The sequence below is a fragment of the Procambarus clarkii genome, chromosome 4 (assembly GCF_040958095.1).
Source record: "Procambarus clarkii isolate CNS0578487 chromosome 4, FALCON_Pclarkii_2.0, whole genome shotgun sequence".
NCBI lineage: Eukaryota > Metazoa > Arthropoda > Malacostraca > Decapoda > Cambaridae > Procambarus > Procambarus clarkii.
The window spans coordinates 33,033,746-33,105,834 of NC_091153.1; positions in this window are offsets into that span (position 1 = coordinate 33,033,746).

A 72,089-nucleotide genomic window follows, 5' to 3' on the forward strand; every position below is an offset into this window, starting at 1 on the left:
TGCAGGCTACAATTTGATATATGGGAGAGAGTGAAGTGTTCTCGGAGAGCCGAGAAATTTGTGAAATAGTAATATTTTGGCCTGTGGTATAGGCCCTTTAGGGAGCCAAGATGGCGCTTACCTCCCTGATCTCCCGCCAAAACCGTGTGACGTCAGTGGCACCGGATTGGTCACCGACAGCAATGTGGCACCGGGAGCCAATGAAAACCTCCCGTAGCAAAAGTGACGTCACGAAGGAAGGGGGTCCAGCCCGCGCGCCGAGCTGGCGCCAGCAGTCAGACACGACACGTCATAGAGGTCGGACGTGCGACGGATGGTCTTGTCAGTAGGACAGTTGTACCTCGCTCCCGTGGATTTACGCGTCACCTGAAGTCAGCCAGTACTCTGAGAAGTCTTCCCTAGTTCATGTGTTGAACCAGAAGAGGGAATTGACGGTTATTTGAGCAACAAGTGCTCCAGTCAGGTACTGTGCCAGTAGCAGTGAAGCCGTGCAGTGACGTATGTGGCGTCTATGGCAATTCACCAGTTCGTGACAGCGTAGTGGCAGACAGAGCCACTGGGTAGCTGAGGAAGAGAGGACTAGTTGGGGAAACCGGACGACTGTAGCTGAGACGTAGGCGACAGCCGTTGCTGGGAGAAGACGACGGCCAGGAGACCGACTCCAACCTTCAAGAAGTCAAGAAGGAGGACGGACCTGCAGTGAGGAGGCACGGAGACGACGCGCTAAACGGTGGGACGACGAGAGGCTCTGGTAGGACACGACGACGTGTAGTGTGGGGGCGTTCCCGACACGAGGACCAGGAGCAACATCTCGACTCTCATCGGAGGATAGGGTGAAGTAGGTGGTTCTAGTTCCCTCCCCATTCCCCTTTAGTTAGCTATGTTATTCGGCTATATTATCTAGCCTGGGGATTTTATATGTCGTGAGCAAGTCTCACCCATGTCATGGTAAAGCACCAGTGTGCTAGACAGTACTATCAAGAGTACTTGTAATATTCATGTTGATTATTGGTGTGTACAGGCACCAGGAACCAGTGATAAATTTACTGTGTTGTGTATATCTTTCTATAGATTTTGATATGAACATATAGTGGTAAATTATATATAATATTATGCCAGTATTTGGAGGTTAGGCTATGTGCCCAGAAACTATTTATTTTCCATGTATTGATGATTGATTTACATACCATATATATATCTATGTTCATTCAGTGAATAATCATTTGTGAGTATAGTGAATTATTGCGTTATCGCCCACGAGAGAAAGTATTGAAAACTCCAGTGTTAATAGTTCTTAATATATTGCTGAGTGAAGAACAATGTAAAGCCATTACAGTGAATCATTACAGCATTGATTGTAGAAAAGACTGTTTGAGCCTGAGTACAGTGTAACCAAGTGATACGTGTTGTAGTAGCCAATATCGTGTGTGCGAGTTCATAGTATTATTGGAGAATTTAATGAAACAGCGCGCGTGAATCTAGAAAACAAGCAAAGAGCTTCCGCGCGGAAAGGCCACGCGGTCAGCTGATTTTTGACACTTGATGAGAGGGGGGGGAGATGTTGCCCCCTGATGATCGCATAATATCCGTGGGAATTACCAGCCGCGTCAGGATCAGTTGATTTAATTGATTATTGTTTGGCTTTGTGACATCTTTCATACATTTTAAGTAAAATACAAAACTCTCTTTGTGTTTTATCATCCCCTCCATTGATCTTGTGGCTATACTATACCTGTCAGCATAGAGTGATAACAATAAGTACCTGCCTGATTCCTGATCTTTGAGTGTGACCTTGCCAAGGCTACCATTGACTCCACCAGCCCACTGACGGTGTTACTGGCCACCTAAAAAACACCAGTTGGCGACCTTGTGATTAACCGTAGAGCCCTATTGTTGGGGAGGGCACACGACAGTCGATGTGATCGAGTCGTGTTCTCACTCTTTCTTAATAAGAGGCCGTTAAGATTGACTGGGAGACTCTCCTGGCGTGCAGTGGCGCCGTGAGGATCGAGGGAAGACCCGCAGAGCTACGGTGAGTTACCTTGAGCATAACTATTGCTCACCCCAGAGTAAGGGTAGAGAATAATAGAGAGGTGAAACCCCGACATTGGCGACCTTGCCAGGATATCGATCGAAGTAAAGGTTGCAGTGGTACTTGGCAGTGGTGTTAGAGATCAGGGGAAGGTTATCACTCATAGCACAAGATGGAGGATGAGAAAGTGACGAGGTTTATTGACTCTAGAGACGAACAGGTGCTGGAAGAGTGCACCAAGGCACAGTTACAGGCTATAGCGAATCATTTTGGAATAAAGCTGAAATCTGCCAGAGTTGGTGAAAGAAGACTAGAGATAATGGCTCAGCTCAAGGCTCGAGACGAAGCTTTGGGGGAGGAACGGCCCCAAACACCTGCCAGTGAGGGTGAACACCTGAGTATTGGTGGAAGCAGCAGGGGATCCAGCGGCAGCAGGCACAGCATAAAGCTGGAAATAATGAAGCTGCAGCTGGAAGCACAGCAGCACAAAGAAGAGCGAGAAGCAGAAGCACAGCAGCGCAGAGAAGAGCGAGAAGCAGAAGCACAGCAGCGCAGAGAAGAGCGAGAAGCAGAAGCACAGCAGCGCAGAGAAAAGCGAGAAGCAGAAGCACAGCAGCGCAAAGAAGAGCAAGAGCGAGAAGCACAGATGCAGCGTGAGGAACGAGAAGCACAGCTGCGCCGGGAAGAGCAAGAGCGAGAAGCAGAAGCGCAGCTGAGGCGTGAGGAGCTAGAAGCACAGCTACGCCAGGAAGAACACGAGCGAGAAGTTGGGCTGAGACGATATGAAATAGAAGCCAAAAAGGAAGTAGAGCTGAAGCGATTTGAACTGGGACTAGGTGCCCCTGCCCCGCCACAGGAAGACCGACGAGTGAGGGAACGAGACCTGCCGGTCTATGTGCCTAGTGAAGCCGAAAGTTTCTTCGATCACTTTGAGAGAGTTGCTGCTATGAAGAGGTGGCCGAGGGCGGAGTGGGCGGAGTTGGTCCAAGGGAGGCTCACAGGTGAAGCTCGTGAAGCCTTCACTATGCTCGACTTCCAGGAATGCACTAACTACGATGTGGTAAAACGAGCTGTGCTCCGTTCCTTTAAGCTCACGCCAGAGTGTTACAGAAAGAGGTTTAGAGAATGTACCCGGTCACCAGGAAAATCGTATGCGGAGACGGCGAAGCACATAGAAAGAAAGCTCCTTAAGTGGCTGGACTCCGAGGAAGCGAGGTCGGCCGAAGAGGTCAAGGAACTAGTGGCCATGGAAAAGTTTATGTCCGTGCTCTCTCCTGAGATCAGGCTGAGGATAAAGGAGGCGGACATAAAGAACCTAAGGGCCGCAGCCGACCGAGCCGACATGTTAGAGGAAGTACTACGCCCAAGCCGAGAGGGACAGCATCGATCACCCGCGTACTCCGGAGGCAGTAGGAATTATAGGAGGACGAATGGATGGAGGACAGGAGCGAGTTCTCCCAGGTCCCACCGCTCGAGATGGGACGACAGAGGAACAAAAGGTGCTGCAGAGCCGATAGAGGAGAGCCAAGATGAGAGCCAGGACGTTGTTACTGCAACGAAGGAAACGATAAGTGAGGCGAGAAAGACACAGGGTGTGACGGCCTCTGGAGGCAGTGCTAAGGCGAGCGGTGGCGGATGGTCTCCGCCGAGGGGCCGCTGCTACAACTGCGGAATACCCGGACACGTCGCGCGGGAATGCAGACGCCCAAAGCAGCGGGGACACGTTGCTTTAGTGATGTTCGAGGACCAGAGGGCCGAGGGAGTGCGGGATGAACCCGTGCTAAATGGGGAGAAGAAAGTTCAACCATTCATGTGTCAAGGAACCGTAAGGATGGGGGTCGCAGACCCCATCCCAGTGAAGATGCTAAGAGACACCGGGGCTGACTTTACCCTGGTAAGTGAAACCCTGTTCCCCGAGGATTACGAAAGTACCAGTGTGGGGGTGGCACGGGTGGCCACTGTGGGAGGCCCAGTGAGGATGCCCCTACACCAGGTAACTTTAGATTCCGACTATGGCTGCCAGACCCTAGTGGTGGGAGTCTGTACATCAATGCCCAAGATGGAGGCGCAGGTCATCTTGGGGAATGACGCATGTGGAGGATACGTCCTCCCGCATCTCGTGAAGGGCGAAGAGTGCATAGAACAGTACAAGGAGACAGGCGGGGAGTTGAACGCCTGTGGGGACGAGAAGGGAATCGCACCGGTGGCGATCCCAGTTTGTACTGTGGCACCGAGACAACGCGAAGAACCAGGAGGTTGTGGATCTGATGGGGCTGAGGAGACGACTGACAGCCTGGGAACAGATCACCTCTGCGTAGGACCCAGAGAACGAGTGGAGGGCGAAAGTAGCCCGAATGGTGAGTTGCAGGTGACACTCACCGGTTCTCCAGGGGTAAACCGCGCTCGTCTCGGAGAGTTACAGCAGGAGGAGTTCCCCGAATTGTTTAGTAAGGCCGAAGGAGGACGTGTGGGTCCTGAGAAGGCTTACTTTCCATTTATCTATATTATATATGCCATGCTATTCATGATGAAGGAACGATGGACTCCAGGAGCGACCGTGAGGACGGTGAATAAATATGTCCAGAAGTTCAAAGAACGTCTCACTCGAGCGAAGGAATTGGCTAGGAAACTCCTGAAGAAGGCGCAACGCAAGATGTCGGAGTGGTACGACAGGGGAGCTGCGCAGAGGAATTTTCAAGCCGGATCCAAAGTAATGGTTGTGCTGCCAGGTAAAGGTAGAGCGACCAAGACGCGGTTCAAGAGACCGTACCGAGTGCTGCGACGATTGGGTCCAGTGTCGTACGAGATTGGGAAGCCGGATGGACCCCGAAAGAAACAGGTGTGTCGCGCAGACCGCCTGAGACCTTTCTTCACTGTGGAAGGAAGAGCTGACAAGCAGGACGGAACAATGTCCCGAGAAACCCAGCGGAAGACGGGTCTGAGTGTACCGAGGGACCGAGAACTCCCAGAGGAGGAAGGAGAGTGGTCCAGGGCGGACGGCACCAGTCTCACCCGCACTGAGAGTCGGACAAGGATCAAGGTCAAGCACATCAAGGGGAAGGACAACGTAGTAGCGGATGCCCTATCCCGCATACACAAACGAGACATGACTCTTATTTTAAGGGGAGGGGTATGTGACGGAGTTCCCCCCCTTTATAATTCTCCCACGCCTGCAGTAAGAGTCATGTCTGCTTTTCCCAAGCGTTCTCTACGTTGCAGGCTACAATTTGATATATGGGAGAGAGTGAAGTGTTCTCGGAGAGCCGAGAAATTTGTGAAATAGTAATATTTTGGCCTGTGGTATAGGCCCTTTAGGGAGCCAAGATGGCGCTTACCTCCCTGATCTCCCGCCAAAACCGTGTGACGTCAGTGGCACCGGATTGGTCACCGACAGCAATGTGGCACCGGGAGCCAATGAAAACCTCCCGTAGCAAAAGTGACGTCACGAAGGAAGGGGGTCCAGCCCGCGCGCCGAGCTGGCGCCAGCAGTCAGACACGACACGTCATAGAGGTCGGACGTGCGACGGATGGTCTTGTCAGTAGGACAATTGTACCTCGCTCCCGTGGATTTACGCGTCACCTGAAGTCAGCCAATACTCTGAGAAGTCTTCCCTAGTTCATGTGTTGAACCAGAAGAGGGAATTGACGGTTATTTGAGTAACAAGTGCTCCAGTCAGGTACTGTGCCAGTAGCAGTGAAGCCGTGCAGTGACGTATGTGGCGTCTATGGCAATTCACCAGTTCGTGACAGCGTAGTGGCAGACAGAGCCACTGGGTAGCTGAGGAAGAGAGGACTAGTTGGGGAAACCGGACGACTGTAGCTGAGACGTAGGCGACAGCCGTTGCTGGGAGAAGACGACGGCCAGGAGACCGACTCCAACCTTCAAGAAGTCAAGAAGGAGGACGGACCTGCAGTGAGGAGGCACGGAGACAACGCGCTAAACGGTGGGACGACGAGAGGCTCTGGTAGGACACGACGACGTGTAGTGTGGGGGCGTTCCCGACACGAGGACCAGGAGCTACATCTCGACTCTCATCGGAGGATAGGGTGAAGTAGGTGGTTCTAGTTCCCTCCCCATTCCCCTTTAGTTAGCTATGTTATTCGGCTATATTATCTAGCCTGGGGATTTTATATGTCGTGAGCAAGTCTCACCCATGTCATGGTAAAGCACCAGTGTGCTAGACAGTACTATCAAGAGTACTTGTAATATTCATGTTGATTATTGGTGTGTACAGGCACCAGGAACCAGTGATAAATTTACTGTGTTGTGTATATCTTTCTATAGATTTTGATATGAACATATAGTGGTAAATTATATATAATATTATGCCAGTATTTGGAGGTTAGGCTATGTGCCCAGAAACTATTTATTTTCCATGTATTGATGATTGATTTACATACCATATATATATCTATGTTCATTCAGTGAATAATCATTTGTGAGTATAGTGAATTATTGCGTTATCGCCCACGAGAGAAAGTATTGAAAACTCCAGTGTTAATAGTTCTTAATATATTGCTGAGTGAAGAACAATGTAAAGCCATTACAGTGAATCATTACAGCATTGATTGTAGAAAAGACTGTTTGAGCCTGAGTACAGTGTAACCAAGTGATACGTGTTGTAGTAGCCAATGTCGTGTGTGCGAGTTCATAGTAATATTGGAGAATTTAATGAAACAGCGCGCGTGAATCTAGAAAACAAGCAAAGAGCTTCCGCGCGGAAAGGCCACGCGGTCAGCTGATTTTTGACACTTGATGAGGGGGGGGGGAGATGTTGCCCCCTGATGATCGCATAATATCCATGGGAATTACCAGCCGCGTCAGGATCAGTTGATTTAATTGATTATTGTTTGGCTTTGTGACATCTTTCATACATTTTAAGTAAAATACAAAACTCTCTTTGTGTTTTATCATCCCCTCCATTGATCTTGTGGCTATACTATACCTGTCAGCATAGAGTGATAACAATAAGTACCTGCCTGATTCCTGATCTTTGAGTGTGACCTTGCCAAGGCTACCATTGACTCCACCAGCCCACTGACGGTGTTACTGGCCACCTAAAAAACACCAGTTGGCGACCTTGTGATTAATCGTAGAGCCCTATTGTTGGGGAGGGCACACGACAGTCGATGTGATCGAGTCGTGTTCTCACTCTTTCTTAATAAGAGGCCGTTAAGATTGACTGGGAGACTCTCCTGGCGTGCAGTGGCGCCGTGAGGATCGAGGGAAGACCCGCAGGGCTACGGTGAGTTACCTTGAGCATAACTATTGCTCACCCCAGAGTAAGGGTAGAGAATAATAGAGAGGAGAAACCCCGACACTAGCCAGAAAACATTTAACATTTATTAAAAAATATATGTTTGGAAGTTAAATCGACTTCATAGGACAATAGTTTTGTAGTGAGTAGATTATCCCAATAATATACTCGCTCCAAATGCATTGTTAATATTCCTGTCAACCTTTGGAGATGAATGAGGTGAGGCGTTGCCCGGGCAACACGGTGAGGTGTTGCCCGAGCATATAAGCAGCAGAATAGCAAACATTAACTAGTCTACTTTCAAGTGTGGTCTAGAGCAGACACTTGCGAGATACTGTACCGACTCTCAGTGCGCTCAACTCACACCAAAGTATCACCTGTGTACTTCTGTATATTCGACCAAATATATATATAGTATCTTAGTGTCTGTGTTTATTGTCACCATACTTTACGTAACAATAGAACCGTTACATTGGTGACCCAGTGAGTGAAAAGAACACATAGTCACAAACTAGATCTTCGTCATGGATTTATCTACCAGGTTTCCAGCATACAACGCAGATGAGCCAGAATTTTGGTTCATGCAGATGGAGGCTATTTTCGACCTTCACGAAATTTCGACTGAGAAAGCCCGATATGCCTGTACCCTGCCAACACTTACCTCGGAGGCTATGCACACTGCCTCCGCTGTCATCACCGCACCATCACCGGACACCAGGACGTACACTGCATTGAAGGCCGCTCTTCTACAGGCAGCAATGAAACGCCGCATTCAACAAAGGGACCAACTCCTCACTGACAAAAGATTAGCAGACAAAACACCAGCTCAGTTTCTGCGGCATATTCAGAATGTGATGCATACTGCAACTGGCCCAGCCCGCAGCGAGATTGTGAGATCACTATGGATACAACTCTGTCCAAAACACATTCAACCGGCCCTATTCAGTATGGCTGACGACACCCCATTAGCCCAGCTGGCTACACTGGCTGACCGGCTTCATACGACGTCTGATAACGCTACGCTGTCCCATCCCAGTGTAACACAGCAGACTACAGACACCCAACAACTCGACGTCCTCCAGAACCGGCGTTTCTTCCACCCAGGGAGGACGTACCATGCGAATCCAGTATCAGTCTCTAGGCGACAGCGAGAACGTCGGGGAGAACTTTGTTCTTACCACCAGAAGTTCGGACACCAAGCCCGCAACTGTAGGGCTCCTTGTTCCTGGTCGGGAAACTACTTCGGCGGGGACTGTTAACGGCCAGTGACCCCGCCATTTCAAACACTACACTGCTCTACATATCTGACATCATAACCAAACGCCGTTTCCTCGTTGACACAGGTGCAGCAGCTAGTGTGTTGCCTCCCCCACTGGTCAAACCAACCCGTACTCCTGGTTTGGACTTACGAGCCGTCAATGGTACGTCCATCCGTACATATGGGACCCGCGCCCTGGTTCTCGAGTTCGCCTCTCTGGGTCGCTTTACGTGGACTTTCCTCATAGCGGATGTGGAACAACCCATTCCTGGATGGGATTTCCTGCAACACCATCGACTTATTGTGGATCCCGCAGGTGCAGTACTTCGAGCCTCTCCCAGTACCTCTACACAATGTTAACATCGTTACCCCAGTCGCATCTACGGAACTTCAAGCACTCCTGGATGAATTCAAAGATGTGACCCAACCCGCCAGCCCTCGACCAGAGGTGCAACATACGATTACGCATCACATTACTACAACGGGAGCACCTACCTTCGCCAGACCACGCCGCCTGGCACCGGAACGACTGGCGGTAGCACGTGCTGAATTCAATAAGCTACAGGAGGCAGGAATAATCCGCCCTTCGAACAGTCCATGGGCTTCACCTCTCCATATGGTCCCGAAAACAGCCCCAGGGGAATGGCGCCCTTGCGGAGACTACAGGGCTCTCAACGTTCGTACTCTGCCGGATCGCTACCCAATACCACACATCCAGGATTTCTCACAGGGATTGAGCAACGCAACCGTTTTTTCGAGAATTGACCTTGTGCGGGCATTTCACCAGATCCCTGTGGAACCGGCAGACATTCCGAAAACAGCGACCACAACACCTTTTGGACTGTTTGAATTCGTCCGGATGCCTTTTGGTCTACGGAATGCAGCCCAGACATTCCAACGCTTCATCGACCAAGTAGTTAAGGACCTTCCTTTTTGCTACGCCTACATTGACGATCTGCTGGTGGCCAGTACATCACCAACAGAACATCTGCTACACCTCCGACTCCTTCTCACCCGTCTGCGCAACTTCAGCTTGCAGCTCATCTCCGAGAAGTGTATTTTCCATGTTCCAGAGCTGGATTTCTTGGGACACCGTGTGTCAGCAGCAGGGGTCCAACCACTAGAGAAGAAAATCGAGGCAATCAAGGAATTCCCGCGCCCATCCACTCCAAAGAAGTTGCAAGAATTTCTTGGTGTAGTGAATTTTTATCATCGATTCATCCCACATTGTTCGGACATCTTGCGACACTTATACGACCTCTTACGTGGTCGGAAACTCACGTCCCGTCTTCCGTTGGAGTGGACTCCCCAGGCAGAGACAGCATTCACCGACATAAAACACAAGCTGGCGGAATTCACCTTGCTCGCACACCCATTGTCTGACGCTCCCACCAATCTCTCTACCGACGCTTCAAACACAGCAATTGGTGCTGTACTACAACAGCTCATTGAAGGAGAATGGCGCCCAATTGCATTCTTTTCAGCGCGCCTGTCACCCACTGAAGAGAAGTACAGCACTTTTGATAGGGAACTGCTCGCCATCTACTCAGCCATACAACATTTCCGGCACTTTCTCGATGGGCGGAACTTCCACATCCTCACAGACCACAAACCTCTCACTTATGCACTGGCGGCCAAGAGTGATGCTCACTCTCCTCGAGTAGCCAACCACCTGGGATTTATTTCCCAATTTACCTCGGATATCTGTCATGTCAAAGGAACTAATAATGTCATAGCCGATGCACTGTCTTGACCCACCATAAACCACGTCGTGACAAACCCAGCTCAGGTGGACTATTGTGTAATCAGTAAGGCCCAACGGGAAGACCCTGATCTGCAGCGATTACGAACATCTGACACAGCTCTCCGGTTCATCGAGATTCCCATGGAAGGTGGCGGAAGTATAATCTGTGACACCTCACGGACAGGAGCACTTAGGCCCTACATTCCTGCCCAGTTTCGCTGGAAAACGTTCTCAGTATTTCACTCCCTAGCACACCCAGGAGTACGTGCTTCCCAGAAACTACTAACAGAGCGTGTTGTATGGCCAGGAATCAATGCCGATGTTCGCCGATGGACTCGCTCATGTCTCCAGTGCCAGCGAGCGAAAACACATCGTCACACAAAGAGCCCTCTTCAACAGTTTCCGTTACCTTCTGACCGTTTCGAGGTGGTGCATGTAGACATCGTTGGACCATTACCGTCGGCAAGAGGATATTCTTATCTACTCACCTGCATCGATCGATTCTCCAGATGGCCGGAAGCAATCCCATTAATCAACATCTCAGCTGAGTCAGTGGTCCAGGCTTTCCTCTCTGGATGGGTCGCCCGTCTTGGCAGCCCCTCTGTCATCATCACCGACCAAGGACGACAGTTTGAATCATTTCTATGGAAGGAACTTATGGAATTCCTCGGCACCACACATAACCGAACCACAGCATACCACCCTGAGTCGAACGGAATGGTAGAACGCTTTCATAGACAACTAAAAGCTGCCCTAAGAGTTCAAGCACGCCCTGATGATTGGATCGACAACCTTCCATTAGTCTTGCTTGGCATCCGTTCGCCCACGAAGGAGGGCAGTGGATTCTCGGCAGCAGACTTAGTATACGGATCTAGCCTGCGGCTTCCGGGCGAATTCTTAACCCCAACGCCACTTATCACACCCCCAGACCCCACTTTTGTCCAGAAATTACGGGCGGCCATGACAAACATTCGGCCTACACCACAACGCCAACCGACAACTCGTGCTACATATGTGCCTCATGAGCGCCACGCAACTGAACACGTGTTTGTAAGAGTCGACGCTGTTCGACGCCCTCTACAGTCACCTTACGAAGGACCATTTAAAGTGGTTTCTCGAACACCGAAGTTCTTCACCATTGAACGCCGAAGACAGCAGGTAAACATCTCCATCGATCGCCTTAAACCAGCACACTGTGACGCTGCCCCAGACATCCCTCCAGAGACACATCCGCCGACTACGCAGTTCACTTTTCGACCACAGTTACCAGCAGCACCGCCACCTACGACAACGGACGATCCTGTACGACCTCCCACCCTACGAGCCCAGTTACCAGCCGCCCCACAACCTGATCCTGCGACGACGGACGATCCTGTGCGACCTCCCACCCTACGACCCCAGTTAGATGACATCAGCGAAGAGGAGGAAGTTAACTTTGATGGTTATGTAACGCGAGCAGGTCGTACAATTCACCGACCAGCTAAGTTCCTTGATCAAGTATTTTTCCTTTCATCCCCTGGGAGGGGGAATTCTGTAGCGAGTAGATTATCCCAATAATACACTCGCTCCAAATGCATTGTTAATATTCCTGTCAACCTTTGGAGATGAATGAGGTGAGGCGTTGCCCGGGCAACACGGTGAGGTGTTGCCCGAGCATATAAGCAGCAGAATAGCAAACATTAACTAGTCTACTTTCAAGTGTGGTCTAGAGCAGACACTTGCGAGATACTGTACCGACTCTCAGTGCGCTCAACTCACACCAAAGTATCACCTGTGTACTTCTGTATATTCGACCAAATATATATATAGTATCTTAGTGTCTGTGTTTATTGTCACCATACTTTACGTAACAATAGAACCGTTACAGTTTTGTTATATATACTCGTTATTGGTTGACATGCGTTCGCTACTTAAACTACCATGTACTGTACTTATGTAAAATCTCCCATGTGTCTTCGCTCATCTCACCGAACCCTACAGGCTCTGTGATATATTGTTTAATTAAAACACTTTCGCGCTTTATATTAGAGATAACTCGTCGCCGTTTTCTCTTACGATTCCGCATAACAGCCTACTTTTCTCGTCCATCGAAAAAATATTTCTATAAATTCCATTTTTTAACCGCAATGAATGGGGATACTCTCAGATTTTTCTCCATGAAATTCCCGTTCTCCCTCACCGAACACATGGCGAGGAATGGCCAACAACAACAAGCATACCACATGTTCCCGACATAGATGCCAGCGCAGCTCCTCCTGCTGACGCGGCAGTTTCAACACCCGGCACATCTGGTGCGAGGCGTCCTCTGTTCACCTCAACACCTCAAGCCCACTCATCAACCACAAATTCTGAAATGGACATTGAGGACATAGAACCACTTGATGTTTCTGATTTCATAGAAGATTCTACTACAAGTTTGGTGGTTCCTGTAGAAGACAATATTCCTCCAGTGCATCCAAGAAATAGAAGAATTAAAGATTCAGAACAACGTCTCAACTACAAGTTGACGCATGAACTCGTGCACTTGGCTAAAAAAAGAAGATGCCGTGTTTGTTTCAAGTCTGGCAAAAGGAGGGACGTGATATATGGATGTAAAACTTGTGATGTGGCACTGTGCGCTGCGCCTTGCTACACAAGGTACCACCAAAGAAAGATATTTTGGGTGGCGAAAAAATAACCACCGGCAACAGCTTCACTCCACCTAAGAAACATCAGATGAGCAACTTCAGGATCAGAAGCCTGAAGATGGTGGAGTGAAGAAAAAATGCTCAACTGTTGATCTTCAATCAACATAGACAGGGTAAGTACACCTATTTGGAATTTTTTATCATCTATAAGAAGTTATATTATATACCTTTTGTAGAGAATTTATTTGCGAATTTTTTGGTACCAGAATGAATATTATATCACATAAACTTCTATGAGTAAAAAAAAAAAAACACAAAGTATGTTTGGGGGAGTGGCGGGTGTGGCAGTGGGTTCCCTTTAGCCGTTGATATATCCAACACGTGGGAAATATTTGTATGTGTTATGTATATGTCTGTGTAGGGAATTTTACTGCGATCACTGTCATACAAATTATAAAATGTTTCAACAAGTATAAACATGACAAACATCAAACGAACGAAAACAATGCGTTCGTTTCTGCCACGAACGCATACTGAGCGACGTGGTTCTATATTTGGCGCTTCTCTTACACATGCTTTGTACAAATGTTATACATTTCATCTTATAGAAAATTTTATTGCGAACACATTGGTATAAAAAAGAAATACGTACATAGAAAAGTAGGGTCAGGAAACGTATAAACTTTCCAAGCATGATTTCCTCCCTGTGTTTTCGCCAGTGCGCTCGCGGCTAACTACTCTCAACTTCACACACTCTTGCGGGTGGGCAATTACCTATATTAAACATTCATATGCATATGTCCGTGTAGAGACTTTTATTGCGATTCCAATGATACCAAAATTAGCGATGTAGGACAACTGTAGGCTTCCCAACCATTAAGAGAGTGGAAACATTTTGTTGCTGTTTGGCGCTCTCGGCGAGTGATCTGCATAGTTTTTTATTTGGTGTTGATACTCCTTATGCTTGGGCGGCATTTTATAGGTATGCTCTTATAGACAATTTCATTGCGAACACAGTGATACCAAATTTAAATACGTGCGCCTTCAATTATTGTCAGGACAGTCAAAAGAGTGTACACTTTTTCGGTCTCACCCCGTAGGCGCGCGAAGTGCCGAAAGCATCTGGGGTATTGATTTTTTTTGAGCGCCGAGAGCGCGAAAGTGTTTAATTAATTGAGATTCACAAATAAAGCTTATAATTGTATATGTTATCAAAAAGGCAGAGCTTAGTTTAGTTCATTTATTATGCACCCCATACCCATCCTATGAGCGATAGTGGAGTATTACAGAGGCACATAATGGGCTCAGGGACTGAGCCCCACAATTCATATAGCCAAGCAAGTTATAATCTTGATAAGCTAGCTATAAAAGTCAATGCACATTGTCACATCAACAATGTGCTCGAGACCGACCACAAGTACAGTTTATAATTTAAGCAACTGACATATATGGAGGGCTAGTGTCACAATTGATATGTTTATCCTACACATAACCCCCCCCCCCCCTCCTTCCAATGGGCAGCGGTGGATAGGTTACAATCACGTCGTTTTTGCGTTTTATTCAGAGATTAGATCTCATTGGGTGAGGAAAGATATTCATATTTTAAAGAAGGCTTCTTGGCTGATGCTCTCCATTGATCTAAAATATACAACCTTTTGAAAATCAATGTTAGTTTGATGTAGATATTGTAATTAATGAAAGTATTTATGTCATCAGAAAGGTAGAAATACAGGCTACATTTAAAATCCTTTGTCATAAATATAACTGAAGTGAAAACGAAGATATATGCGTTTTGATAGTTACTTGATGGCTAGCTCTGAGAGTGTGAAGCCCTGCACACCAGCCAATATATTGTATAATTAGTTTCCATATATTTTAATTAATCTTAAAAATCTATGTCAGAAGAAAGGAAAAAATAGCCGTTAATGTGGCAACATTTAAAAATATATATCTCTTAAGTTAAATAGATAATACCACCTTATCGCCGGTGTCCGGACACATGAAAACTACCTAGGTATCAGTATCCAGCCAGGCGGGAAACACAGGCTGTACAATACTGATAAATTATGTAATGCACTACTTGTGGTCGATCTCGAACCCATTTATGATGTGACGACTTATAGTGAATTTTGTAACTAGCTCATCAAAATTGTAACTTGCTTAGCTAAATGAATTGTGGGGTTCGGTCCATTCATTTTCTTTCTTTATTATGCACCCCATAATACACATCCTGTGGGTGGTGGTGTAAAGGATTACAGAGGCACATAATCGGTTCAGGAACTGAACCCTCTAGTTCGTTTAGCTAAGCAAATAACAATCTTTTGACGCTAGCTACAAAATTATTTATGTATTTATACTTATGCATACATGTACATATTCATACGTATACATATATATATACACATACATATTTAATCACCCACATAAATACACACATCAGTAATCTTTTGTGTCACAAGTGATTCAACAAGAGGCTCACAACAGTCACTATAAAAGGCACTTTACATCTATGAGGAGTCGCACAGTTACTAGTCTTGCTCCACACCCACCCAACTGGGCGGCAGCTTTACAGTCATGTGCTCCATACCCACCCAACTGGGCGGCAGCTTTACAGTTACCTGGTGTTATTCTTCACCTATATCTTTTTCTGGTTAATCCCTTTTTACATTATGCGGTTCAGGTTTCGTCGCCATACTATAGTTTTTAGTTTAGTTAATTTATCACATAATGGGTTCAGGGACTGAACACACAATTTATTTATCTAAGCAAGTTACAATCTTGAGGAGGTAGCCACAAAATTCATAACACATCGTCACATCAACAACATGTGTTCGAGATCGACCACAAGTACAGTTTCTAAATTAAGCAAATGCCATATGTGGAGAGCTAGTGTCACAATTGATATGTTTGTCCTGCACATTTCCACAGTAGTTGGCTTGGGTTCTTTTAATTATCTTAGATATCATTGAAGAGAACCTCCTAGGTACTATACTGTATATTTACTGGTAAGAAGTATAATAATCCTGAGAAATCGTGTAAATTATGTTGTACGAGTGCTTCCATTTAAGTAACATAGTTCATTTGTGTGCGCGTGCTTGAAGAGGAAATGTTATCCACCCCCCCCCCCATTGTAAATATTTGTGGGTTTCAGACCATACGACCATGGCTTACCCTCGCCGCGGTCGAGGGTAAGAACACCGGATGTATACCCAGTATTACAAGTAAACATTAGCAATAACAATTATGGAAAGTTCCTTCACCTATATATAGACAAGAGACTGACCTTCAGCACCCACATACAACACATAAGGGGATGCTCTGAGAGAGAGAGAGGGAGGGAGAGTAAAAATATCCACTGAGGTCGGATTAAGTCCTTTTGGAGACCTTAATCATTAGGACGTTCAATGATTAACGCAAAGTGAAGCGTATTCAGATGGTATATTGACAACATTCAGCATATCTCATAATGACCTAGTAGTACTTGCTGCACAAATACTTTTTCCAAAGGAATCGCAAAACATAATTAAACACAACTGTACCGTACAGTGTTATATATTTATTTCAGTTTGAACAATTTTTAACATTAAAGGATAAATCCATTAATTGGTTGAAATTGGTTTTAACATTCGAAATCTAATTTGTTGATGTTAAATAATAAAAGGTTCAAATTTATTAAGATACATACTTTAAAAACTATTTCTATTTGAAATTTAAATAACATAAAAAGAGTACAGTATATAACAAATACCGACTATATAAAAGACCTGACACTTGCAGCACTTAATTATGCTATTGTAACATATTGAAAGTAATAACATTATTTGATTCAGCAAAGCATTTGGTAAGGTTATAATAATAATAATAATGTATTAATTAAGTATTTTAAATTATAATTCACAACTTGCTAGCGCACAAGAAATAAATCCACGAATCATCATTACATTCTGTAACACCTACACATGATCCGTGGTGCCAAATATTGCAACGGTCACAGCATACCATCAGCTTCAAATCATTTGACTTTCTGCAAATGCAGTACACTTCCATCGAGCATGACCGGATGATTCGTTTTCTTCTCAGTGTCTGAGCTGCAGGGAATGAGATGAGACACTTTCCTTTAAAGTTCTCTTGAAGATGTTGTCTCATATTCTGCATATCATACGAGGTTCACCGGATCTACACCACTTGCAAGTGATGCAGCAAACGCCACAGCATATACCCCACTCATACTTGAGTCCCTGTGTCTGCTGACATTCATTATATTGCATATCAGCTTATCATCCTGGCAATTAGCAAGAGCACACAAGATAACTGCAGTAGATTTGGATGGTAATTTATGCCTGGTGTCGTATATGTTAATTTGTCCAGTTACTCCAATGTTGGAAACGGTGACCCAGTGACAACCATCAACTTGGATAATTTGAATAAATTCACTAATTGTAACTGGCCAGGAGAGGTCCCGCTACAGCGCTGGGTCATGAAGGCCTTCTACGCTTGGCACAGTTTGTTTGATGAGGTCACATGCAGATTTTATATGAAGGTCAGAGAGCTGTACATTAGTTCCAATGTTCATTATCTCGTCATCTGTTAAATAATTTAACATTGTCGAATGTGAAGCACCGTTATCACTCTCCTTATTGTTGCATTGGTGTGAGGAGTGGCAGTGATTGGTGCAGTTTATTTTTCCTTTAAATAGGGACATATATTTGTACTGCATATACCAGTACAGTTGCACCGTTTCTTTATATATTTTATACTTGGGTTAGCAAGGCGAGACGCTTCTCTTAACGTGATACTGTTGGTATCAAATAGAAATAGTTTTTAAAGTATGTATTTTAATAAATTTGAACCTTATTATTTAACATCAACAAATTAGATTTCGAATGTTAAAACCAATTTCAACCAATTAAAGAATTTATCCTTTAATGTTAAAAATTGTTCAAACTGAAATAAATATATAACACTGTACGGTACAGTTGTGTTTGCCTGCCAAAGCCTGCCACAGCCTTGAGAGCACGGAGCCTCTCTCTACATTGGCGACCCAGTCTGGCTAAAACATTGCGGTACAGTAGAACCTCAGGACCAAGGTATTTGTATCTGGTAACATAGTCGAACAGAGAGCCATCATCCAACTGTATTTTGCGAACGGCCCCACCCCGTCTGGGTGGGTGTCAGTTCAGGATCTTTGTTTTCTCTACTGAGATGACTAAGCATAATTCCTGATATGTGTACAATACAGAGTTCAAAATATTTTGGGTGTTGGTATACCCATTGGTGTGGATCAGTATATCATCCACATAGCTAATGATGTGTTCGCTGGACCTTCTAGTTAGTAAGTTTAAAAGTGCATTGATTAACACATTGAACTGAGTACGACTGAGAACACCTCCCTGTGGAGTGCCAAGTTCAAAATCTCTCGTTACACGCCTATGCCCTTGGAACAGTACAGATGACTTCCTGTTGGATAGATAGCCTCTTATCCACCGTAGAAGCCATCCTCCAATATTCATTTTAGCAAGTTCTCTCAGAATTCTCCCAGTGTGGGTTAGCAATGTCAAAGGCTGAATTAAGATCTAGGAAAGTGGTATATGACCTATCAGTATGCAGGGTGAGGAAAGTGGTAATACAGTGATGTACATTCTTTCCATGCGTAAAGCCATATATCTGAGGAGACAACATATTATTAATTTTGTAAAGGAGACGGTTGAGAACCATCCTCTCAAGACACTTATAGAGACAAATAGTGAGGGAGATTGGGCGAAAAGCACTCGGCTGGTGAGGTTTAGGAGTGGGAATAATAACACTGTTGGTCCATGACTTAGGAAGCTCCCAGTTACATAGCTCATATTATACAATTGAAGCAAGGGATTCCCTGGAACTAGCAGAAGCATATGCAGTATGCCGTAAGTAACTCCATCCTCCCCGGGTGATGTAGCTTTGCCTTTATGAAGAGCAGAATCTAGTTCGTATTCAGTAAAAAGCATGTCACAGTCACCCTCTTAATGACGCATGAAGTCAAGGAGCCTTGCCCTATTATTTAATTCATTCTGTGAGGGTAGAGGAAGACTGTCAAAGCTGGAAGTCGTGGCCCGAGCATCAACAAGCTTATTTGCTCTGTGCAGAGGATTAGGGTACGAGATCTCTGCAGCATTTTTCCCTTTGATCTTGTTGATATCCTTCTCATGAAATGATAAAGCTACCCATTTCCTTATGTATGAGGTCAATTTTATTTTATTGGAGTTAAAATTAACGTAGATATATGACCGAACCTAACCAACCCTACCTAACCTATCTCTATAGGTTAGGTTGGGTTAGGTAGCCGAAAAAGTTAGGTTAGGTTAGGTAGGTTAGGTAGTCGAAAAAAACATTAATTCATGAAAAATTGGCTTATTAGGCAAATCGGGCCTTGCATAGTAGGCTGAGAAGTGCGTTCTGGCAACTAGGTACGATATATATATATATATATATATATATATATATATATATATATATATATATATATATATATATATATATATATATATATATATATATATATATATATATATATATATATATATATATATATATATATGTCGTACCTAGTAGCCAGAACGCACTTCTCAGCCTACTATGCAAGGCCTGATTTGCCTAATAAGCCAAGTTTTCTTGAATTAATATATTTTCTCTAATTTTTTTCTTATGAAATGATAAAGCTACCCATTTCATTATGTATGAGGCCAATTTTTTTTATTGGTTGTTAAATTAACGTAGATATATGACCGAACCTAACCAACCAACTGGATTGGATTAGGTAGCCGAAAAAGTTAGGTTAGGTAGGTTAGGTAGTCGAAAAACAATTAATTCATGAAAACGTGGCTTATTAGGGAAATCGGGCCTTGCATAGTAGGCTGAGAAGTGCGTTCTGGCTACTAGGTACGACAATATGCAACAGAAAACTCACACCCCAGAAGTGACTCGAACCCATACTCCCAGGAGCAACGCAACTGGTATGTACAAGACGCCTTAATCCACTTGACCATCACGACCGGACATAATGAGGTGATAGCCGAGGCTATTTGAACCACCCCACCGCCGGCACTCGGATAGTAATCTTGGGCATAGCATTTTACCAAATCACCTCATTCTTTGGGGCACACGTGAGGAACACAAATGCGAACAAGCCTGAATGGTCCCCCGGACAATATGCAACTGAAAACTCACACCCCAGAAGTGACTCGAACCCATACTCCCAGGAGCAACGCAACGCGATAGCCTCGGCTATCACCTCATTATGTCCGGTCGTGATGGTCAAGTGGATTAAGGGGTCTTGTACATACCAGTTGCGTTGCTCCTGGGAGTATGGGTTCGAGTCACTTCTGGGGTGTGAGAGTTCAGTTGCATATTGTCCTGGGGACCATTCAGGCTTGTTCGCATTTGTGTTCCTCACGTGTGCCCCAAAGAATGAGGTGATTTGGTAAAATGCTATGCCCAAGATTACTATCCGTGTGCCGGCGGTGGGGTGGTTCAAATAGCCTCGGCTATCACCTCATTATGTCCGGTCGTGATGGTCAAGTGGATTAAGGCGTCTTGTACATACCAGTTGCGTTGCTCCTGGGAGTATGGGTTCGAGTCACTTCTGGGGTGTGAGTTTTCAGTTGCATATTGTCCTGGGGACCATTCAGGCTTGTTCGCATTTGTGTTCCTCACGTGTGCCCCAAAGAATGAGGTGATTTGGTAAAATGCTATGCCCAAGATTACTATCCGAGTGCCGGCGGTGGGGTGGTTCAAATAGCCTCGGCTATCACCTCATTATGTCCGGTCGTGATGGTCAAGTGGATTAAGGCGTCTTGTACATACCAGTTGCGTTGCTCCTGGGAGTATGGGTTCGAGTCACTTCTGGGGTGTGAGTTTTCAGTTATATATATATATATATATATATATATATATATATATATATATATATATATATATATATATATATATATATATATATATATATATATATATATATATATATATATATATATATATATATATATATACCTGTACCCCCTATTAGACTATTTTACAGGAACTTCTTTTCCACAGCTCATAAAATGGAGGAAAGGGTCCTGAAAGATATTGTTAATAGAAACGTTATCCCTATAGAGAAAAAATCAGAAGATACAATTGACAATTTAGTATAAAACCAAAAAAACGGCTAGCCTACTCATGAGAAACTCTCCAGACACAAAGCAGAACGCTTTAAAAGAGACCAACTTCGTCTATGCCTTCAAATGCCCACTTGGGGATTGTAAGCCTCAAAGAACTCAGTATATAGGCAAGACAACAATATCTCTTTCCAGGGATTAACGATGCATAAGCAACAGGGCTCCATTAAGGAATATATAATCTCTTCCCACAACCAAACCATCACCAGAGAAATCTTAGCAAACAACACAGAAATCATCGATAGATACAGCGATAGCAGGCGGCTTGACATCTGTGAGGCACTACACATCAAGAAGTCAACACCAGCAATATATATATATATATATATATATATATATATATATATGACAATGTCAGACCACGGAGGAAAAATGAAACAGGAAATTTCCTTAAGTACTTTCGTATATTAAATACATCTTCAGAAGGTCATTTTACAGATCGAGTGATGGGTATAAATAGGCAGGAAGGAGTGGTGAAGTAAGGTGAAGTACAATACTTGGACAACGCAGACGGCCCATTGGCCCATCAGATGCACCCAATTGGCACATCCGATGTAGCACAATGGCCCATCTGATACAGCAGACATACAAGCATAATATATAGGTAATTATAACATAAAGAAGTAAATATATACAATAAATTAGTGAGACAAATGTTTTTCAATGATTCTACTTAAATCGCCCTTTAGCTGATCTATTAGAAATGGATCTAAGTTATATAGACCACTGCTAATATTCAAATTACTTTCTTTGGTGATCTGTATCAAAGCAGATTCAATTATGTTTCTGTTATAGGTGCTTTTACAATTTGTTATTGAAGAAGCACTCTCCCAATCAATTTGGTGAGCTTTTTCTGACAAATGCACAAACAAAGCATTAGACAATTGGCCATGTTTTACAGAGTATTTATGTTGCGATATTCTACATTTTAAATCTTTAGATGTTTGCCCGACATAGAACTTATTACATTATTACATATACCTTGTAAGGAATGTAATAAGTTCTATGTCGGGCAAACATCTAAAGATTTAAAATGTAGAATATCGCAACATAAATACTCTGTAAAACATGGCCAATTGTCTAATGCTTTGTTTGTGCACTTGTCAGAAAAAGCTCACCAAATTGATTGGGAGAGTGCTTCTTCAATAACAAATTGTAAAAGCACCTATAACAGAAACATAATTGAATCTGCTTTGATACAGATCACCAAAGAAAGTAATTTGAATATTAGCAGTGGTCTATATAACTTAGATCCATTTCTAATAGATCAGCTAAAGGGCGATTTAAGTAGAATCATTGAAAAACATTTGTCTCACTAATTTATTGTATATATTTACTTCTTTATGTTATAATTACCTATATATTATGCTTGTAATCATATAATCATATCATATCTACGCACTTCTGTGCCTCACTCCACCATTCTCTCCTGCCTATATATGTCCAGTACTTGATACGTAAAACCACTCCTTCTGAAGATGTATTAATATACGAAAGTACTTAAGGAAAAAAAAAAAAAAAATATATATATATATATATATATATATATATATATATATATATATATATATATATATATATATATATATATATATATATATATATATATATATATATATATCGTACCTAGTAGCCAGAACGCACTTCTCAGACTACTATGCAAGGCCCGATTTACCTAATAAGCCAAGTTTTCATGAATTAATTGGTTTTCGACTACCTAACCTACCTAACCTAACCTATAAAGATAGGTTAGGTTAGGTAGGGTTGGTTAGGTTCGGTCATATATCTACGTTAATTTTAACTCCAATAAAAAAAATTGACCTCATACATAATGAAATGGGTAGCTTTATCATTTCATAAGAAAAAATTAGAGAAAATATATTAATTCAGGAAAACTTGGCTTATTAGGCAAATCGGGCCTTGCATAGTAGGCCGAGAAGTGCATTCTGGCTACTAGGTACGACATATATATACATATATATATATATATATATATGTCGTACCTAATAGCCAGAACGCACTTCTCAGCCTACTATTCAAGGCCCGATTTGCCTAATAAGCCAAGTTTTCATGAATTAATGTTTTTTCGTCTACCTAACCTACCTAACCTAACCTAACCTAGCTTTTTTTGGCTACCTAACCTAACCTTACATATAAATATAGGTTAGGTTAGGTTAGGTAGGGTTGGTTAGGTTCGGTCATATATCTACGTTAATTTTAACTCCAATAAAAAAAAATTGACCTCATACATAGAGAAAAGGGTTGCTTTATCATTTCATAAGAAAAAAATTATAGTAAATATATTAATTCAGGAAAACTTGGCTTATTAGGCAAATCGGGCCTTGAATAGTAGGCTGAGAAGTGAGTTCTGGCTACTAGGTACGACATATATATATATATATATATATATATATATATATATATATATATATATATATATATATATATATATATATATATATATATATGACAATCTCAGACCACGGAGGAAAATGAAACAGGAATTTCCTTAAGTACTTTCGTATATTAAATACATCTTCAGAAGGATTCCTTCTGAAGATGTATTTAATATACGAAAGTACTTAAGGAAATTCTTGTTTCATTTTCCTCCGTGGTCTGACATTGTCACATTCTTAATCACGTGTTTATTTTCGTGATATACACATATATATATATATATATATATATATATGTCGTACCTAGTAGCCAGAACTCACTTTTTGGCCTACTATTCAAGGCCCGATTTGCCTAATAAGCCAAGTTTTCCTGAATTAATATATTTTTTCTAATTTTTTTCTTATGAAATGATAAAGCTACCCATTTCATTATGTATGAGGTCAATTTTTTTTTATTGGAGTTAAAATTAACGTAGATATATGACCGAACCTAACCAACCCTACCTAACCTAACCTAACCTATCTTTATAGGTTAGGTTTGGTTAGGTAGCCGAAAAAGTTAGGTTAGGTTAGGTTAGGTAGGTTAGGTAGTCGAAAAACAATTAATTCATGAAAACTTGGCTTATTAGGCAAATCAGGCCTTGAATAGTAGGCCAAAAAGTGAGTTCTGGCTACTAGGTACGACATATATATATATATATATATATATATATATATATATATATGTCGTACCTAGTAGCCAGAACGCACTTCTTGACGTACTATGCAAGGTCCGATTAGCCTAGTAGGCCGAGTGATTTTTTTATTTTCAATAAATTGCTTCCAATTAGTTTATTTGAATTATTAATATTATATTATATTAGGAACATAAATTATTGACTTAGTTGTGTTAGTTTAAGTTAGGGTTAGAGAGGTTAGGTTAGGTAGGGTTGGTTAGGTTCGGTCATATATCTACGTTAGTTTTAACTCAAATTTAAGCAAATTAACTTATACATAATGAAATGGGCAGATTTATCAGGACGTCCCCCAGGACAATTATTGTCCTGGGGACCATTCAGGCTTGTTCGCATTTGTGTTCCTCACGTGTGCCCCAAAGAATGAGGTGATTTGGTAAAATGCTATGCCCAAGATTACTATCCGAGTGCCGGCGGTGGGGTGGTTCAAATAGCCTCGGCTATCACCTCATTTTGTCCGGTCGTGATGGTCAAGTGGATTAAGGCGTCTTGTACATACCAGTTGCGTTGCTCCTGGGAGTATGGGTTCGAGTCACTTCTGGGGTGTGAGTTTTCAGTTATATATATATATATATATATATATATATATATATATATATATATATATATATATATATATATATATATATATATATATATATATATATATTATATATATATATATATATATATATATATATATATATATATATATATATATATATATATATATATATATATATATATATATATATATATATATATATATATATATATATATATGTATGTATGCACATGCACATGGTTGCAGTGACATTTGAAGCAGCTGGAGGAAATGGTTGGATTCAAGAGGCCAGGAGCGAACTCTTGAATCGTCCAGCTGACTGTGTTGCCAAAGGCGGGTGAAGAGTGTTGCCGCCGTCTGACAGTTCTACGCATATTAATATCTGTGCGGATCCTGTGTAGTTTCCTTCAGTAAACTTATCGATTTTAACATGGTGTTTTAATGAGTCTTCCATATCTAGGGCTATTTGAGTAAACCATTTATGTTGCTCTGCATTGCATCTGAGATTGCATCCTTGGGCTGTGATAACGAGTAAGACCACTGAGAAGTGTTGCTGGGACACGAATATAAACACCCAGCTGTCGACTTTGGACGAAAAGGTTAGGATTTACCTGTGTATCTTCCCAGTATCACGGCGGGCAGGTCCAACCGAGAGTAACAGAGGTAAGGTTGGATTTCCCCACACGCTATGGGTGCAATTCAAGGCCAGCCCTTTGTAGACTGGGGGGCCCCCAGCATGAGCGGTTGAGCCCAGGTACAAGGGGGGAGAATACCCGCGGGAATAACTCTAACTACATAGGGAAGGAAAGGGGAGCGAAACGTGACAACTACCATCCACAGGAAGAGTAAGGGGTCCACTACCACGTGTAGGATGGGTATGTGATCCTCTACCGGCAACAGGATGATTATGGGGTCCACTACCACCCACAGGATGTGTATGTGTCCACTACCATCCATTGTATGAGTAAGGGGGTTCACTACTACCTGTAGATTGGGGATGGGACCCACCGCCAGGATGAGGATGGGATCCACTACCGCCCACAAGATGGGTATGGGGTCTACTATCGTCCATAGGATGGTTATGGGGTCCACTACAACCCGTGAGGTGTCAACTACAGCTCACGGGTTGGAATATGGTGTCAACTTCAGCTCACGGGTTGGAGAATGGGGTCAACTACAGCTCACGGGATGGGGTATGGGGTCAACTACAGCTCACGGGATGGGGTATGGGGTCAACTACAGCTCACGGGATGGGGTATGAGGTAAACGAAACAGCGGCGAGCGTCTTACATATACCAGCCAATATGTACAATAATGTACAGAAACTAAGAAGGGTGGGCAGGAGTAAGGAGGGTAGGCAGGAGTAAGGAGGGTGGGCAGGAGTAAGGAGGGTGGGCAGGAGTAAGGAGGGTGGGCAGGAGTAAGGAGGGTGGGCAGGAGTAAGGAGGGTAGGCAGGAGTAAGGAGGGTGGGCAGGAGTAAGGAGGGTGGGCAGGAGTAAGGAGGGTGGACAGGAGTAAGAAGGGTGGGGCAGGAGTAAGGAGGGTGGGCAGGAGTAAGGAGGGTGGGCAGGAGTAAGGAGGAGGAGGATAGGCAGGAGTAAGGAGGGTGGGCAGGAGTAAGGAGGGTGAGCAGGAGTAAGGAGGAGGATAGGCAGGAGTAAGGAGGGTAAGGAAGGCAAGGAGGGCAAGGAGGGACCCTGTCTAGCAGAGAGGGATGGAAGGAGGGAGTCAAGCAGGGAGGATGGTAGGGGGGAGGGGTGGGTAGGCAAGCAGGGAGGCTGGTGTGGGTGTAATAGGAGCGGGTGTGATGGGTGTCCACCCACCTGCAAACCTGCTCATCCACCCATCTGCCAACCATCAAACCCTTCTTCCTGCCATCCATTCATCCAGCCCACTTTCCTGCCAGCCATCCAGCCCACCCGCTCACCTACCTGTCTGCCCGCCCACTTGCCCTGCCCACCTTCCTGCCAGGCAGCTACCCACCCAGCTCACCACCCACCCAGCACCACACACTAATTATAGTGTGTGTGGAAATTCAAATCACGTTGGCTGTGATACATAAAGATTGTGAATGTTAATTTTTTTCTTCCCCGGTAAAACTCGGCTAATACGGATGTCGGGCTTAACTGGATAGGGGTCCTTCCCATATAGTCTGGATAATCGAGTTCATACAGTATATATAATATATTATCCAGGATATATGACCTGTATCAAGCATATTCAAGTCATTTTTACATATTATTTAGCACTAATAACTAACCTTGCTTACAACTATTCTAATACTTAATTTCAAGTCCAAAACAAGGCATACTTACACTTATACTATTAAACCTCTTGTCTGGAAATACTTTATATAAATCAGCCAAGCCTACTCAGGCCACACTCACTGAATGAAAGGTTTCTGATCTTTCCATATGAAAACACTCATAATAATGCCAGATTATTTTAACCATTGAGAACCCACGTAATAGTGTGCAAGAGGCAGAGGTGTAATTAACGGAGGGAAGCGCGATCACAAGTTAGGTATCCAGTGTCAGTTATTTCTTATAAGACATTCAGGTATTCATAATTAAATATCTTATGAGAAAATATATAGGATTCTGTAATGAGAAAATGTGGCTAACTCTTCAGTAGACGGAAAAACACAAAAATTTACATACTGAAATCACAAATTTAAATATAATAAACCTAACAAATAAAGTATAGAAAAGACTCTTGTAATGTGATTCATTGACCACTTGGAAATTCAAATGCATTTTACCTTCAAATAATACAATGACATACGTTAGCTTGAATTTTGCTGGAGTGATTCTCATACATATTCATTCATTTATACACACACACACACACACACACACACACACACACACACATACATACATATTAAGGGGCCTCGTAGCCTGGTGGATAGCGCGCAGGACTCGTAATTCTGTGGCGCGGGTTCGATTCCCGCACGAGGCAGAAACAAATGGGCAAAGTTTCTTTCACCCTGAATGCTCCTGTTACCTAGGAGTAAATAAGTACCTGGGAGTTAGTCAGCTGTCACGAGCTGCTCCCTGGGGTGTTTGTGTGTGTGTGGTGTGGAGAAAAAAATAGTAGTTAGTAAACACTTGATTGACAGTTGAGAGGCGGGCCGAAAGAGCAAAGATCAACCCCCGCAAACACAACTAGGTGAATACAACTATGTGAATACACACACACACACCCTCTCTCTCTCTCTCCCCCTCTCCCCCTCTCTCTCTCTCCCTCTCTCCCTCCCTCCCTCCCTCTCTCTCTCCCTCTCTCCCTCTCTCCCTCCCTCTCCCTCTCTCTTTGTCCAACCACTTGGGCTGGACGATACAGCAACGGTCTTGCTTCATACAGGTCAGCGTTCAATCCCCGACCATCCAAGTGGTTGGGCATTATTCCTTTCCCTCCGTCGTTCTATCCCAAATCCTTATCCGGACCCCTTCCCAGCACTATATAGTCGTAATAGCTTGGTGCTTTCCACCCTTATAATTCCCTTCTCTCTCTCTCTCTCTCTCTCTCTCTCTCTCTCTCTCTCTCTCTCTCCATATAATTTCAAACATTTCCTTCATGTCAGAAAGTTGGATATGCCAAATCTTTCAATTCTTAAACATCAATATATTTAGCATTAAAAAATGTAATTTGATGGTGTAAATGTGTATTTATGAGTGTATAAACATCTATATAAATGTATAATGTAACAAAAATGAGTGACAAAAGCACACAAAGAATAAACTGGAAAACAGATTGTAGCAACTCTTTGACCAATGGAAATGTTTGAAATATTTTCTACCATTCATTCATAATTGACATCATTTACATAACATAATTTACATAGTAGTAGGCATCCATCAGTCTCAGGAGACTATTGAGTTGCGCTCTGGTTGTCGGTCTGGAGTGGCCTCTCCGGGAGCAAAGCCTGGGTAGGTTGATATGGAGAAGCTGTTACCCAAGCAGCGGGTTCCCTCTCTCCACTCTCTCTCTGAAAGTCCCCTCTTTCTCTGAAAGGCTTCAATGGAAAGACAGAAGCAAATACGATTGGTTCCAGCGGTGTTGCAGGTACTGTCAGAACAAGGATGAAGGCAACGACGAACTGCCCGAGGGAGAGCTCAAGCTCCGGAGTTAATCTCGAGGTTGGTAAAAGAAGGCACAGGGACTCCAGACCCGGAGACCGCCGTGGTCGGGGCCGGAGAAGAACCACCCCAGCGAGGGCAGGAACGACCCCAGCCTCCTGAAGCAGAGCTTGGGGGGCTGCACGACCCCCAGGAGGTGGACGTCACAGCCCCGCACCTACGGGTTCCTGACAGAGATCGTCACAGCCCTCTTTCACCCGAGGCCCGCTTCCTTCATGACCCAGCAGAAGGAGGAGTAATAATTATTAATTACAACAATTATTATTATAGTTATTATTATAATAATAATATAATTAACGACAGCCACTTGGTTTGTAAACTTAAGTTATCTGAAAGTTCCAGTTTCCCGATTGGGTTAGTGAGTCATGCTACAGGAACTAAGTTCAGGCGGCGGAGGCGGTCCACCAAGCTGCGTGGCGCCGGCCTCCGTGCACCGTGTCCGCTCCTAATGTACACGTTGTGTCAGTGAAGGCTGACTGGTCGGTGCTGGGGTGGGAGGCAGTAAGTGAGAGAGTGGGAGTATTAGTGAGAGAAGGAGGGAGGGAGAGATGCTAGGAGGTGGGCAGGGAGGCAGGCAGGCAGGTAAGGAGGGGGGGGGGGTGAAGGAGGGAGGGAGGTAGGGAGGCAGGCAGGCAGGTAAGGAGGGGGGGTGAAGGAGGGAGGGAGGTAGGGAGGCAGGCAGGCAGGGAAGCAGGTAGGGGGGTGAAGGAGGGAGGGAGGTAGGGAGGCAGGGAGGCAGGTAGGGGGGGGGGGGAAGGAGGGAGGGAGGAGGGAGGCAGGCAGGCAGGCAGGCAGGGAGGGAGGCAGGCAGGGGGGAGGGGGTGAAGGAGGGAGGGAGGCTGGGAAGTTTATTAAACAAATCCATTTTTACTAATGAATTACAGACAGTTGAAGTACGTGACCTTGAAGCAGAGGGAGTGTGTATGGGAGGTCGGGGGGGGGGGGTGTCGGTGGTGGGGCAGGGCCGGCTCTCTCCGATAAGCCTATCACACTCGACCCCGTTACCCAGATTTGTTTCTTAAATTCTACATGTACATCATCATATATATTTTCCGTTACAGATCATGTTTAGTATTATTATTAGAATAATATAAAGTTATATAAATACTTATTTCATGAAGCCGGTCGGCCGAGCGGACAGCACGCTGGACACGTGATCCTGTGGTCCTGGGTTCGATCCCGGGCGACGGCGAGAAACAATGGGCAGAGTTTCTTTCATCCTATGCCCCTGTTACCTAGCAGTAAAATAGGTACCTGGGAGTTAGTCAGCTGTCACGGGCGGCTTCTTGGGGGTGGAGGCCTGGTCGAGGACCGGGCCGCGGGGACACTAAAGCCCCGAAATCATCTCAAGATGATTGTTTTTTTGTATTAGATGGAAATTCTCCAGACTATCTCTGGCTGGCAGTCTACTGAGCCTCCCACCAGAACGGTCTCCTGGGGGGGGGGGGAGGTGCAACCGTGCAACCCGTTCTCACACAAGACAGCACATATATGACTTAATGCTTAAAGTCAATATGTTGAATATGACTTAGTAAATATGTGATATATTCCCAGTTACTTTTTTTCCAAAACCCAAACTCTTCCTCACGTACCAATTTACGTTTCACAGTACCCGTCCGTCAACCTAGATAGCAGAATAGTCGTGATTGGTCCAATTATAAGGAAAATTGTAGTTTTCAGATCCCACATGGGTTGTGAAATTTACCTACTATTGTCCATGCTCTTAGAATATTACAGATCAGCTACTTCCTATTGAAGGCTCGTAGTTTTGTTTTGAGAAATATTAGTTGTTCTTAGTAAATTATAATAAGCACTAAAAATTATTACATAGAATAACAGTGCTTCACCAATCAATATTATATACCATAGTTTGTGCTTTACAAATCTTTAAAGGATGTTTTGTAGGAACGCTAACAGAAAACGATGTTACGTTGGAATGTCTATGGGGTAAACTACTGCAAACAGGATATTATTGTGTCTACTATACCAACTATAGCTAGGATGGGTATATTGTCCACTACCACCTGTTAGGTGGGTAAGGGGTCCAATACCACCCACAGGATGGGTATGAGGGTCACATCCACCCACAGGATGAGTATGGGGACCACATCCACCCACAGGAAGGGTATGGGGTCCAATACCACCCACAGGATGAGTATGGCGTCCACTACAACCCACAGGATGGGTATGGGGCTCCAACCACCCATAGAATGAGTATGGGGCTCCAACCACCCATAGAATGGGTATGGGGTCCAATAACACCCACTGGATGTGCATGGCGTCCATTGTCGCGCGTCGAGCTCGAAAACCGCAGCATTCATCTCAGAACCATGCCTATTTCAGGCAGATTTCTTAATAAACGTAAGAGTTTTATATGTCACAAGAAAGATAGAAATATAAGCTTCATTCTAAATACCTTACCATGGGTATATTTAAATTTAAAGCGAAGATACGTGTATTTTTATAATAGCCGAGCTCCGACCCCGGACAGATCGATCGACCGAGCAACTCTTTATTTATTTATTTATTTATGCATATACAAGAATGTACATTGAGAATGTGAGGATACATAATATGGTAATTACAGTCTTGTAAAGCCACTAGTACGCACAGCGTTTCGGGCAGGTCCTTAATCAAAGAAAATTTTAAGAAGGTAAATGCTTGCAAAATTTATAAAAAAAAAAATGATAACAGTTACGTGGAATGAAAAAAATAAGATGAGAGAAAATTGTAGGTACAGTATATTAAAGCACATAGGTAGCTAAGATTGATTGCAATGACAGCTTGAATGGTAGTTGACAAAAATTGGTAGTCACAATCCAGCATATGGCTAGCACATAAAAGAAGACAGCAATGAACACAATGATAAGGTTGTTTGATACTACATAAAAATTAGGAGATTGGGTAACACTAGGTACAGAGCAAATTTAAAGCTCAGTGTAGGAAACTAAGAAGATGAAATTAAGTACTTTTTGGTTTTGCTTTTAAATAAGGCAAAAGTTTTACAGTTTTTCAATTCACTAGGGAGTGAGTTCCATAGACTAGGTCCCTTAATTTGCATAGAGTGTTTACACAGATTAAGTTTGACCCTGGGGATATCAAAGAGATATTTATTTCTGGTGTGGTGATAATGGGTCCTATTACATCTGTCCAGGGAGAGTTTCAGAGCATGGTCTGCATTTAAGAACAGGGTTTTGTAAGTGTAGTTGACACAAGAGAATGTGTGGAGGGAGTTAATATTTAGCAAGTTTAGGGATTTAAACAAGGGAGCTGAGTGTTGTCTGAAAGCAGAGTTAATTATTATTCTGAGAGCAGATTTTTGCTGTGTGATGATGGGCTTAAGGTGGTTTGCAGTGGTAGACCCCCATACACAGATACCATAATTAAGATAGGGGTAGATTAGTGCATAATATAGTTAGAGGAGAGCAGAGTTAGGAACATAATATCTGATTTTGGAGAGTATACCAACTGTCTTAGAGACTTTCTTAGTTATGTTTTGAATGTCGGTGCTGTAGTTGAGTCTCTTGTCTAGGAATAGGCCAAGAAACTTGCCATCATTTTCATTACTGATGTTAATGTTGTCTATCTGTAGCTGAATTGCATTTGATGATTTGCTTTCTCTCAGAACAATGTTTATTTCACGTGAATTCGTTAATAAACATATATGTTTTATATGTCTCAAGAAAGGCAGACATATAAGCTTCACTCTAAACACTTTACCATAGACATATTTAAAGTTCTAATGAAGATACATGTATTTTAAAAATTACGGAGCTCCCACCCCGTACAGACTGAACGACAGAGCAACTCTCTCTCAGATCAATGTTTATTTCACTTAAATTCGTTAATAAACACAAATGTTTTATATGTCTTAAGCAAGATAGAAATAAGAGCTTCATTTTAAATACATTACAATAGACATATTTATAGCTCAAGTGAAGATACATATGTTTTTATAGTAGCGCTCAGTAGCTTGTCGGGCATGGAGTGCAGACGCCTACGCACTTGCCGATATATTGTATAATTAACAAAGATAAAGCCTAAAATCTTATATGCATCCAAAAAGACCGAGATATGAACATTATTATGATTGCACCAAATGAAATATATCATGTTCGAGAACAAAGATATATCAGTTTTAAATTAAGTTTCGACTCTTGCTCGGGCGAGAGAGATGGGGCGACTCTCGCCCCATCTATTGGGGATTCTGTCCACTAAAGACCCAATGCTACTCAAACCCTCCTAGCATTATTTAGGTAATTAAGTAATATGGTATATATACTCACTATAATGTGGGTGTTGAATGCAGAACATGAGAAAACATATATTTACTCCAAACTAATATAATTTTTTTATGAAATAAGTAAATAAGTAGCATCAAAGGAAGTCGACGGTCCAAGCGTCAATGTTGTGGAGCGACTTATCCAAGATATATCGTTGTTTGGAAAGTGTTTGTTGGCATATCCAGTTGTCGCACTTCTCAGCACAAATTATCACAAATTTAAATTATAATGTTAACAAGTAGAATACATATTTTTAATAAAATCTAACATAACTAGCCAGAAAACATTTAACATTTATTAAAAATATATGTTTGGAAGTTAAATCGACTTCATAGGACAATAGTTTTGTTATATTACAAAAAAAAAAATAAATAAATATATACTCGTTATGCGTTGACATGCGTTCGTTACCTAAACTACCATGTACTGTACTTATGTAAAATCTCCCATGTCTCTTCGCTCATCTCACCGAACCCTACAGGCTCTGTGATATATTGTTTAATTAATTGAGATTCACAAATAAAGCTTATAATTGTATATGTTATCAAAAAGGCAGAGCTTAGTTTAGTTCATTTATTATGCACCCCATACCCATCCTATGGGCGATAGTGGAGTGTTACAGAGGCACATAATGGGCTCAGGGACTGAACCCCACAATTCATATAGCCAAGCAAGTTATAATCTTGATAAGCTAGTTACAAAAGTCAATGCACATTGTCACATCAACAATGGGCTCGAGACCGACCACAAGTACAGTTTATAATTTAAGCAACTGACATATATGGAGGGCTAGTGTCACAATTGATATGTTTATCCTATACATAACCTCCTCTTCCCCATCAAATGGGCAGCGGTGGATAGGTTACAATCAAGTCGTTTTTTGCGTTTTATTCAGAGATTAGATCTTATTGGGTGAGGAAAGATATTCATATTTTAAAGAAGGCTTCTTGGCTGATGCTCTCCATTGATGGAAAATATACAACCTTTTGAAAATCAATGTTAGTTTGATCTAGATATTGTAATTAACGAAAGTATTTGTCATCAGAAAGGTAGAAATATAGGCTACATTTAAAATCCTTTGTCATAAATATAACTGAAGTGAAAACGAAGATATATGCGTTTTGATAGTTACTTGATGGCTAGCTCTGAGAGTGTGAAGCCCTGCACACCAGCCAATAAATTGCATAATTAGTTTCCATATATTTTAATTATTCTTAAAAATCTATATGTCAGAAGAAAGGAAGATGTAGCCGTTAATGTGACAACATTTAAAAATATATATCTCTTAAGTTAAATAAATAATACCACCTTATCGCCTGTGTCCGGACACATGAAAACTACCTAGGTATCAGTATCCAGCCAGGCGGGGATCAAAGGCTGCACAATACTGATAAATTATGTAATGCACTACTTGTGGTCGATCTCGAACCCATTTATGATGTGACGACTTATAGTGAATTTTGTAACTAGCTCATCAAGATTGTAACTTGCTTAGCTAAATGGATTGTGGGGTTCGGTCCATTCATTTTCTTTCTTTATTATGCACCCCATAATACCCATTCCGTGGGCGGTGATGTTAAGGATTACAGAGGCACATAATCGGTTCAGGAACTGAACCCTCTAGTTCGTTTAGCTAAGCAAATAACAATCTTTTGACGCTAGTTACAAAATTATTAATGTACACATACATGTACATATACATACGTATACATATATACATACACATACATATTTAATCAACCAAACAAATACACACATCAGTAATCTTTTGTCACACGTAATTCAACTTAATTGACTTTTGTAACTAGCTTATCAAGATTATAACTTCCTTGGCTATATGAATTGTGGGGCTCAGTCCCTGAGCCCATTATGCGCCTCTGTAACACTCCACTATCGCCCATAGGATGGGTATGGGGTGCATAATAAATGAACTAAAATAAGCTCTGCCTTTTTGATAACATATACAATTATAAGCTTTATTTGTGAATCTCAATTAATTAAGCAAAATATCACAGAGCCTGTAGGGTTCGGTGAGATGAGCGAAGAGACATGGGAGATTTCACATAAGTACAGTACATGGTAGTTTAAGTAGCGAACGCATGTCAACGAATAACGAGTATATATAACAACACTATTGTCCTATGAAGTCGATTTAACTTCCAAACATATATTTTTTAATAAATGTTAAATGTTTTCTGGCTAGCTATGATAGATTTTATTAAAAATACGTATTCTACTTGTTAACATTATAATTTAAATTTGTGATAATTTGTGCAGAGAAGTGCGACAACTGGATATGCCAACAAACACTTTCCAAACAACGATATATCTTGGATAAGTCGTTCCACAACATTGACGCTTGGACCGTCGACTTCCTTTGATGCTACTTATTTACTTATTTCATAATGAAATTATATTAGTTTGGAGTAAATATATGTTTTCTCATGTTCTGCATTCAGCACCAACATTATAGTAAATATACCATATTACTTCATTACTTAAATAATGCTAGGAGGGTTTGAGTAGCTTTGGGTCTTTAGTGGACAGAATCTCCAATAGATGGGGCGAGAGTCGCTCCCTCTCTCTCGCCCGAGCAAGAGTCGAAACTTAATTTAAAATTGATATATCTTTGTTCTCGAACATGGTATATTTCATTTGGTGAAATCATAATAATGTTCATATCTCGGTCTTTCTGGAGGCATATAAGATTTTAGGCTTTATTAGCGTATCTTTGATAATTATACAATATATCGGCAAGTGCGTAGGCGTCTGCACTCCATGCCCGACAAGCTACTGAGCGCTACTATAAAAACATATGTATCTTCACTTGAGCTATAAATATGTCTATTGTAATGTATTGAAAATGAAGCTCTTATTTCTATCTTGCTTAAGACATATAAAACATTTGTGTTTATTAACAAATTTACGTGAAATAAACATTGATCTGAGAGAGAGTTGCCCTGTCGTTCAGTCTGTACGGGGTGGGAGCTCCGTAATTTTTAAAATACCTGTATCTTCATTAGAACTTTAAATATGTCTATGGTAAAGTGTTTAAAGTGAAGCTTATATGTCTGTCTTTCTTGAGACATATAAAACATATATGTTTATTAACGAATTCACGTGAAATAAACATTGTTCTGAGAGAGAGTTGCTCGGTCGATCAATCTGTCCGGGGTTAAAGCTCGGCTATTATAAAAGTACACGTATCTTCGCTTTAAATTTAAATATGCCCATGGTAAGGTATTTAGAATGAAGCTTATATTTCTATCTTTCTTGTGACATATAAAACTCTTACGTTTATTAAGGAATCTGTGTGAAATAGGCATGGTTCTGAGATGAATGCTGCGGGTTTCGAGCTCGACGCGCGGCAATGGACACCTTAAACATCCAGTGGGTGTTATGGGCCCTATACCCATTTTATTTGTGGTTGGAGCCCCATACCCATTCTATGGGTGGTTGGAGCCCCATACCCATCCTGTGGGTTGTAGTGGACGCCATACTCATCCTGTGGGTGGTATTGGACCCCATACCCTTCCTGTGGGTGGATGTGATCCCCATACTCATCCTGTGGGTGGATGTGACCCTCATACCCATCCTGTGGGTGGCATTGGACCCCTTTCCCACCTAACAGGCGGTAGGTGACAATATACCCATCCTAGCTATAGTTGGTATAGTAGACACAATACCGTCCTGTTTGCAGTAGTTTACCCCATAGACATTCAAATGTAACATCGTTTTCTGTTAGCGTTCCTACAAAACATTCTTTAAAGATTTTTAAAGCCAAACTATGGTATATAATATTGATTGGTGAAGCACTGTTATTCTATGTAATAATTTATAGTGCCTATTATAATTTACTAAGAACAACTAATATTTCTCAAAACAAAACTACGAGCCTTCAATAGGATATAGCTGATCTGTAATATTATAAGAGCATGGACAACAGTAGGTAAATTTCACAACCCATGTGGGACCTGAAAACTACAATTTTCCTTATAATTGAACCAATCACGAATATTCTGCTATCTATGTTGACGGACGGGTACTGTGACACGTAAATTGGTACGTGAGGAAGAGTTTGGGCCTTGGTAAAAAAAGTAACTGGGAATATATCACATATTTACTAATTCATATTCAACATATTGACTTTAAGCATTAAGTCATATATGTGCTGTCTTGTGTGAGAACGGGTTGCCTTGCTTAGTGCTGGGTGCTGGTCCAGTTGCCTGGGCATCCTTGGAAGGTGAGTCCTTGCTAGTGCTGGGTGCTGGTCCAGTTGCCTGGGCATCCTCAGAAGGTGAGTCCTTGCTAGTGCTGGGTGCTGGTCCAGTTGCCTGGACATCCTCGGAAGGTGAGTCCTTGCTAGTGCTGGGTGCTGGTCCAGTTGCCTGGACATCCTCGGAAGGTGAGTCCTTGCTAGTGCTGGGTGCTGGTCCAGTTGCCTGGACATCCTCGGAAGGTGAGTCCTTGCTAGTGCTGGGTGCTGGTCCAGTTGCCTGAGCATCCTCGGATCGTGAGTCCTTACTAGTGCTGGTGCTGGTCCTGTAGGTCTACTGTGAAACCATACCAAAAGCTTTTGAATCTTAGTTTTTTTCTTTGTTGTGAGCTTCATTATAATATCTTTCATGTCCTTTAGGTGCCAGTAATAATCTGTCAGTTCTTCATTATTAGTTACAGCAACCAAATCAAGCAGATCATTAACCTTTTGCAATGATGCAGCATATGGAATAGATAACACACTGTCATCTTCCTCTTCCACATCCTCATCATTATTACCAGTAACACACTGGATAATCTCATCATCAGTTAATTCACCATAACCTGGATTATCAGCATCATTATCTAACCACGCATTCACATCAGAAAGTTGCAAATCTTCCTCACCTGCATCTCTGAATGTCTCAAAAATCACATTATCAAAACCCTCAAAATCATAGTCATCTTCGTTTTCATTCTAACCAGGCACCGGACTCAGAATTTTATTCCATGCATTCTTTAATGTGGTGACCTTCAACTTGCTCCATTCTTTGGCCTAGTTGTAAATTGCGTATTTAATTGAATATTTCTTGAAGTTTTCTAGTGTTCTACTAGCCTTCATATCCTTATTAGGCATCTCGTCTTCCTCAGAGAGCAGAACTTCCATAATATCTGAATTCATAGCTCTTTTATAAAGCCTTTGAGATCATAGATAACCCCTAATCCATAAGTTGTATTACAGATGTAGTGTTTGGTGGTAAAGCCATACAAGTTATTTTGCCATCAGGCGATGTTAATTTAGCAATGGGGTGAGCTGGGGCATTATCTGTCAACAGCATTACCTTTACCTCAGCTGGATGAATTCTACACATATTGATCTGCTGCTTTTTTATTTCTTTACAAAATTGATTCTGGAACCAATCCTTAAAAATAATCTGTGTGAACCAGGAATTTTTTGTGTTGTAGTAGATGACAGGTAGTCTGTTCATGCAGTTTTTCAATGCTCTGAGGTTGACAGATTTCCCAACAATTGCGTACTGTACTTTGTTCGGTGACTGCCATCTGCATTACACCACAATAATGCTGAAATTCTTTCCTTCTTTACCTTGCAACCACGAATACTCTTCTCAAGCCTGAAGGCCAAGGTGTTTCTTTGAAGGCATTTCCAGTTAAAGCCTGTTACATCTGCATTGTACACTTAAAACCAGCTTAGATTATTAGATATAATGTGCTGAGAAAGTTTATACTTATATGCATTAGCACTTCCTACACCTGCACTTAATGCCTCGCCACAAGTTTTCTTGTTAATGATGCCATGCCTCTTATTTAAATCGACATACCCATTCAGTGCTAGCCTTCAAATTGTCAATGTTTAACTTTACAGCAAGTCTTTCAGCTGCATTTCTAATAGAATCAACTGAAACAGCAGTTCCTTTCGCACGATGCTGTGTAAATCATTTACATACATATTAGTCCAAATCCGTTATACTTAGCAGGTTTCAATGTTTTCCTGTTGTCTATTGCATGAGTTTGAGCAAAGAATTTCTTAATATTATCCTTCTGCTTTTTTATAACACAAACTGTAGCTATACCGATGTTGAATTCTTGGGCGAGTCAAATGACAGAGTATCCACGCTCTGCTTTCTCTATCAAGTCAACTGTCTGATCAATTGACAAATGTTTTCTCTTTTGTTTTATACCTTCAATACCATGAATGCTGATCTGAGACATCTTGATAGATTAAATGAGTTCAAACAGTAAAATTTGTTTAAATTTATCACGAAAATCCTTCGCGAGCGTGCCCGACGTTTTTACCCCAGGAAGAGGAGAAGCACATGGTGCCAGTCATCTCATCCAGGCCGAACGCGTTGACATGACCTGTGCTTATTTTATAGGCATACTCAAAATTTAATGTTCAAGTTACAAGTTGTCAAATGACTGTTACAAGTTGTTTTATTTAAAATATTATTATTGTTATCATTAGTGAAATATTGTTAGTTTGAAGTTTTATGCATTTTATACAATACACTTCTGTATTAACCCTTAAGCTGTGCATGGCATACATATACGACAGGACCTGATGGCAAAGTTCAATTTCTCAAATTTGCTCTAATGCTTTCCAGTTTTTTCTGCATACAGTACTAGCAAATCCTGCAACTTTGTCTAAATGATCATAAACGTAACTTGAAAAATAAGAAAATAAAAAATAATTATAAAATTGAATACTTGTATTGAAAACTTCAGATTTTGATATCAGCTGCAAAAATATAAACTATCACCAATTGTTCATTTGGTGTTATTATGCTCTCAGAATAGTATATGATCTTCATTTTCATAGATTTAGAATATATGTTTTCAGTTTAGTTTACTGTAAAAAAGATTGTCAGTGTGGCATCTGAATTATGCGTAAAATTTAGAAAAAATAATTGATAACTCCAAACGTTTAGGATTTGTGAAAAATCCAATCTAATAGGATTGTATAACAGACAGCTGTGCACATTATTTGTAAAAATTGTGAGACGCAGTGAGAAACTGGATTTTTTTAAGCTGACTCAAAGTTGAAACTCTAGTTTTAGAGATAATTGAAGTTGAAGTTATCGACAATGAATAAGGTAGTTCTAATTCATTAATTTACTTATATGTTTTAATAAATATTGTTTGGCATTCGTACTCAAATATGTGAAAGTTGTAGGTCAGTATGTGTTGTAATGATGTCAAGAAAAAATAACCCCCAAAAACAAAATATAGGGGTAATTATAATGATTTATGGGATAAAAATGTATTCTTTACAAAAGTGATAAAGCTCTAATCTGGTCCCTAATCATCAAAACAGCCTAAAGAGACAAAGAAAATAGAATTTGAAATCTGTGAAAAACTCAGTAAAAAAATTCAAAGTCCCAAGTTCTGCCAGTTGTGACTGATTTATTTGGTGACCAATTTCATTCTATCTTGACATAGTTAGGGATGGGTATGCACTCTCCAGGATGTAGAGATTACAACAAAATGAGATAATAAACAAAGGAGACAAAACCCTGAGTTCCAGTTAATAGGAGTTGTTCTCCTTATCAATAAAATGTTCTTTTTAAAAAAAAATTGTCTAAAATACATTTCTGAAAATATTGGAATGAAACTTTCATGATGCTTATGCCAATAAGTTGGAGATTTGTTTAACATTTAATATTAATTTTCACATATTTCAAATATTTTTGGCCCAGCCCCAGCTTTTACAGCCCAGGCTATAGCAGCTTAAGGGTTAATGCATGTGGTTTGTATTACGTAGGCTGTTAGAGAGGGAGGGGAGGCAGCCGAGAACCTGCCCATACCCACTTCCACTTTCCTGCCTACCCTCCTTACTCCTGCCCACCCTCCTTACTCCTACCCACCCTCCTTACTACTGTCTACCCTCCTTACTCCTGCCCACCCTTCTTACTCCTGCCTACCCTCCTTACTCCTGCCCACCCTCCATATTCCTGCCCACCCTCCTTACTCCTGTCTACCCTCCTTACTCCTGCCCACCCTCCTTACTCCTGCCCACCCTCCTTACTCCTGCCCACCCTCCTTACTCCTGCCCACCCTCCTTACTCCTGCCCACCCTCCATACTCCTGCCCATCCTCCTTACTCCTGCCCACCCTCCTTACTCCTGCCCATCCTCCTTACTCCTGCCCACCCTCCTTACTCCTGCCCACCCTCCATACTCCTGCCCATCCTCCTTACTCCTGCCCATCCTCCTTACTCCTGCCCATCCTCCTTACTCCTGCCCATCCTCCTTACTCCTGCCCACCCTCCTTACTCCTGCCCATCCTCCTTACTCCTGCCCACCCTCCTTACTCCTGCCCATCCTCCTTACTCCTGCCCACCCTCCTTACTTTTGCTCAAAGCACAATACCTAAAAAAAAATTATTTAATTTTTCTAAACATTTACTATGTTTTGGTGGGAAAAATTTAGTCATGGAAACCTTAAATTTGTTTTATTTTGCCTTAATAGGTAATACTGCTTCCAGTCTCTGCTCGGCTACCCAGGACGATAGCAAACACAACTCTTGCCCATTAATGATGGTAAAGACAATTTTGTTCTTACTGTACTACCAGTGTGTGTGTTTATCATGTTGATGTCAATAACCAGTGATGGCGAGTGTATTAATTATATTGTCATTACCCAGTGATGGTGAGTGTATTAACCCCTTAACTGCGTTGCCTCCAAATATGACACCCCCGCAGTGCGCAGGAAATAAACTCTCTGGATTTTTTTTTTAAGTGTCAAAAACCCTTCCCTGAATATGGGTATGTAAAAAAAAAAAGATCGAAATTGTACTTACTTTGGCTGCTATGGGGTCCATAAGTTGGGGCGTGACGTCATCATTCCCCATTCGCCCTTGACGTACGCTCCCGGGGCCAGTAGGGCGCCCGGCGCGCGAGTTGCCGCAAATATATTTTTTTTTCATTTTTTGCGCACAGTTCCAAATACATTTTATTTGTTTTTACGTGCTAATTCTATGTATAATGAACACGTACACTATATTATGGCAGTAAAACATCCGTACTGTCCGAAGACACTGTGTTACGTGCAAGACACATGTGTACACGTATGTTGCACATATTTACCATGTATCATGCTAATTTATGTATATATACAATCTATTTACACACTATACACTGTCACACAGTATATACATTCACCATCAACATACACAGAACTCCTCGAGTGTGAGCAGCCACACCCAGCCAGCCAGTCCTCCCTTATTCCTCCAACATCGTACCCACTATCACCCCCCCTCCCACCATACTGTTATTCACACCAATGTTTCAGGATCATTTATGTATATTTACAACACATTTACACACTCTGCACTGTCACACACCATAAACACACTCAGAACTCAGCGAGTGTGAGCTGCCACACCCAGCCAGCCAGTCCTCCCTCTCTCCTCCAACATCGTACTCGCCATCACCCCTCCTCCCACCATACTCTTACTGTTTATATTACACTATTTACATATGTTATGTATACCTATCTACATGTTTTATTCACCAGAACTATGCAAGTAAGCCGGTATTGTGTCCTAACAGTACAGTTGCTACCATACACTGCATGAGAAATCACACAGCAGACGACGCTGCGATTACGACGTCACCTCCCTCACAAAAATAGCTCCTCCCAACATACTCTTGTTGCTGTTATTATACTATATACACACACTGTATATACCCATGTACATATGTGTTCCCCGTAGTGAACCACTAAGCTAGTATGGTGAGCAAAACAAGATTGGCTCCCACACACAGTGGAGGCTACCTCAATTCTCTCCCTCCCTCCCTCACCAAAATTCCTCCTTCCACAATACTACGCACAATGCTAATTATAGCCACAATCCTGGTCACTAATTCCTGTAAATGAATAATTGACCACACGTTTATTTTGAAAAGGAACCTAAGAAGTCATTTGAAGATTCCAAATGGACGAAATAATGCTGTGGTGCTGTGAACATCATGAACAGCATTGAATCCCTGATATTTGAACATTGTTCCAGGTCATTATCACACTCAGGCTCTTCTATAATACTATCATGGCTAAATAATACAGATTATATATATATTTTGACATTATTAGGCGATGCTGTGGTCACACGCTGAACAGCAGTGCTGTGCACTCATACTGCATGCGTCGGCCTTGGTTGCTCACTCACTACTGAGGCTCCAACACCCGGGAATGTGGACCACGATTTTTTTTTAAAGATGGCGTCTGTTTACAAGAGCCCTGAGGAAGCTGATGTGAACCCCACGTAGCCGCTGGAGTTTTGAATGGAACGTGAAAAATAAAAATACCCGGAGGCGCGTTGCGCAAACCAGACGTGGGCCTGCAGGCGCATTGCGCAGTTTAAGGGTTAACCCTTGTGTTGCTAAGGGCTATTTGCACCTTGTCACCCACAGGTGCATAACAAAAAAGAAAAAAAATTGTTTCCTAACCTGTTAATTTGTGTTCCCTGACCACAAGAGAGAAAAAAATTAATCGTACATACAAATGGCATAAATGAGTCGACAATATGAGCGATGACGTCACACCCTGCATGCTTGCTCATGCAAGGTGCGGCCCAGAGGCATCGCGCGCAGTCTTCAAGCAGCCAGAATTGCTACGAATTTATTTTCGCTGCATTATTTATAGTGTCTACGCATATTTTATCACAAATACTCACTAATTGTGTTGCATATAATGTTACTTCATGTTCAATGGTAATAAATGTTGCATACATTGAGTATACACATGCGCACAAAAATGTTTTCCCATTATACCAATATAATATGTATTCACATTGTTCATTATTATATTTACACACACATGCACACACTATTTACAGGTTTTTGTAATATTATTGCACATTTAAGAAGTCTTGGAGAGAGTGGTAGGCATTGAAGCAGTTGACAGCACATAATGGAACTGCACACGCTTCACACCATGTTTGCACATGTTTACGTTTCTGATCTCTTTTTTTTGTTCTACAAACTAAGCAATCACGCTTGCCTATTGCATGCTTTCCAGCTGGTGGCAAATGTTTTAGTGTGTGTGCTTGAATGACCTCCATGTGAGCGAGCCTGGGTGTAGCAGCATGCTGCAACACTGGGTTCATGATGGGTCTTTGTATGCCAGGAACATCTTTGCCAAACTTTGCTAATAACTGTGTCCCAAGTGTAGAAGCAAACGAACGGAAACTTGGTTTACGTCCAGTTTTCACCAGATACATATTATAGCTATTCAGCATGCTTATGTCAACAAGACGGAAAAACACTTTTTTCGTCCACTTCAATGTTTTCTGCACACACTCGACAGTGCCCACCATCATGTCAGATTTATCAACCAAACGCATGTTGATATTATAGTCAAGAACACAATCTGGCTTATATACTGGTTCTTGCGTTACTCAGTTCACCTTGCCACTGTTCATCATTGTACCATCACGAACGGTTGTCAGCAAGTTCACTTCTCTTTTGTCTTTCCACGTAACTGAGCGTATTTGATCACTTTTTCTTAGCTGGCAGTCATAAACTTCAAGTTTATTGTCAAACACTGGCATTTCCCTTCTTCTTGGCTTTACTGTACCAAACAATCCAGTTCTATTTTAAATCAAGAACCTAGCTGGCAAGGGACTTGTATAGCAGTTATCCGTGTATAAAATGTGGCCCTTGTTCATCCATGGTACCATCAGTGACTTCACCACACTACCTGAGAAACCATGTTGGTCGTTACCGGGAATGTCTACATCGCTAGCAGAATACAGAATCGTGTGTAACACGTATCCTGTTTCACAGTCATGAAGAACAAAGAATTTCAATCCAAATCTGTTGCGTTTGGAGGGAATATACTGCTTGAATGCAACACGTCCTCTGAAAAGCACAAGGGAATCGTCAATCACCAGCTTCTGTGCTGTTACGTAGAAATCTCTGAACTTTCCAGTCACTTCATTCATATAGTGTCTGACTCTCCAAAATCTATCATCCTCTATCCGGTCCTCATTACTTGCAAAATGAAGACACCTGAGTATCTGAAACCTGTCTCAGGACATATATTTCCCGAAGAAAGGTGTTGGAATAGTCTGGTCTTTGCTCCAATAATCTGTGATAGCGTGTTTGACACAATGTTTCATCAACATACATATTGCCAAAAATACATACATTTCACCTACAGTAGAGTTTTTCCAATGCTGCAATCGTGAATATTCTGTTATCTCTTTTCCAATGAGATGAGTCGCATGAAGGTTCATTTGGTGTACATTATATTCCATGAGCGGCTCATCATAAAATGCTCTAAAGTAATCCATTTCACACATGTCCTCACCATTATCAGGGAAAAGGTCTGTAATCCCAACTTCTTTATTGTCAAAGCCAGGAATTAGAGGAATAAAATCGTCACTATCACTCCACACAAGGACACCTGGGGTCCTGCGAGGCGCAACAGTGGCACGACAGTGAGGAAGCGTTGCACACCATGGACCAGGAGCTGTAGCCCGTCTACACAAAGTACGGCCGCTATGTGAACGTGAGGTGAAATCACGTGAACATGAGGGTCTTGGTTCCTCATGTGGTGCCATACGGCAGCGCTTGGCTGGGCGAGACGCTGCTGACGCGACAAGTTCTCGCCCGGTATCACCACTGGTACTAGCAACAGGCACGGTAACACTATGCTCTGAATCCACTTCACTAAAACCAGAAAATGAGTCACCTTCCTCTGACTCGTTGTCCAAAATATCCTCGTACTCTAAATAAGCACAAGAACTATGTGGTCGTGGGTGAATTGGAGTAGACACTGGGTGAGGAGGCACGGGTGAGCGTGTATGCCTTGCCGTGGGAGTAGACTGTATCTCATATTCACTGTCTGTGCTACTATCATCGGTCAATTGTCTGTAGTCCTTATCAATGTCAGGGTCATCAAAAATCACTTTCCTCACCATCAGAAAATAATTCACTAGTTATTTGCTCTTGAGTAAGTGATTGCGTGGTGCGTGCGCGGGAGGCGTTTGGCCGTGCGTTCGCCATGGTGACCGCTGGGTAATTGGTGCCTCCCATGCATTGGTAGCGTGAGCTGGTTTTTTTTTACAAAATGGCAGCTGGTTTACTATAGCCCCTCAGCAGCATATGGGGGCCCCCCTACCCCAATGGCCATTCAAATCTTGTGCGGTATTCCATCACGTCATTTGCCCAATATATAGCAAGTTACTCAATACATCATATGATGTGTTGTGCAGTTTAAGGGTTAATCATGGTGTTATTACCCAGTTATGTTGAGTGTATTAACCCTCTGAAATGCAAATAGCGCATAATTTTGCTCAATCAGGGGTGTGCATAACACCTTAACCACTGCATTGCGCAAAACGACAAATGCCATTCGCCAATTACTGCGCCAACTGACAAAAGTATTTTTTATTTCTTTGTATACGGTCGAAGCACGCTCGTGGTAGGTTGGGTACAAAATGGCCTCTTAGGACCTACTGTGAGAGGCAGCCATCTTGGAAAAAATTCCCAGAATGTCATAGGGCTGCTGGCTGGGTTAGTACTGAGTGAGCAACAATGAGTGGCACACGCGCCTCTGGCTCCCAAACACCTGTCCAACACGGTGTTGACTTGGGTACAAGATGGATTCCTGAGGTGTTTGACAGATTGAAAAAAATTTCCAGCATTCCCCACGGTCATGGGTAGGCTCATATTCAAGGTAGCAACCATGTCGTATTCATCCATATCAAGCTCCCAGCCCTAGTCAGCCTTGTTTTTAAGAAAACATCATTTGATGTTGGAATACAAGGCATATTGCTTGAAGATGAGCATGCCAATGATTTCGATAACCCAAATCTGGAAAAAGTCCTAACACAGGTGTCTGCTACTAGTGATATGGATATTGAAGTGAACGATGTGGAGAGTGTGTACAGTACACGGCTCTCACAGCCCTGCCATGCCGGACTAGGTCATCACCATCAGTGGAACAACACAAATGAATTTTTGTATGTTCCACTGAACATTTAGTGCCAAATGCAATTCACTTGGACCATCCGGGAATTCGTTAGAGCGGGGTCTGTTAGAGTGATGATGCACTGTATTTGAAAAGAAAAAATGCAAGAGTAGAGAAGTGATTGTAAATATTATTCAGCAGATATGTAAGTAATAACATTTAGCAGATACTGTATATAAGTAATAAAATTTACCAGATATAAAAGTAAAAATAATAAAGAACAGAAGAGTGGGAAATTAGATAATTAATCAAATTAAGATTTCTAGAGTAAACGAATTGAGATTCAAATAATTAATCAAATGGAATACAAATAATTAGCTAAGTTAAGAATTACATTAATATTGTAATACATGAATATTATACGGTAATAATACAAGATGGGCAAGGATATGCAATATAAACAGGCAATACACAGGCAAAAAAAAAAAAAGAAAACAAAGAATTAGACAATTAGATTAAGATTATGAATAAATAAATGGATTCAGATTCAAAATAATTAATAAAAAAGGAAACATAATTAATTAAATTAAAAATTCAGTAATCTCTTAACCCTCAAACCGCTAGGGGCCCAAATGGGTTAAACACCCACAGGCGCAACAAAAAAAAAATTCCCAAAAAATTCTTTCGTCCGATAGAAGTGTTCATTTTTGTTCCCTGATCACAGAAAAAAATAACAAAAAAATCGTAGGTGGCATATTTTAGCCGCAATAGGGTAGGGAAGTCTGGCAAAAAAGGGGCGTTGGCAGAGCCTTCGCCAGACGAGGTCTACTCCGCTCGAGCTGTCAGGCGGCAGTTGCCACAAATATATTATTATCTAATTATTTCAATGTCTCTGATTGATTTTTTCTGAGTTTTATTGCAGTAATATTATTCAATACAGTGAATTGTGATATATTTATATAATAAAATGTGTGAACCATCGCTGTACTCAAAATTATGGTGTGCATATTAGTGATTCAATTATTATGTTCATAAAACAATACACAAATAATTTTGCTGTTGTTACACTATATACACAGGTTGTTTGTAAGTATTTTCATGTTTTGTTCACCATAACGAACCACTAAGTTGGTATTGTGAGTCAAAAAGCAACGAGGAGTGACTGCCACACACCAGCCAGCCACTCGCTGCCACTCCCTCCCGCAACGACACCTCACTCGCCCTCATTCTTCTCCCACAATACTGTTTTTGCATTTATTCACTATACACAGACGTTATATATAAGTATTTACATTTTTGTTCATAATAACTGTACATCTAAGCTTTTATGGTGAGTAAAGACACGAAGACGTAGCTACTCGCACAGTCAGCTGGTGACGGCCGCCCTCAAGGCCAGACGCACTAATATTTCTCCTCCAACAATATTGTTTGTGGTATTATTATGCTATATACACACACATTATATATAAGTATCTACCTGTTTTATTCACCATACCTGTACAAATAAGCTGGTATGGTGCCCAAAGACCATAGTGCCACCAGTAAACAACATGACAAGTCGTGCAGAGGACGCTCCTCCCTCACCAAAATGGCGGCTCCCAACCTCTTCCTCTTGCTGTTATCACACCCTAGTAGTAGGCATACTTCAGTCTCGGGAGTCTATGGAGTTGCGCCCTAGTTGTCAATCCTGGTGCAGCGTCTGGTGTGACTGATGAGGCCAATCCGAGAGTGGCAGTCCATCCCACACCAAGCACAAACGAAGTCAAATTCTGGTCTGTCTTCCTGGCTACCGGCCTTCCTTCTCTGTCTCTTTGCCTCCGATTCCTTGGCAAGTGACTCCTCGAACTTGGAGAGACCTCTTTGAACAGACTGCCCCCAGGCTGAACGGTCTGCAGCCAGTGTCTTCCACATAGCAAGATCGACGTCCATGGCTTTTAGGTCTCTCTTGCATACGTCTTTGTACCGTAGCTGGGGCATGCCTGTTGGACGCTTTCCCTGCATCAGCTTCACACCCTATACACACATTATATATAAGTATCTACATTAGTGTTCACCATAGCGAACCACTAAGCTGGTATGGTGAGTGCAGTCAATAAAAGAAGACCACACACAGTCAGAAGACGATGCCACCACTCTCCCTCCCACAGCCTTACTTCTTCCTCCATGGAGCACAGCACTAAATATCACCACAATCCTGCTATTATCAGAATCCTGGTCAGTTTTATCACAGTCAGGGGTCTTCTATAATACTATCATCACTAAATAATAGCAGGATCATATATATTATGGCATTTGTAGGCGATGCTGTGGTCAAAAGCTGAACAGCGGTGCTGTGAGCTCATGCTGCGTGCACCAGCCTTGATGGCTTGCTCAATACTGACGCTCTCACACCCAAGAATGTTGGGCTAGATTTTTTCTAGGTGGCATCTGGCAACTATCGGTCATGGCTGTACTATTGCTGCCCCTATCCCAGGCGGGGCATTTAAATTATAGAGCTAGACACAAAAGCATACTTAAATGATGTTTCGGTTTAGTCACTGATATCATATATATATATATATACAGTATATGATATGCGCGGTTTAAGGGTTAAGATTGTAATACTGTACTGTAATATCATATGGTAATAAGACAAGTTGGATAAGGGTATGCAATAGAAACAAACACATATGGTCTGGAAACACTGATGTACTTAAAGCTTAAGAATCCATTAACAATACTGGAATATTAGACAACAAACAAGACTAGTAGCTAATATTAATGGGCAGATATATAAGTGAGAAATTAAATTATTAATTTGTAATTCACAAAGTAATGAATTAAAGATTCAGATAATTTGACAACCTAAGAGTTCAAGGTTTATAACATTTTGGGAAATTGAAGTGTTAGTATCAACAGATAAATGGGTAAGTTGCAGATATTGTAAGGTAAGAATCTGATAACTAGACAAATTAAGCATTCAAAAAAATACAGAGCACCACTTGGTTTCCGAACCCCTTGGGGACGAGACCCGTCGGTTAACATGTACGTTCGTATACGAGAAATGGAGGAAAAAATAAAAAAATAAATTGAAAAAATCTAGGGGAAAAAATCGACAGGTTCATAGCGTAAATGCGTGACCGTATTTTGTTTGTACTCACCAATAATTGAAGTCCTGATCCGCTTATGTTGATGATCGATGTTGATGAAGCATAGTTATTTACATGGACATTACATTATTTACATTCACCTCGGGTACAAAGTTCTTATTAAACCACTCGACAAATATTAACAGTCTCCGTGGTGTAGTGGTAAGACACTCGCCTGGCGTTCCGCGAGCGCTATGTCATGGGTTCGTACCCTGGCCGGGGAGGATTTACTGGGCGCAATTCCTTAACTGTAGCCTCTGTTTAACGCAACAGTAAAATGTGTACTTGGATGAAAAAACGATTCTTCGCGGCAGGGGATCGTACTCCAGGGACCTGCCCGAAACGCTACGCGTACTAGTTTAAGAGTTTATAAATATCAGTGTTGTAGACAGAGAAACGAGAGACAGTGTATTGCAGCTGTATTGCCTTGCAACCAGCTGCATCACAGAACTTGGAGGGATACCAGGAGTTATAACAAGCAGAATAAGGGGACACTAGATTATACAAACACATATAAGCTCTTGTGGACTAATGAATTAGATATTAACAATAGATTCTTCCACAGACTCACCCAATACAACGGTGCTTCGTATCTTCAGTTGGAACATAGCATCACTCAGGTAATGACTTCGTAATCTCCATCACAAAGTGACGAGCGAGGCGCACACACACACACACACACACACACACACACACACACACACAGCTCCCAACACAACACCCCCAGAGGCGAGGGGGGAACCCACAACCAGCTACCCAGTAACACCAGAAGGGAGGACAACCCCGCCACCCTCCTCTGCATAGAAAACCCCCCTACCCCAAACCCTCCCTGCCCCCACTCAAATGTTCAGCCAAATATCCCTCCCCCCACCCTTCTACCCCTCCCCTCCTCCCGAGTCCTCCCTCCCCCCCTTTCCTTCTTGTCCTCCCTCCCCTTTCACCATATACCCTCCCTGTCCCTCTCCCTTCACTGGATCCCCCGCCCCTCATCCCAGCATCCTCTGAGACCCTGTTATCCACCTCACAGGTCCTCACACCCATGGAACAGCTTCCTCCACCAGCAGAACACTCACCAAGGAGGCGATTTGAGAAGGGACAGAAGAAAGTGAGCCTCAAAGCGATGTACACTAACATAGATGGAATTACAAATAAAGCAAATGAGCTTGGAGAATGGGTACTAGAGGAAAACCCAGACATAATAGCCGTCACAGAAACAAAGCTCACGAAAACGATAACAAACGCAGTGTTCCCACAGGACTATTATGTTATGAGGAAAGAGAGGGAAGGAAGAGGTGGGGGTGGTGTAGCTCTGCTGGTAAGAAAAGGCTGGGATTTTGAGGAGATGGATATTCAGGGCTGCGAAGGTTTCAGTGACTACATAGCAGGTACCGTAACAAATGGAGGGAAAAAAATTATAGTCGTAGTCATATATAATCCACCACCAAATGACAGAAGAGATAGACAGGAATATGATAGAAACAACATGGCCACCATTAACATAATAGAAAGAGCAGCTTCTGTTGCTAGCAGGAATGGATCTGGACTACTAATTATGAGAGACTTCAACCATGGGAAGATAGATTGGAAGAACAGAGACCCGCATGGAGGACCAGAAACATGAAGAGCTAAGCTGCTGGACATGGCAACAAGAAACTTTCTAAGCCAGCACATCAAAGAACCAACAAGAATGAGAGGAGAAGATGAACCAGCAATGCTTGATTTGATATTTACCCTAAATGAGTGGGATATAAGGGAAGTCAAGATGGAAGCACCCTTGGGAATGGGTGACCACAGTGTATTGAACTTTGAGTACCTGGTAGAGCTAGGACTTATCTCCCCCAAAAAAGAACTAGGAATCAAAAGCCTGGCATACCGAAAGTGGAATTATGAACAGATGAGAAGTTTCCTAAGTGAAATACCTTGGGACACAGATCTCAGAGATAAGTCTGTACTGGGTATGATGGACTGTGTTACCCAAAAGTGTCAGAAGGCAGTAAACAGGTTCATCCCGGCCCAAAGGGAAAAATCCGAGAAGCAACAGAAGAATCCATGGTATAATAGGGCATGTACGGAAGCGAAGAAACTGAACAAAAGGGCGTGGAGGAACCTCCTGAATAATAGAACACCAGAAAGCAGAGAGAGATACCAGAGAACCAGGAATGAGTAAGTCAGGGTGAGAAGAGAAGCAGAGAAAAGTTTTGAAAATAATATAGCAAACAAAGCCAAGACCGAGCCAAAGCTCCGCCACAGTCACATCAGAAGGAAAACAACAGTGAAAGAACAGGTATTGAAACTTCGAACAGGCGAGGACAGGTATACAGAGAATGACAGAGAGGTGTGTGAAGAACTCAACAAGAGGTTCCATTAGGTCTTCACAATAGAACAAGGAGAGGTCACTGTGCTAGGAGAAAGGGAGGTAAACCAGGCGGCCTTGGAAGAGTTCGAAATTACGAGAGAGGAGGTCAAGAGACACCTGCTGCATCTGGATGTTAGAAAGGCTGTTGATCCAGACGGGATCTCACCATGGATACTGAAAGAGTGTGCAGAGGCACTTTGCTTGCCACTCTCCATAGTGTATAGTAAGTCACTGGAGACGGGAGACCTACCAGAAATATGGAAGACGGCGAATGTGGTCCCAATATACAAAAAGGGCGACAGGCCAGAGGCACTGAACTACAAGCCAGTGTCCTTGACTTGTATACCATGCAAGGTGATGGAGAAGATCGTGAGAAAAAACCTGGTAACACATCTGGAGAGAAGGGACTTCGTGACAAATCACCAACATGGGTTCATGGAGGGTAAATCTTGCCTTACAGGCTTGATAGAATTCTACGATCAGGTGACAAAGATTAAGCAAGAAAGAGAGGGCTGGGCGGACTGCATTTTCTTGGATTGTCGGAAAGCCTTTGACACAGTACTGCATAAGAGGCTGGCACATAAGCTGGAGAGACAGGCAGGTTTAACAATAGGAATAGGAAGCAGAGAGTTACAGTGAGGGGTGAGACCTCAGAATGGCGTGAAGTCACCAGTGGAGTCCCACAGGGCTCTGTACTCGGATCTATCCTGTTTCTGAAATACGTAAATGATCTCCCAGAGGGTATAGACTCATTCCTCTCAATGTTTGTTTGTTGACGACGCCAAAATTATGAGAAGGATTAAGACAGAGGAGGACAGCTTGAGGCTTCAAGAACACCTGGATAAGCTGCAGGAATGGTAGAACAAATGGTTGTTAGAGTTTAACCCAAGCAAATTTAACGTAATGAAGATAGGGGTAGGAAGCAGGAGACCAGATACAAGGTATCATTTGGGAGATGAAATACTTCAAGAGTCAGAGAGAGAGAAAGACCCGGGGGTTGATATAACGCCAGACCTGTCCCCTGAAGCTCATATCAAGAGGATAACATCAGCAGCATATGCCAGGTTGGCTAACATAAGAACGGCCTTTAGAAACTTGTGTAAGGAATCTTTCAGAACATTATATACCACATATGTCAGACCAATCCTGGAGTATGTGGCTCCAGCTTGGAGTCCATATCTTGTCAAGCATAAGACTAAACTGGAAAAGGTTCAAAGGTTTGCCACCAGACTAGTACCCGAGCTGAGAGGTATGAGCTACGAGGAGAGACTACGGGAATTAAACCTCACTTCGTTGGATGACAGAAGAGTTAGTGGGGGGACATGATCACCACATTCAAGATTCTCAAGGGAATCGACAGGGTTGATAAAGACAGGCTATTTAACACAAGGGGCACACGCACGAGGGAACACAGGTGGAAACTGAGTGACCAAATCAGCCACAGAGATATTAGAAAGAACTTTTTTAGTGTCAGAGTGGTTGACAAATGGAATGCATTAGGAAGTAATGTGGTGGAGGCTGACTCCATACACAGTTTCAAGTGTAGATATGATAGAGCCCAATAGGCTCAGGAACCTGTACACCTGTTGATTAATGGTTGAGAGGCGTTACCAAAGAGCCAGAGCTCAATCCCCGCAAGCACAATTAGGTGAGTACAACTAGGTGAGTACAGCACCGCTCCCTTGCCAGGTAAGTCCAATACGGGCTAACCATAGCCCGTGCTACTTGCCCCGCTCCTGTACCAGGTGAGTTATGGGCTCACCATAGCCCGTGCTTCTTGGAACTTGTTCAGAGTAGCTGAATCTATAACAACAACATGTGCACAAAGACCTACAACGGGCTGCCAGCTTGGTGTTTGATCTTCAATCAACAGCGGAATAATAGTGAGCATGAAAGAGTGTATTGAATGTATACCGGTATTTTCAAGGTGAGTAATCAATTTATTAATTTCTGTATCATTCCATCTGAAGTGCATTATTCCTTTGTGCTGAGTTTAAATCAGCCTTACGGTCTGTTGATTCCTCACAATCCCGCAACGGGAATATGATCCACTACCGGGGAAGCACGATAGGTAAGAGTAGTTACAGCCAATCTGTGTGATAACTGTAAAAACTGTCTTGAGTGTTTGTAATCTTACACTTTGTTACACATTTAGTATTTGTGTGTTTACGTTATTTGAGTATATTGTTTTGTGAGGTTCAATATATATACTGTGACTGTTATTAACCATTTCCGTGTATGTTTTCTTTTCTTTCGTTCGAGGAGACAAGCAGATTGTTAAAGTAAGGGGGTGATTACCCATCTCTTGCTGTGTGTTATTATTGTCATTTATTAAGTGACAGTGTTGTGTTAAGTCATTCAGTGCTGTGGTTAACCACTGTATTTGCTAGCGTATTGAGTTCGTCTACGTGACTGGGTGTTGTGTTGATTTGTGTTTAAGTGAAGTCAGTTATATTGTAATTTGTGTTACTAATTACCGTCAGTGGTAGAGTGAGGTAATTAGCAACGTGTTGACTAATCGGTGTTCATCAAGCAATCTCAGTGATCAGTTAAATGCTAACGTAATTCTTTGTGAGTTAATTGACTGTCAGTTTGACAGTAATTAGTGCGGTTACTCACTGATTGCTGATTACCCGGTGTTTGTCTGATTAACTTCGTTATGTCTTGTTTGGTTGCTTGCCTGTCTGTGTGGGGAACCAACTCGTGAGATTTATATTTAATTTATAAGAATTTATATTGAATTTATATAATGTTAATTTATATATTTCGATATCAATATGAATGTTTAGCGGACTGTATTTCGGCTATATTCTCACAAATCGACTCCTTACACATTAGGGGGGTTTATATTAAATTTATATGTATTCAGCCAATCAAACTACAGTATTACACTACATATATTAGTAATATTATTTGAGGTGCCTGATCTTATTGTATGGTAGTCTTAGTCCACCAGGCATAAACATGGATGAAGACACCAAATAATCCTCGTAGTTGAGAGACTAGCATCCAACATCCAAGTAACTGATGTACCAAGATTAATTCTTGCTTCCTCTTCTACAGTTGTTAAAAGGACACTTGCTGTAAAGCAGGAATCCTATATATGACAGCTATATATCAGAGAAAATACTGTATATAATATAACATAAGGATCATGGAATAATTACCTGAGTTTAGTCACTTGATATTGTTCTAACCGGAATTAATCCTATCTACCTAACATTTCTGGCCAGTAATAACTTAGATAAGATTTCGGAAAGACACTTCCCTTGTTTAGATGTTGACTGCGTGTTGATGATGGTAGAAGCACTAATTTGATGTCCATAACACTTCGTCCAAGGAAGAATTATAGGAGCTGAACTCGCTCCAAGCGACTCTGGTCTTAACAATGGCTGACCTCCCACCACTACTCACACTTGGCTCTCTTTGTCCAGATGTCAATAATTGTTAGAAAGTATCACATTTCTCTAATTTGGTATTGAAAATTAGGTTAACTCAAATGAGATGTTTTTATGATGTTAAAAATCAAAAGATTGCTGTATTAAGAACAATTCTCAGCAGAATAACTGGTGTATTTATAGCGCTATGTGGCAATGATACCCATTTTCTATTTACAGAAAATTCCACTGTATTACATTTTCTATGGATTAACTTGTTTGTACAACACAGCAGCAATATTATCTACTTACTGTATTTAATATTAGTAAATGGTGTCGGGTTTTTCGACAGTCTGAGTTGACAGATTATAATTAACGTAAAATACCTTGCATTTGTTTGAATGTCCAGGACAAATAAAAAAACGTGATTAGTGTTACTAATTAACAGACATTTGTTGAAATGTGTTGTTTTTATTGAAATTGCTTAGTTCAATTATCTTGTATTCACCTAATTGTACTCACCTAATTGTGCTTGCGGGTGTTGAGCTCTGGCTCTTTGGTTCTGCCTCTCAACCGTCGATCAACAGGTGTACAGGTTCCTGAGTCTACTGGGCTCTATCATATCTCCACTTGAAACTGTGTATGGAGTCAGCCTCCAATACATCACTTCCTAATGCATTCCATTTGTCAACCACTCTGACATAATTTTTTTTTGTTTTTTTGAGATATATACAAGAGTTGTTACATTCTTGTACAGCCACTAGTACGCGTAGCGTTTCGGGCAGGTCCCTAGAATACGATCCCCGCCGCGAAGAATCGTTTTTAAAACCAAGTACTCTTTTTACTGTTGAGTTAAACAGAGGCTACAGTTAAGGATTTGGGCCCAGTAAATCCTCCCCGGCCAGGATACGAACCCACAACAAAGCGCTCGCAGAACTCCAGGCGAGTGTCTTACCACTGCACCACGGAGACTGGTGTTGTTTCTAAGTTTTTCTAATATCTCTGTGGCTCATTTGGGCACTCAGTTTCCACCTGTGTCCCCTAGTGCGTGTGCCCCTTGTGTTAAATAGCCTGTCTTTATCTGCCCTATCAATTCCCTTGAGAATCTTGAATGTGGTGATCATGTCTCCCCTAACTATTATGTCTTCCAGCGAAGTGAGGTTTAATTCCTGTAGTCTCTCCTCGTAGCTCATACTTCTCAGCTCGGGTACTAGTCTGGTGGCAAACCTTTGAACCTTTTCCAATTTGGTCTTATGCTTGACTAGATATGGACTCCATGCTGGGTCTCCATACTCCAGGATTGGCCTGACATATGTGGTACACAAAGTTCGGGATGATTCCTTACACAAGTTTCTGAATGTCGTTCTTATGTTGGTCAGCCTGGCATATGCCGCTGATGTTATCCTCTTGATATGGGCTGCAGGGGGACAGGTCTGGCGTGATGTCAACGCCCAAGTCTTTTTCTCTCTCTGACTCTTGAAGAATTTCATCTCCCAGATGATACCTAGTATCAGGCCTCATGCTCCCTACGCCCGTCTTCATTACATTACATTTGCTTGGGTTAAACTCTAACAACCATTTGTTCGACCATTCCTTCAGCTTGTCTAGGTCTTCTTGAAGCCTCAAGCAATCCTTCTCTGTCTTAATTCTTCTCATACTCTTGGCAACGTCAGCAAACATTGAGAGAAATGAATCTATACACTCCGGGAGATCATTTACATATATCAGAAACAAGATAGGACTGAGTACAGAGCTCTGTGGGACTCCACTGGTGACTTCACGACAATCTGAGGTCTCATCCCTCACCGTAACTCTCTGCTTCTTATTGCTTAGGTACTTCCTTATCCACTGGAGCACCTTACCAGCTACACCTGCCTGTTTCTCCAGCTTATGTACCTGTCTCTTACGCGGTACTGTGTCAAAGGCTTTCCGGTAATCCAAGAAACTGCAGTCAGCCCAGCCTTCTCTTTCTTTCATAATTTTTGTCACCTGATCGTAGAATTCTATTAAGCCAGTCAGGCAAGATTTACTCTCCCTAAATCCATGTTGGCGATTTGTCACGAAGTCCCTTCTCTCCAGATGTGTTACTAGGTTTTTTCTCTCGATCTTCTCCATTACCTAGCATGGAATATAAGTCAAGGACACTGGCCTGTAGTTCAGTGCCTCTTGCCTGTCGCCATTTTTTGTATGTTGGGACCACATTCGCCGTCTTCCATATTTCTGGTAGGTCTCCCGTCTTCAGTGACCTACTATACACTATAGAGAGTGGCAAGTAAAGTTCCTCTGCACACTTTTTCAGTATGGGAGCCGGTCGGCCGAGCGGACAGCACGCTGGACTTGTGATCCAGTGGTCCCGGCTTCGATCCCGGGCGCCGGCGAGAAACAATGGGCAGAGTTTCTTTCACCCTGTGCCCCTGTTACCTAGCAGTAAAATAGGTACCTGGGTGTTAGTCAGCTGTCACGGGCTGCTTCCTGGGGGTGGAGGCCTGGTCGAGGACCGGGCCGCGGGGACACTAAAAAGCCCCGAAAGCATCTCAAGATAACCTCAAGATAACCCATGGTGAGATCCTGTCTGGACCAACAGCCTTTTTAACATCCAGATCCAGCAGGTGTCTTTTGACCTTCTCACTCGTAATTTCGAACCCTTCCAAGGCCGCCTGGATTACTTCCATTTCTCCTAGCACAGTGACCTCACCTTGTTCTATTGTGAAGACCTCCTGGAACCTTTTGTTGAATTCTTCACACACCTCTGGTATCACACCTCTGGTATCTCTGGTATCTCTCTCTGCTTTCTGGTGTTCTGTTATTAAGGAAGTTCCTCCACGCCCTTTTGTTCAGTCCCTTTGCTTCCATACATGCCCTATTATACCATGGATTCTTCTTTTGCTTCTCTGATTTTTCCTTTTGAGCCTGGATGAACCTGTTTTCTGCCTCCTAACGCTTTTGGGTGACATAGTCCATCATGTCTTGTACAGACTTAGGTCTGAGGTCTGTGTACTATGGTATTTCCATTAGGAAACGTCTCATCTCCTCATAGTTCCCCTTTCGGTAAGCCTGGCTTTTGTTTCGTAGTTGTGTTTGTTATAGTGATGTAACGTAATTGATTGTTTTGACTGCCGTCCAGAGAGACGAGTATTAACGTAATTAACTAAAGACTGTTACAGATAGCACAGAGGACTGTCTCTGTGACAGGTCTGTCTGCTGTGTCTTTAATTGTTGTTGTTATTATATTTTTATGCAGCAGTCGTTATGTACTAATACTTGCGTCTGAGTGGTCACCCACTGTTTCAGTTTAGTTAATGTTGGAGCCGCGAGCGATCTTAACCGGAAGTCCGATTATACCGGATTGTATAGTATTAACAGCGCGCCACTATGGACTTTAACGTAACGTTAAGCTACTGTTGCCTTGTAATGTTATTATTAAGTTTTATGAATAAATATTATTATTTGAACTACAAGTGCCATCCGTTCAGACACCATCTAAGACCCCCTTGTCCCCAGTGATTAACTCTGCCTTACGTTTGAAGTGGGATTATATGTTGCTCTGGATACTTGGACTCGAGCCAATTTCATAGCCACTCACACCAAATAAATACTTGGTGTGAGATCCCATAGAGGTACTGTGACAACTGCCCTCAGCAGTTACAGAAGCTCCACGACCCAGTGGATTATAGAGTGCCACGGATTTGGACTCTGGCGGCGGCTCTACGACACCTACTACAGTCTAAGAGCTGTAAAACCTGCTAAAAGCTGCCATTGTAACACTTGTTTGTTGTCAGTGCCGTCCTTTTTGACTGAGGTCACTTGTATCAGTGCTATCCCCCCAGTAGGCATCATCTCACACACAGGTACTATCGAACTGTTCATAGAATCACTTGATCCATCGTCCAGGCCACGTAATCCAAATTACATTGGTCATAGCAGTTATGCCTATTACAATGATTCCAAATTACTTGCACTAAAATGCACTAACAAAAGAATTGAACTAGCCTATAGAAGGACCTGCACTGGTGAAATGCTTAGACTCTTTCAAACGGCTCTGGCTGAGACCGGGGAACGTTTGCTAGAGCTGAGGCAGACAGATTCGGAAACTTTTGTCAGTGGTCTCAATTCTCACACACCACTATACCAGGCGAGTAAGGATATCAACAAGATCAAAGGAAAAACGGATGCAGAGATCTCGCACCTCTGGACAGAGCAAATAAGCTTGTTGATGCTTGGGCCACAATTTCCAGGGTTGTTGTGTTGTTGTTGTGTTGATTTAGGGGCGACGACGATCATGGGATCGGATGCGCCCCGGCTGCCCGATACCGGGAAATAGCGAAGGGATGGGGGTCCCTATAGTCTCTTCAGGCCATAGACCCTACAATCTCCTCAGGCGACAAATTTTACAGTCTCTTCAGGCCGCGGACATGACGGATGAAGCGGAAGGTATGGCGAAGGATGTCATGACGGACGTCTTCGTCTCTCGCACCTGCCCCGTCAAGGAGAACGGGAACTGTGAGGCGGGGAATATTCAGCCTACGAACGGAACTCTGTAGTCTGACGCGAGATCTTTGAAATCGAGGGCAGTGAAGTAGAAGGTGCTCCACTGTATCCTCCTGGGTCGGACACCACTGGCAATATGGGGAATCTACCAGCCGTAGACGATGGAGATGTGCGGCCAGGCAAGTGTGCCCAATCCGGAGACGAGTGATGGCAGTGTCGAGGAGTCGAGAATGATGACGAGTCCATGGACGCGGGGAGGAATCCTCCCGTAGACCCGCCAAAGAGGAGGACCTGAGTGCTGGCTCCATCATTGCCTCCCAACTCACGAGGCAAGCCGCCCGGAGTTGCGCGAGAATTTCGGAAAGGTCTAGACGCACATTTGTAGAGTCATGGAGAGCATGCGCCATCCCTGCTGCAGCGTCGGCTACCTCATTGCCTTTAATACCGACATGTGACGGAACCCATTGGAGATAGATGGACCAACCTGGAGTAACAGAGTATGACAGCAGTTCTCCACGGATCTGTGACACAGTATGACGATGGACTCGTGGACGCCGAGATGATATCAGATCTAGGGCTGTGATTGAGTTCACGTAGAAAACCACTGCAGAGGGCCCTGAAACTTGTCGAAGGAGTCGTAAGGCTAGTAAGATTGCAAACAATTCCCCGGCCAGGCACGAATGAGCAGGGGAGAGTTTCCACGTCTGACAGAAAGAAAAAGGAGCAAAGTATGCTGCCGCAGATGTAGATGGTGGCTGATCTTTGCGGGACCCATCCGTGTAAACCTCTAAGTATCCAGAGTACAAGGAGGCTCGTAGGTCTGCAAAAATTAAAGGGGCCAAACCCTCTAAATCTCTCTTCCGACGAGGAGGCTTGGAAAAGTCGACAGAAACTCGAATGATCTCTTCTGCCCACGGAGGCACCGGTGAGATGATCGGGCCGGGAGTGAGTATAGGGACGGGAAGGGAAAACTGTGAATATGCATCCAAGGCCCGGACGACAAAAGGCAATTGACGGCGTCTGGAGTGTCCAGCCGGCACATTCCACCAGTTAGCCTCGAGCTGGAGGCGAGTAAGTGGATGGGTAGCAGGGAGACGCACTATCCGTTGAAGTTGGCGGCAGTGGGCGAGAAGACGTTGAAAGCTCAGGGGCCATAGCCCCGACTCGGCATGAAGAGAAAGAACTGGCGAGGAGGGCATAGCTCCTAACGCTGAGCGAAGGGCACCATTTTGAATGGGATCCAGCCTTGCCAAGACAGATGCTGCTGCTGAGCCATAGACTTCACTCGCATACATGATCTTGCTACGAATGAAGGCCTTGTAGAGAGCTAGGAGCGACTCCCGTGAAGCCCCCCAAGCCGCACCAGAGACCCGTTTCATGATGTTCACGCGACGAAGGCATGAGGCCCGAAGGTAGTCGACATGGTGCCTCCACGTCAGCCGAGGGCTATCTAGAACGACCCCCAGCCACCTGTGTTCGGTAGCGATCGGGAGACGACAGCCCCCGAGGGTCACCACTGGCTGGTCTGGTAAACGGGTCCAGGTGAAGCTCATGACGCAACTTTTCACAGGGTTAATGGAGAGCCCCTTCCCCAGCACAATTGCTGAGAACACAGTCACGGCATTTTGCAGGGAGCCTTGTGCCTCTAGGAGAGTGTCACCATCCGCCACGAGGGTTACATCATCGGCATAGGCTAAAACCTGGACCCCCCGGAATACAGGGAGATCAGACAGAAGAATAGAGAATAGTAGTGGGCTCAGAATCGCTCCCTGAGGGACACCACGCGAGACAGGGCGGGACGTAGAGACGACTCCACCAACCGCCACTTTGAATGAGCGGCCCTGTAGATAGTTTTGGAACCACCTTAACGCCGGACCCGAGAGACCTAGTTGAGCCAGACTCTGAAGGACAGCAGAATGAGAAGCAGAGTCAAATGCACTCTCGATATCGAAGAATGCTGCAAGGAGCACTCTTCTCCGTCGATAAGTGTCCATTATTCGATGTTCCAAGGAGAGGAGGCAGTCCATCGTGCTTCTTCCCGGCCGAAATCCACTGATACCCTCAGGTAGGAGACCTGAGGTTTCCACCACCCATTGTAGCCGGGTGTGAACAAGACGTTCCATCAGTTTCCTGAGACATGGAAGCAAACTTATGGGCCGATATGAAGTCGGGACAGACGGATCCTTCCCTGACTTGACCAATGGTAGAAGAATGGCGTGTTTCCACGGTGCAGGGAAGACACCAGAGGACCAGCAGGCGTTGTAGAAGTAAAGGAGGTGGGACTGAAAGTTCTTGGGTGCCCTCCGAACAAATTCATATGGGACGTTGTCTATCCCTGGCATAGTGCCCGACCTAGAGAGTGACAGAGCGTCCTTCAGCTCAACAGATGTAAATGGGCGATCCAGGTCCTGAGCTAGTCCTATACCCTGTCGGGAGCCCCAACCTATGGAACTCACAGAGAGGAGCGGGGAACGGTAAACATCTTCAAAGTGGTCAGCCAAGAGTTCGGCTATTTGTACTTCCCCTAGGCCCCCATTGCCACTGGGGTCTCTGAGTGGGATGGTAGGCCGGGAGTACCTACCTGTTATCTTACGAACAAAGGCCCAGGCTCCCGCAGAGGAGGAGTCGAATCGGAGAGAGGCACAGTAATTAGCACAGGCCTTGCGTTTGGCAAAGAGGACTGTTTGTCTACACCTGGCATCCGCCCTGCAGAAGGTCTGCCGCTGCAGTGGAGTAGGGTGGCGCCGCCACGAATTCCACGCACGTCGCCGGTCCAGTACTGCCTGCCGACATTCAGGAGTCCACCACGGTGCCCCACGGCGGGAAGGATTGGTTGTCTGGCCACTAGTCCTCCTGAAATGCCGAGAGCCTACACTGAAGAGGGACTCAGAGAGAGCATCTGCTGACCCATGGAGATCTGCAGTAACTGGGGGAAGGGTCAACCAGTCATCCGCCGCATAGCCATGCCACCCCTCTTCCGAGAAGATCCATTTGGATCTACGGGAGGTCAGAGCAGGACGAACAGTGCCCCCGAAGGAGATGACGATGGGCAGGTGATCACTACCCAGGTACGGCCCGGTCCATATCTGCGCCATCGTGAAGGGGCCTCTTCCAATGCAAAGATCGAGTGTTGAAGAATGGCCATTTAGCGGGTCTATCCGAGTTCCCAAACCTGGCGGCGTCAGTAAGGAGAGGTCTGGGGAGTCAAGGAGAAACTAAAATAGGGCTCGGCCAGCCATGTTGTGGTGGCGACCCGATAGCATGGGTTGCCATGATGAGTGCCGAGCGTTAAAGTCACCCATGACGAGGCAGGTGTCTGTGATCTGACCAAAATAGTGTTCTAGTTCCTTCTTCGTTACCGGTAGACAGGGGTTATATAGAACTCCAAAGGTGCCCCACCCATGGGAGAGGGCGACCTTCACTGCCATGAATTCTAAATGTCCACCCGGGAAGGAGTGAATCCGGAGCAAGGAGCTGGGAACTGAGTCCCTGACCAAGAGGGCAAGTCCCCCTCCACCCCGTACTGGCCGATCTTGTCTATAGACAGAATACCCCGGCACTGTGAAGGAAAGATCGTCTGTCAGCCAAGTCTCACAGAGTCCCACGATCAACGGTGGTGCGCTGGCGATAAAATTGCGTAAAAATTGCGTCTTCTTAAAAAGGGAGTGGGCATTCCAAAACACCACAGTATTCTCAGGATGGGGCGCCATTATCCCTGAAATACAACAGCTAACTTTTTGACCACCAGTGCACAGACATCTCCAAAGGGGAAACCACTAGAAAAAGCCATAAAACCTTCATACAAAGTAAGTAAAATATGTGGTATCAATGACTTCCAGTCAAGAGGATGTTGATCTATGCTTCTCTCTGCCTGACGGAAGCGGTGGTCGGCTCGCGAACTCTCTTGACGGCGTCTGCGACTGGTGGGAGCCTCACTCTGGGCCTCATGTTCCCCCGGTGTCACAATCCCTTGGGAAAGTGCCTGGGGGACCAGAGGATCATCAGGGCTGTCTGTTGGAGCAGTACCTCCTGATCGATGGGAGTGTCGACGACGCCGGTGTTGGCTTCTTTGAGGAAAGGCAGGAGGGTGACGAGTGCTAGGCTCCGGCCGAGACTGAGCGCCCATGTCTGTATCCGTGGATGAGTTTCCGTCAATGTCAGGGCTACCCAGGAGGGAAAATCGATTAGCAACCTGGGCGTATGTGGCATGTGACTGGGACAGGCAAGAGCGTCTGCTAGTTCCTACTTGTGAAGAGGCCCGACCAGGGGGAACCTGGAGGCGAGAAGAAGCGATAGGCTGATTGAGGGTACGCAACTTCTGGAACAGCTCATGTCGAGGTGTCCCCGCTGTTTTGTGATCGATGTCCAACTGGAGGGCCTCAAGATATACAGGGCAACTCTTAGACGTAACCTTATGATGGCCATGGCATAAAAAGCAGCGAGGTGCAGCAGAGCACCCACCGTTATCTCTGTCTGAATGGCCAGTTTTGCCGCAGTTTGCACAACGTGCTGTATTACGGCAGGTCAGGCGACTGTGGCCCAATAGATGACAAGCGTAACATCGTAAAACAGGAAAACTGAAGGCCTGAACCTGATACGAGGTCCTGTGTAGTGCCACTCGGTCAGGGAGGTGCCCATCGAACTTTACACGGACCATGGATGTCGGCCCTGCTGCTCCGCGAATCCTGGTAACTTCCAATAATCTCACTGATGCACCCCCTAATACCTGCAGAGCGGCCTGGATGTCATCCACATCTACACTCTGGTCAATTGGGCCAATCTTCCCATACCGGGCTCGAGACTCCTCCTCCTGCGACAATACCTGTCGGCACCTGACAGGCCAGTCCCCCAACTTATTAATGTCGGATACACAGATGTGTGATAGAGCCTCCTTTCTGATATGTAGCTTCAGTGCTGCACCCCTACCCAGGGTACGTATGGTCTCAGGCAGGCAATGTGGCCACAATGTGGAAGCCTCGATTGCTGCACCTAAGGTACGAGGATTTGCAAAGACGCACTGACCTGATTCTGACTGGATTAGGACTACCACAAACGAGGAACGGGGTACCACAAGACTAAGGTCTTCTGAAGGGGAGGATATCCTCTTAGCATCTCGCTCTGGGGCAGCATCAGCCGACTCATCTTCTAGCAGACGTTTTCCTCTCTGGGACTTGCTGTCAACATCCATGGCGCCCCCGCTCGGGGAGGCGTCCATTAGGGAGGCTCCGGCCTCCCCCGGTCCTGTGAGCCCCTGGGTAGCTGCAGTGAGCACACACTGGCCCAAAGAAGCCAGCTGAATTAAAGATGAGTTCCAGGTAAGGTGTGGAAAGAAAGTCCAGCCAGGAGCGTTCAATCCGCGCGCCAAGATCATTTCCAGGGTTGACAGTCTTCCTCTACCCACACAGAATTAATTAAATAATAGATATGCTGACAGAGCGAGGCTCCTTGACTTCATGTTTCATCAAGAGGATGACTGTGATTTGCCTTTACTGAATACGAACTAAACTCTGCTCTACATAAAGGCAGAGCTACATCACTCGGGGAGGATGGAGTTACTTACAGCATACTGCGAATGCTTTTGTTAGTACCAGGGAATCCCTTGCCTAAATTGTATAATATGAGCTATATAACTGGGAGCTTCGAAAGTCATGGACCAACAGCCTTATTATTATTCTCATTCCTAAACCTAACTAGCAGAGTGCTTTTCGCCCAATCTCCCTTACTAGTTGTCTCTGTAAGAGTCTTGAGAGATATTTGGCTTCACGTTTTTTTTCACGATATTCATACATCACTGTATTACCGTTTTCCTCACTCTGCATACTGATAGGTCATATACCACTTTCCTAGATCTTAGGTCAGCCTTTAACATTGCTAACTGACACGTCATTCTGAGCGAACTTGCTAAAATGAATGTTGGAGAATGGCTATTATGGTGGATAAGAGGGTATCTATCCAACAGGAAGTCATCTGTACTGTTCAAAGGGCATAGGTGTGTAACGAGAGATTTTGAACTTGGTACTCCACAGGGAGGTGTAATCAGCCCTACTCTGTTCAATGTGTTAATCAATGAATTCCTAAACTCAAAAACTAGGAGGCCCAGCGAACACATCATTAGCTATGCAGATGCTTGATACCTGTTTGATGGGGTTCTGAGAGTTCTTCTACTCCCCAAGCCCGGCCCGAGGCCAGGCTTGACTTGTGAGAGTTTGGTCCACCAGGCTGTTGCTTGGAGCGGCCCGCAGGCCCACATTCCCACCACTGCCCGGTTTGTCCGGAACTTCTTTTAGAAAACAGTCTAGTTTTCACTTGAAGATGTCCACGGTTGTTCCGGCAATATTTCTTATAGTCGCTGGTAGGACATTGAACAACCGTGGGCCTCTGATGTTTATTCAGTGTTCTCTGATTGTGCCAATGGCACCTCTGCTCTTCACTGGTTCTATTCTGCATTTTCTTCTATATCGTTCACTCCAGTATGTTGTTATTTTACTGTGTAGATTAGTGACCTGGCTCTCCAGTATTTTCCATGAGTATATTATTTGGCATTTCTCTCGCCTCATTTTTAGTGAGTACATTTGGAAAGCTTTGAGACTATCCAAATAATTTAGGTGCTATATCGCGTCTATGCTTGCCGTATATGTTCTCTGTATTCCCTGTATTTCAGCAATCTCTCCTGCTCTGAAGGGGGAAGTGAGTACTTAGCAGTACTCGAGACGGGACAACACAAGTGACTTGATTAGTACAACCATGGTGATGGGATCCCTGGATTTGAAAGTTCTCGTAATCCATCCTATCATTTTTCTGGCTGATGCAATATTTGCTTGGTTATGCTCCCTAAACGTTAAATTGTCGAACATCATTATTCCCAAATCCTTGACATGCTGTTTTCCTACTGTAGGCAGATTCGATTGTGTTTTATAGCCTGTATTATGTTTCAGATCCTCAATTTTGCCGTACCGTAGTACCTGGAATTTATCACTGTTAAACATCATGTTATTTTCTGCTTCCCAATCGAAAACTTTGTTGATATCTGCTTGTAATTTTTCAATGTCTTCAGCAGAGGTAATTTTCATGCTGATTTTTGTGTCATCTGCAAAGGATGACACAAAGCTGTGACTTGTATTTTTGTCTATATCTGATATGAGAATAAGGAACAGCAGTGGTGCAAGGACTGTACCTTGAGGTACAGAGCTTTTAACTGAGCTTGGACTCGATTTTATTTGATTGATTGTTACTCTTTGTGTTCTGTTCGACAGGAAACTGAGTATCCAGCGTCCTACTTTACCAGTTATTCCCAGTGACCTCATTTTGTGTGTTATCACTCCATAGTCACATTTGTCGAATGCCTTTGCAAAGCCTATGTATACAACATCTGCATTTTGCTTTTCTTCTAGAGCTTCTGTGATTCTGTCATAGTGGTTGAGTAACTGTGACAGACGGGATCTGCCCGCTCTAAATTCATGTTGTCCTGGGTTGTGTAGCTCATTATTTTCCATAAAACTAGAAATTTGATTCCTAATCACTCTTTCAAAAACTTTTATTATGTGTGATGTTAGTGCAACTGGTCTATAATTTTTTGCCAAGGCTTTACTACCACTCTTGTGCAGAGGAGCTCTATTGGCAGATTTAAGTGCAACTGGTATCTCCCCTGTATCCAGGTTCTTTCTCCATATTACGCTGAGTGCTCGCATTACTGGTACTTTACATTTTTTTATGCTAAACATAGCTCTTTATTCTAAACGTGCTAAACATAGCCTCATACTGGCTTCTTAGAATTTTACTAATTTCTTTGTTGCACTCTGTGTACGTACCTTCAGTTGTAATTAATGGTCCAATACTAGTCGAGGTTTTTTATTTTGATTTTACGTATGTGAAAAAAATATTTTCAATTTTCTTTATGTCTTGTATAGCTTTCTGTTCCAATTCCATTTCCTCAGTCTCGAATGATCGCTTCAACTTTTGTTCTATTTCTTCGATCTCCCTGTTTTGGTTTAATTTCCTTTCTTGTGAAAGTCGTGTCTGCCTAAGCATTTCTGTTATTTTTTCCTTCTCCTGTACAGTCGTCTGTATTCTCTTCCAAGAGTGGTCCTCTTTCTGACCCTCCTCACAGGCATGTGCTTCAAGCAGACCTTGTATGCTTCAGCTGTCAGTTGAGCTATTCCTTGTGTGGGAGTTTTGTCGCTTAAGACCGTCTCCTATTGAATGTCTGCAAGGTCTATATTTATTTCTTCCCAGTCGATCCTCTTAGTGTTGAAATTGAAATGATTGAATACTCCTTCTCGCTTGTTGGGTCTCTAAGGCCTACTACCGTTATTTATGCTAGTTCGCACTTCAATGAGCTTATGGTCTGAGTATGTAGTATCTGTGATACTACATACTACTACCCCAACCCGTGAGCTGTAGTTGACCCCATGCCCTAACCCGAGACCTGTAGTTGACCTCATTCACCAACCCATGAGCTGTAGTTGACCCCCCATATGCCAGCCCATGAGTTGTTGTTGACCCAATAACGCAACATGTGAGCTGCAGTTGACCCCATACCCAATCCCGTGAGCTGTAGTTGTCCTAATACACCCACCCGTGAGCTGAAGTTGACCCCCATACCCCAGCCCATGAGCAGTAGTAGACCCAATACCCCAACCCGTGAGCGTAGTTGACCCCATACCTCACCACGTGAGCTGTAGTTGACCTCATACCTCACCACTTGAGCTGTAGTTGACCTCATACCTCACCCCGTGAGCAGTAGTTGACCTCATACCTCACCACTTGAGCTGTAGTTGACCTCATACCTCACCCCGTGAGCAGTAGTTGACCTCATACCTCACCCCGTGAGCAGTAGTTGACCCAATACCCATCCTGTAGGCGGTAGTGGACGCCTTACACATCCTGTACTCACCTCGTTGTGCTTGCGGGGGTGTGCTTTGGCTCTTTGGTCCCGCCTAAAGTACCGGAGCCCATTAGCGCCACTGGACCCGAATGGATGAGGTCGAATCCAGTGGGTAGAGGACCTATACCAATCCTGTAGGCGGTAGTGGACCATACATCCATCTTCTGGGCGGTAGTGGACCCCATACCCACTCAGTTGGAGGTAGTGGACCCCATTCCCATCCTGTTGGCGGTATAGTGAACCCCATACCCATCCTGTGGGCGGTAGTGGACCTCATACCCATTCTGTGGGTGGTAGTCGACCCCATACCCATCCAGTGGGTATGATGGACCCCATACCCATCTTGTGGATGGAAGTGGACCTCATATCCATCCTACACGTGGTATTGGACCACTTACTCATCCTGTGGATGGTAGTAGACCCCATAAGTATCCTGTGAGTGGTAGGGGACCCCATACTAATCCTGTGGCCGGTAGTAGACCCCATACCCATCCTACATGATGTAGTGGACTCCTTACTCATCCTGTAGATTGTAGTCTGCCCGAAACGCTTTGCGTAATAGTGGCTTTAGGCATTGTATGTACTAGCTCTATCTATAAAGCCAACAAACTTTGTAAAATCTCTTTATGTATGTACCTTACCTAAATAAAAATTATTATTATTATTATTATTTAGTGAACCCCAAACCTATTCTGTGGGGTGGTAGGGGACCCCATACTCATCCTGTGGGTGGTAGAAGACCGTATACCCATCCTTTAGTCGGTAGTGTACCCCATACCCATCCTGTGAATGATAGTAGTTCCCACTCAACCTGGAGAAGAGTGGACCCCATACTCGTCCTCTGGGCGGTAGTGGAACCCATACTCATCATGTACGCGGTAGTGGACCCCATTCCCATGCTGTGGGTGGTAATGTTCTCCATACCAATCTTGTAGGCTGTAATGGAACCTATACCCATCCTTTGGGTGGTAGAGGACCCCATACCCAACTTACAGGTGGTAGTGGACCCCGTACCTATCCATTTGGGTGGTGCTAGACCCCATACCTATCCTTTTGGGTGGTGGTGGACCCCATGAACATCGTGTGACTAGTTGTTGACCCTATATCTATCGTGTTTGCAGTATGTTGTTGTTGTTGATTTAGGGGCGACGACGATCGTGGGATCAAATGCGCCGAGGTGAACCCATTTAGGGTTAATCGCGAAACCCGGAAAGGTGAAACGCCAAGCCAAATAGCGAAACACTATGCCAATCACTGGAAACTAATATGCCATGCGACAAGGAAACGCAGACAGGGTGATGAATGGGGAGCCCCAGGAGTCCCTCAGGGGTGACAAGACCGGCCCCGCCCCACACAGAGAACACTGGGTAGCAAAACCAAAAACTCGGCCCCCAACTGAAATGTATTATAGACTGTGGGTTGGTTGGTGTTGTCGTCGTTGATCCTTCTCTATGGACAACCCAACCCACAACTCGGCAGAGTGCTTATACTAGGAGATCACCCTTGGCGCTTCTGGCTCTTGGAGAGGGGCTCAACGTCACACGTTCAGGGGATGCGGCTCCAACACTTAGCCTCGTTGTCACGTGCACACACCCACTCGAGCCGCTGTGACTCCCCACTCTCTCCTTATGAGATATGATCTCCTCAATCCCCCTATGACTTACCAGTATTACCTCCTACCCTGTCCACAGCAGTGGTTCATGGTTCTTCCTCTCTCTCTCTCCTTCTTTACTACCTCCTGGGAAGCCTCACTAGGACAAGGGCAAACACCAGCAAATTGTGACACATTTACTGAACAAAGCACATACACGATACATACACACATATAATAATAATGAATCCTATACTCTATAATATCACAATCAGGTTGCACTCCAATACCATCAGAACTCTATTATCAGCTTATCAAGTGGTATCCCAACTCCTGGTTCATCACCTGATACTATTAACCTCCTCAAGTTGGTCAAGCCTACACACTGTTGCACCATCAGCAAGATAACATATATATATAGAAAAACAGCATTTGAATGCAATAACATATACCAGTATAAATGTTCATTGATACTTCATTATAAAAAAAACTCCTTGACATAAGAATGCCAACAGTCACTCACCTCTCACTGCGTCTTGCACGCTAATGACAACCAAACACTATCAACTCCCTACTAGTAATCCACCAGAACTTCCCCTTCCACCTCTGGAAGTTCACAACCCTAATATCCTTAGGTTCTTCCGGGCTTCACTACCAGGATCCTCTGCAGCTCCTCCAGGCTGCTATCATGAAGTTTCCTTGTGCAACTACGGTGCTTCACCCTTCTGTTAGGTTCCTCCACAGCTCTCTTGGCTGCTACACCACCTCTACAGAAGCACGTGACACTCCTCTTCACTGCTGCTTCTCCTCACAGCTCGAGGTCCTCTGCTCCACTACCTTGGAGTCTCATCAGCTACATCATCTGCTGGCTTCGAAGTTCTCAGCAACTTCTTCCCCAAAGAACAAACCACAGATTAATTGGTCGAGGGCGCTTTCCCTCTGACGGCGTCTGGTCAGGGCGCTCCACACGGCCCACAATAATGCTTCTGGGCGATTTAATATCTGCTCGTCGACCAGGACTTGAGACCACAACGTTCCCAGCTCGATTCCACAGCTGGTACGTCCGCACACTTCTCTTCTCTTCGAGATATATCACTAGGGGTTCCCTTCTGGCGGGAGCTCAAACGGAGCGCGGCTTCCCCCTGCG